The following is a 72,089-nucleotide window of genomic DNA, read 5'->3' as shown; positions in this document are numbered from 1 at the left end:
TTAAAAAAAAAAAAAAAGGATGCTGGACAGCTATAGGGTGTCCCAAAAATATTTATACACACTTTGAATAATTATAAAAGCAGTGTTTATTAAAATACATTTCATTTTAAAAGTTGAACTCTCAGCTATTAAAGTATGTATACATTTTGGGGGGATATCCTGTATTTATGTGCAGGGACATACACAGGAGATAGATATGTAGAAAGAGATGAGATGTTCTGGATGCATGACCAAGTGGGAAAATGAACTATAGAAAAATACTTAGAGTATGCTCTTATTTTTGTTAAAATAAGTAACAATCTATTCTTGTTTGTTTAATGCCTACAGAAAAAAATCTTAATTTCTGGAGAGTAAAATATGAGAGAATTTTCACCTTCTACATTACCTACTTTAGTATTTCATTCATTTAAGAAACACTAATTGTAGCCCATTATAAATATGTCAAGAACTGGAATATATTGCACTAGTTGGTTTGGCTCAGTGGATAGAGCATGGGCCTACGGACTGAAGGATCCCAGATTCGATTCCGGTCAAGGGCACATGCCCCACGGCGGGCTCTATCCCCAGTAGGGGGGTGCAGGAGGCAGCCAATCAATGATTCTCTCTCATCATTGATGTTTCTATCTCTCTCTCCCTTCTCCCTTCCTTCTCTGAAATCAATAAAAATATTTTTTAAAAAGAACTGGGATATATTGAACTAAATGGTCTTTGTTCTCAAGGAGCTTACATGTTAGGGAATTCTTGAAGTTTTATAGAGAAAGCTTGTATCATTTCTTCAATCAGGGAGAAAAAAGACATAAAAATGAGTACTAAAATAGAAAGCTATCATAGTAATAACCTCTCCCTCCCACCATCCCCCAAATGAGACAATGAGAATGTAGGTCAGTTTAAGCAATCTGCTCTAAGCTTGATAAAGGGCTATTTTACCCATCAGCTCACTTAATCCCTGAGGTGATTACCCCTCTCCCCATCCAGCAGATGAACACACTAAGGCTCCAGGTCTGGCTGAAGGTTACATGGCCAATAAATGGAAGTACAGGGCTTACATCCAGGTGACTTCACATCCACCATGACTTTCCGTCCATCAAGCCTGTTCCAGGAGCCAATGTGAGAACCTAGGGCCCATTTTGCCCCTAGAAAGACAGGCTGTGTGCGGCTCCACCCAGGTACCTGCTTCAGGCGGCTCCTGATGTCCAAGGCACAGAGCTGGAGCATGTGCAAGTAGGAGACCTCGGTGTCAATGAGCTCCCTGATGGCCAGCCTCTGATGGAGCGACCACCTGTCCTCAGAGACCCGACTTTCTCCATCTGGACTCTCTGTCCTGGAGGATGGCTCATCGGCCCCACGATCGGCCATGCCAGCAGGTTCTGGGGAAGACAAGCACATGCCAACTCATTTCCAAGAGCTCTACTGGGACATGCTGTCTCTAATCCAAAGGTAACTATTCACCTAGCAGCCAGAAAACATCTTTAGCTGCATATAGAGTCAAGATGAACCGTGTATTAGCATTTGTGGGTGGGTAGAACACAACTCAGGAAATTGTTGACATTTTAAATTCATAGCCCAGGACAATGTGCTTGTCTGGCTTTTCTTCTATTTTTGCCCCAGCTCTTGACCCAGATTTCTGTATCTGGTTCAGCTAAGTCAGTCTCTCTCTCTCTCTCTCTCTCTCTCTCTCTCTCTCTCTCTCTCTCTCTTTCTCTCTCTCCTACACCCATACCCCCAGTGGTTCCCTCTTCTCTCTGACCCCCATCTTCCCCTTTCAGGCCATACTACATGTCATCTGGGCTATTTCCACAGCCTCCAAGATCAACTTCCTAAATCCAAACCCCTCTCCCACCTGCTGCCACCCACACTCATTCATCCTGGACATGGTTCCAGTTTAAATTTCCTGAAAGCAAGCTTGTGACTACAGTAGTCTCTGCTGTGAGATGCCCCCTGTGGCTCAGGGTCCCGCTCCAACCTCATTTTCCCCTTCCCGGACCACTCCTGCTGGGGTCCAACCCCAGCAGGTCCAGGGGTCCCCAAAGGTATGGATGGAGTCGACGAAGAAGGAATGACACGGAGACAGCGTTCAGTTGATCAGCAGCCTAGCCAGGATCTCTAGCCAGGATCTCCAGTCAAGTTCTGGTCTGGATCTCCAGCGAAGTTCTGGTTAGGATCTCCAGCCAGGTTCTGTGTCCATGTTCTCTTGCTAGGTTCTCCAGCCAGGTTCTGTAGCCATGTTCCCTCACTAGGTTCTCCAGCCAGGTTCTGTCCAGGTTCTCCAGCCAGGTTCAGTCACCAGGTTCTATTCAGGTTCTCTTGCCATGTTCTATCCAGGTTCTGTAGCCAGGTTCTGTCTCTAGGTTCTTCAGCCAGGTTCTGTCTCTAGGTTCTGTCTCTAGGTTCTGTGGCCAGTTTCTGTCCAGGATCTTTTGCCATGTTCTCTCCAGCAAAGTTCTTCTGTCTGTAGGTTCTGTGTCTAGGTTCTGTGTAGGTTCTGTCTTCTAAGTTCTGTCTTGTTACATCTGTATTTATACCAGTTGATTCCAATCCTATCAATCTCTATTCCAAAGGTTAGGGCGTTTCTTATCTCCATTCCAGGGAGTAAAGATTATGTAGCTTAAGCATGATTGTTCGTAGTTAAAGTGATTAATTACCCACCTGGCACTTAGTTAAGAGGTTTTATTCCCTCCCTAACTTCAGGGGAAAATCCCTACCTGGGGAAACAACCTTTCTCAGAGACCTTGGTTAAAACACATAGTGCCAAGAAGGTGAGCAAACATATTAAGAACAGTATGCCATATATGCCAGGTTCCTTGAAACAGCAAGCATGGACTGGCTCCCGGCACACTCCAGCGAAAAGTTACATGCATTTCTCCATACCTGCATGGTCACTTCTGGCCTCTGCTTTTGCACCTGCTGGGCGCCCTCCTGTGTCTCTATCCTCCAACACTCATCTTCTCTGAGGCCTTTCCTGATCTTCCCAGCCAGATGTACCTTCTTTATCTCAAAGTTTAAAAAATACAAATGGCAATCGACAAGATGGCCTGAAAATCCTCCCTACCACAAAATATCAAAATGCTAGATCAGCTATAACAAGCTCCCTTATCGCTGTATGGCAGGGCTTAGAGAGTAAAGGAAATCAGCAGGACCCCCACACAGAGGGAACTGAAAACCAGAGCAGGAGCAGCTGAGCTGTGCAGCTGTCCCAGGGGCTGCAGTGGGCAGGGCAGAGGGCATTGCCGAGCTCAGTGAACCGGGGACTCGGGCAGCAGTGCCCAGGCAGGATCAGGAGATAGTCTCCTTCACAGAACTGGGGTCCCCAAGGACTCCGGTGAAATGGTGGATGTGAAAAAAAAAAAAAAAAAAAAAAACATCCCCCCACCCACACAGGCCCTTCCTGTAGTATTGCTCTGGGATTCATTCCTAAAGGCCCACGCTGTGGCCTGCTCCTCCAGCTCCTCACTAATTTGGTAAACACGTAATGCCCTCCGGGAAACCCCTTTCTGGTTAAAAATAGAATGGTTTGTGTTCTCTCCAACTAAACCCTGATTAATACAGGTAAGAACAGGTAATACACAAAAGAAAAAATGTAAATGGCTAATACACAGCTGAAAATATACTCAATTCACTAATAACTAGACAAATATGAATAATTAAAACCACAACGAGATACCATTTCACTCCCATCAGATTGGCAAAATATAAAAATAAAATGTTGGTGAGACTGTGGATGGAAAAATTGGTTGAAGGGTATATGGAACCTCTGTATTATTTCGTACATCAACATATGAGTTTATAAGGATCCCAAAATTAAAAGTTTTTTTTAAAGCCTCAGATACCACTAAATCCCCTTTGATACTCTCCCTAATCCCATTCCTCTGTCACCTTTTCCAAAAGTTACACTATCCTGAATTTTTACCAAAAAAATTAATGCCTGTGCTGGACATGTATTTATCACTAAACAATAAGTAGCATTGCTTTACATATTTAAAACGCTGAAAAATAGTATCATACTCTCTGTACCCTTCTGGGACTTGGTTTTTGTTTTTTCCCTCTTTGCAGTGTTTATGAGGATGTCCATGTTGATACATGAATACAGTATTCATGAATTCATTTTCACTATTGTTCAGAATTTCATTACATGGCTATACCACAAGTTATTTATCCACAACATTAAAGTTGTTTCTAATTTTCTGTTATTATCAACATTGCTACCATTTCTTGTATCTTCTTTGTTTAACTCTGGAGAAGTTTCTTGAAGGCAAGCTATATCTAGGAGTGGAACTCCTTGGCCTGACAGTGGTGAGAAGTCTCATATACTGAGGTGATAGTGTAAATTATTACAGCTACTCTAAAGAGCAAATTGGCACTATCCATAAAAGTTGAAAATGCACACACTGTCACGGGTAGCAATACGTGTATCAGACAAAATAGACTTTAAAACAAAGGCTATATAACAAGAGACAAAGAAGGACCCAGCATTTCTCTACTTCTGGGTATTTATCTGAAGAAAACCAAAACACTGATTTGAAAAGACATATGCATCCCTATGTGCATTGCAGCATTATTTACAATAGCCAAGATATGGAAGCCACCCAAGTGTCCATTGATAGATGTGGTACATACACACAATAAAATATTACTCAGCCATAGAAAAGAATGAAATCTCGCCATTTGCGACAACTCATGAATGGATCTAGACTAGAGGCTATTATGTTAAGTGGAAGAAATCAGACAGAAAAAGACAAATGCCAGATGATTTCATTTTTATGTAGAAAATGAATGCATACATAAACAAACAAAGACACAGAGGACATTTTGAAAGTTGCCAGATGGGAAGGGGGCTAGAGGTATGGCTGAAAATAAGAGATTAAGCTATGCAAATTGGCACTATCCATAAAAGTTGAAAATGCACACACTGTCAGGGGTAGCAATACCTGTATCAGACAAAATAGACTTTTGTCCAGCCCAGTTATGAAAACAGTCACAGGCGTGTAAGGTACAGCTACAGGAATATAGTCAATAATATCATCATAACTATGTATGGAGTCAGAGGGGTATTAGACTTATCAGAGTGATCACTTCAGAAGGTATATAAATGTCTAATCACTGTTGTATACGTGAAGCTAATATAATACGTCAGTTGTACTTGAAAAATAACACACTATTTTAAAAAGACAATATCACAACCAGAAGATTGACATTGATGGTCAAAATATAGTACAGTTCCATCACAAAGATCCTTAATGTTGCCTTCCACCCTTGGCTCCAGCCCCATGCCACCCTTTACCCCTGGCAATCAGGAATCTGTTCTCCATTTCTGCATTTCAAGAATGTACGTAATCATACAGTATGTATATATATGAACCACACAATATGAAGCCTTTGGGACTGACTTTATTAAATCAGCACAATTCCCTGGAGATTCATGTAAGTTGTTGGGTGTATCAATAGTTCCTTTTTATTGCTGAGCATCTAAGATGTTTTATTTGTTTTTTTAAAACTAAAGTAAATATGGCAAAAATGTTAAAATTAAACAAAGCTAGGTGGGAAGACCATAGGCATTTGTTTATTGTTCTTTGTTCTTTTCTTGAAAGTTAAAATATTCCCTAATATTTAAAGTGGCATGCATCCCACTCAGCCTTGTACTTGGGTTATTTAAGGCTACGCCTCATTTTCCTGGCTAGACACTAAGCTCTGAGAGACAAGATGAGCACCAATTCATCTTGTGTCCTCCTCTGTGCCTCGTGATACTACATATTTGCATACATAAATGGCCCTTTGGGATGCATTAGTAGCAGAAGTTTCTGTCCTGTGCCATAAACACTGACCATGGATCAGACAATATGTAAAGTGAGTGTTTGGGGACAGCGAGGTTGTTCAGAAGGCAAAGGGCCTAGAAAGATCCGGGAACACATCTGTCTGCTGCACAGATCTACTCCAGCCCCTGAACACTGCCTGTGGTCTGCTGACCCATCCCTGGCCTGAAGCGCTGGCATTCACCACCCCATGCCCAGCTTCTCTAGAAAGATCCCAATAGGATTTCAGGAGAACTACTCAGATCCCACTATTCATAACTGGTGATAAATAAACAAAAAGCATACATGATACTTTATAGGGAACTTCTAAATATTAAAAATAGCATTAATTTGTAGTTAGGTTAATTGCAAGCTAGACCCTCAAGCAGGTCTGGCAAAAGCTCTCCATAGCAGCGCTGTTTTATAGACTTGCCTAGTCCAGACATTTCCTAGAAATGTTTTATTCATTTTTAAAAACACAGAAAGTAGATCAGTGGTTTCCAGGCAGAAGGGATTGGGGCTTAAGGAATGGTGGCTACTGGGTGCAGGGTTTCTTTTGGGGATGATAAAAATGTTTTAAATCTGTTGTGGTGACGGTGCACAACTCAGTGTCTATACTAATAACCACTGATTGGTACACTTTAAATGGGTGAATTATAGGATGTGAATTATATTGCAATAAAGTTGTTACCAAACAATTATTCTCTGCTGGCAAGGATACAGAGAAACTGGCTCTCTCATACATTGTTGGTGGGAATGTAAAATGATACAGCCACCCTGGCCGGTGTGGCCAAGAACTAGAAACAACAAAATGTTATTATAGATAAATGTAATAGGTGAATGGTTGTGTTTTTTTTTAATGTGATATATCTAATATCACTGAATACACAGAAGTAAAGTGAACTATTGATACACAGCAACGATGTGGGTGGCTCTTGAGGGTATCATGCTGCCTGAAACAAACCAGTCTGAAACGGCTACATATTGTGTGACTCCATACATATAATATACAAAATTATAGAGACAGAACAGCTTAGTGGCCATCTGGTTAGGGATGAGGGTGAAGGGCAGGTAACTATTCTATTAAAAAGCAGCACCAGAGTGGACTTTGTGATGATAGAACAAATCTATTCTCTTAACTGAGGTGGTGGTTACATAAATCTACACACGCGATAAAATGTCATAGAACCATCATACCCATATAGGACACCAATACCAATTTCCTGGTTTTGATATTGTGCTATATTTAAGCTGTAACCATTGGAGGAAGCTGCTGAAGAGTCCACAGAATCTCACTGTACCAGCCGTACAACTTCCTGTCGACCTAAAACTGTTTCAAAAGAAGTTAAAAAAATAAACAGAACCGTGTATAGCTTAAGTGATCCACTATCTTTGCAACATCCTCAGGACAAATGCAGCTTAAAAGCCCGGGAGAGCAGGCTGGGTGCCTTGTTCGTTTTCCTGGTGGCCTGGTAAGGAGGCTTGCCTTGGAGAACACACTCAGGGAAACGTGTCTTTCCCTACAGTCCAGGCCCTGCGCCATCCTGAGATCTCCTTGATGCCCTGTGAGAGCCAAACAGGAACTAAAATCAGTCTGGCAGCAACTGCTATTGGCTCTAAGACAGGATAAAACAATTAACTCCCTCCTCCTCTCCCTTCTCCTCTGTCCACACTGGCACAGAAGAATTTGGGCATTCACAACAAATATTTGGAGCAGTTACTTGATGCCAAGCATTCGCCTAGATTCTGAGGATATAAAGATGAAGAAAAAAGTGACTTTACAATAAATCCTTAAAGGTGTAACCATTTAAAATATCTGGCTATTTGTTCCATGTTTCACTCCTCTGAAAGAAGAGGAACCAAATAAATAGAATGGACATCCTGATTATGTCATCCCTTCAAGACAAAGGAAGTAATAGGGGAAAATAATACTCCTAACCCAATTCTGACCAGTTGGAAGAACTGGAGAAATGAAAGTAAGAGGATCTACATGGAGAAGTGAAACCATCATCTTGAAGTTCTTTTAGAAAGTAAAATGTCATGGCAAAGAAAGTTGAACATCCATCCTCCAGCTTCAAGTTTTAGAGGTAGATCAATTTAAACACTTAAGAGGACAAAAGGGAAGTAAAACCCCCAGGTTGAGACTTTAGGGATTAGGGAAGGCTGTCAAAAATAAAGTTTAAGCATCATGATAGCCAATGACCCTGTTGAAGAATAAAGGGAAGAAACACCTATAGAAACAAGAGTGGCCACATGGGGATCCTGGTTAATGAGACTGGTTTATAAAGATATAAACACTAGTCAGAGGGCAGGGTCCTCCACAAAGAGCTTCCAGAACTCACACTCAGGAGGAGCTAGAATATAGAAAATTATAAGAACATCCAAAGCTCTGCCACTACTAGGACTGCCAACTACATTTTAGGATTCAAGTTCAGAAAAAGTAAGAAATGGGCACACATTTGATGGCGCTGCTTCCCTCTTGGCCCTAAAGAGTGACTGTAGGAGGCACTGTGAAGGTTCAGAGTCCAGATCCTGGAGCCTGAAACCCTGATTTCAAATTCGGATTCTGCAATCAATGGGCTGGCTTTCCTGGGATAATTATATAACCTATCTTATAATGAGATAATACATGTAAAGTGTCTAACAGAGAGCCCAGGACATTGTAAGCGCTCAATAATAGTAACTGTTGCTTTTGCTATTATTGTTAAACTAGAGGCCCGGTGCACAAATTTGTGCACAGGTGGGGTCCAGCCAGCCTGCCCCGATGGTGGCCGATTGGGGCTGGGCTAGTCGTGGGGAGGGGGCCGCAGGTGGCTGGCCAGCCAGCCGATGGGGGGGGGGGGAGACGATTGGGAGCTGGGCCAGCTTGGGGGAGGGGCCGCGGGAGGTTGGCCCTCTGCAGTGGGCATCATAGCAACCAGTCGTTCTGGTCATTCTGGTTTTCCGGCATTCCAGTCACAGGGTTTTTATATATATAGATTGGAAACCATTACATTACCATGGATCAGATGAATGAAGAAGCTGTTTAAGGACATTTGACTGATCATGTTGAAGCAGATGGTGAGAACAGGTAATCATGATGATGATTATAAGAACGATACACCAGAGCCTGACTGAGAACACAGCTGACACCAAAGAAATGGAGCTGAGAGATAGAGGGACCATGAGACTGAGCCCTGATGGCACTATTCAGTCCGCCATGATGAAATCTGATTCCCTTTGAACTTTTTTATATTTTCATCCCCCACCCTGCTTTGATGTAATCCATGCTGAGTTGGGTTTTGGTCACCTGATTAAAACAGATGGTCTGTCAGTCAACCTTTGGAAAAGGAAACAGAGCCCTTGAAGCCAGCATACCGAATAGCAACAACAACAAAAACAGGTCATGCTAAGCTATCCTGATTTCTTTACTTAAAGTTAACTAGATCAGTAGATCAAAGGAATGCTGTAAGCTAGTGTAACTGGACCAGCAAGGTGTTGACGTCAGTCTCTCCTGGCATCCTTATGAATAAGGAATAAGGAAAAGAAGGCTGAAGGTGGGAGAGGCAATAGGACAGTAATGTGGGCTAATGGATAAAACTACCAACTTCAAAGAGCATTGATCAGTATCAACCTCTGGGATCTGCCCTGTCTTATTAAGGATATCCCTTAGTGCTTTCCATCTCTAAGACCACCTGAGTTTAAACCTCTATCACCTTTCTCCTGACTGAATGCACAGCCCAAGAATGGAGTGGTCATTCAAAAACATGGAACTGCTTCCTTTACTTCTCTGCTGGAAACCCAGACAAGTCCTCCTTGACTCCCATCCCCCTTCCAAAGAACCACTCCTTTCCATCAATAGTTACTTTTCTTATTTTACTTGTTTTACTAGTTCATTCAGTAGAATGTAAGGTCACAAGGCCAGGGATCATGTCTCTTTTATTCATCAACACATTGCCTAGTGTCTACTATAGCTTTAGCACATAGTAGGTGCTAACCTAGTTGAATTAATAAATGAACAAAATGGATAAACATTTGGCAGAATAATGATCAAATTGCCAATGACACTGTTACAAGTGGAGTTAGACTAATATGATCATACACATAACTCTTGAAAGCCACCAAAAGTTTGAAGTCAATTTTATATAAATGGAATTGTACAGCATATACTCTTTTATTTTTTTGGCCTGGCTTCTTTCAAAAAAATTTTTTTGAGATTCATCCTCATCCATGTTGTAGGATGTATCAATAGTTCATTACTTTTTACTGCTGAGCAGTATTCGTTATATGGATATACCAGTTTGTTTATCCACTGGCCGTTTCCCATTTCTCTATTACAATAAAGCTGGACCTAGGAATGGAATGTCTGTGTCACATGATAGGTGCATATTTAACTTAAGAAAATGTAAAACTTTTTTTATACCTCACCTGAGGATATGTTTTTATTGATTTTAGAGAGAGAGAGGAAAGCAGAGGGAGAGAGAGAAACATCAATGTGAGAAAGAAACATCAATCAGTTGCCTCCCCTATGTGCCCCGACTGGGGATCAAACCCGCAACCTCGGACGACACTCCAACCAACTGAGCCACACCAACCAAGGAGAAAATATAAAACTTTTTAAAGTGGTGGTGCCATTTTACATTCCCCCCAACAGTGTATGAGTTCCAGTTCTTTCACAACCTCATTAACATTTGGTGTAGCCAGTCTTTTTTAATTTTAGCCATACCTAATAGGTGTGAAGTGATATCTCAATATAAATTTAGTGTGTGTTTCCCCAATGATTCATGATCTTGAGCATCTTTTCAAGTACTTATTTGCTACCCATACATCTTCACTGGACATCATCGGTGGTTTGCTTATTTGTTTGTTGAAATCACAAAAGAGGCTCTCACTCATTACATAACTAGACAAAGAATACAGAAATTTAAAAGAATTAATAGTACCCCACTGCCCAACACATGTAACCAAAGGTGTACAGGAATCACCAGGAGCACTTATTAGGCATGCACATTCTTGTCCCTAGCTATTTGCCCTCAGCCAGCTTTCCCTGGCTATAATTATAAGGCCTAAAATGGTAGAGGAAAGAAACAACACTGTATTTAGTAAAAGCAGTTCTTTTTATAGATAGGCCTGCCCAGGCCCTGTCCCCACAATTTTGGATCCACAGATTTTTAAATTCTTAAGCTTGTCAATAAACAAGCTATAGACTTGGGAAAATCATGGTCAACAAATGCCACTTTGCTTCAGTTGCAGCATCCACAGACACCCCCCTCCCATCAGTTAAATAAAAAGCCATTTATTTGATCTAGAAGGGAATCAGCCAAAGCACTGTTTTCCATAGCAAGCAGCTGACCCAAAAGGGATGTGAGCCAACCGCCAGCAAGTCCTGTACCCTGGCAGGAACTCCGCTGAACCTACACTGCCGGGCAAGACTGGGTATTACCCAGGTTCCCACCTATGTTCTCCTCTTTCCTCTCATTTAATAATTATAAGTGCTGACCCATTCAAAGAGGGAAGTGAGGCCCAATAAACAGTCCTTGTTAGAATGTCTGGTAGTTTCATGGGTTTTTTGTTTGTTTGTTCTGTTTCCTCTCTCTCTTTCTTTTTAATGTCTGGTAGTTTCTACTTTCAGCATGTGACCTTGGGTCAAATATTAAGTCTACTGCATTATCCTAAATAAGTGCACTCTCATTTAGATTACTACCACCAACGTATGTGCTGCCATGTGTAAGTCATAACAAGGTTGACTTTATGTTCGCAGGTTTATAACGTTTTAAAGTTTATTTTATTTTGGGTACAGACCCATTTTCTCCAGGTCATCACCCTTTCCAAATGGCACAGCTGTGATTCACGGGGCTATGGGCACTGACTAGGAGCTCAGTGCTCTGCACTCATTCTTAAGTCTGTCGGTAGCTGGAAGTATAAAGCGGACAATCTTATCTCCATTTTACAAAGAAAACTGGGCCTTGGAGAGGACAAACTATATGTCCAAGATTACACAGCTGGTGACACCAGGTCGCTGTCTGGGTTCACAGCAGATACTCTGTAACCAGCTGCTTCCCCTTACAGGAGAAGATAAACTGTTCTGAAACTGGGCAGCTGAGTGACAGCCTTTAGCTATTCCTGACAGCAGGAACGCTTCATGTCAAATCTGAAATTGTATGCAAAGTTATGTGTGAACCCCTCTGTGGAGAGGGCACCCCGATTTCTAAGGGGTCAGTGATCCCAAGGTTAAAAACCAGTGCCTAGGCAGGCTCACTTCTCCATTTCCCTCTAAGGTCCGGGGGCTCTCTGGGCAGGGAGCACGGCCGCAGTGCCCGGCGTTCTGGCTTCCAGTCCCAGCGCTGGCACTATTTTTCTGAGGGCCTTTGGCCAAGGCAACTCACCCAATGAACATCAGATTTCCCCTTCGCTTGTCCCCTGGCCTTGACGGTCTATTTATAATTATACTTCCCTTGGCAAGGATTCCTTAGCATTGTCTGTATTATTCCATGGGTTCTTACTGAAAGTCGGCCATATCCTACACTGAAGTAGGCAGGGAGCAACAGAAACAAGGAATGATGTCTTTTCTAGACCAGCTTCCCTCTCTGGGGCCTCAGTTTGGCACCTGGAAAGTGACTCGGTTGGGTCGCATGGATCAGGTGGCTCGCGTTACCTAAGGCTCAAGACACAAAGCTAACTTCAAAGCCACCTGGGACTGGGCGTCGTAGCTCCCGCGCTCTCCCACCACCCTTTTCAGATCTGACAGCAGCTGCGCGCCCGCACCCCTCCCGGGCCCTGAACTGCCAGGCAGACTCACCGCGCGTGCAAGGTGCCGGGGCTCACGCGCGCGGAGCTCGGCCGCCCGGGTGACTGCGCGGCCAGGGCGGCAGGGGCGTCGGGCTGCCGGGACCCCGCCACGCCGGGCCTCTGAGCGCGGTCCCCACGGAGGGCGCGGGCCGACACAGCTCTGCCCACGCTGCGCGCGTGCGTGCGGCAGGAAGGGGCGGCCCGGGCTCCCGCCTTTGTTAATTGTCTAAGCGCAGCCAGGTTGTTTTCCTCTCCGGCTCCTGGGAGTTGGCTCAGCTGAGGTGGCCCAGCTGCAGCAGCAACACCCCTGAGCGGCCGCATTGCAAGTGGGTGTTACCGCCGCGCCCCGGGGCACACCCACCCATGGCTTCTCATTAAGCAGCCTTGTCGTTGGGTGTTTGGTTTTTTTTTTGGTCGTCACCCCCAAAACAGGGGCGGGCACTTGACACCTGGATCACTAGATATCTGTACTCTTGCCCGAATTGCCAAACGTTAGGGCTGGACCTTAATTTAATTCTGCGCGCCACCTGCTCAGTACCTCTGGTTCTTGTCCCAGCTCTCCTGGGAGCCCTATGCACAATCTGAGACAAATCTGCCAGCCCCCCGGCACCCCATTTTCCTTTTCTATGCTATGAAGGTGTCTATTCTCTTAATACTGTGAATGGGACACTGTTCTGGAAACTAAGTATTCAGCAGTCAACTCGCCTTCTTGGGGATGGGTCAGACATTGAAGACACGACTGAAAGTGATAATTACTATGAAATGTATGGGAAGTTTCATATCAGAGCAACCAAGCCTTATTTATGGAGTCATGAATTGAATAGATTCACATTTCTTTTCTTTTTTAAAAATATTTTTTTATTGATTTCAGAGAGGAAGGGAGAGGGAGAGAGAGAAACATCAATGATGAGGATCATTGATCAGCTGCCTCCTGCATTCCCCTTAGTGGGGATCACAGACAACCTGGGCATGTGCCCTGACTAGGAAGCTAATGGTAACCTCCTGGTTCATAAGTCTACGCTCAACCACTGAGCCACACCGGCTAGGCTAGATTAATATTTCTAAATCCTCTGGGTTCTAACATTTATCCGTATCCTCATTATTAGAGCTTATATATTTATTATCATTAGTGACAGCAGCAGTAATATTACAGGTACTAAGCATTTTACTTGTGTTTTTTTAAATTTATCTCTTGCCAAAACCAGTTTGGCTCAGTGGATAGAGTGTCGTCCTGCAGACTGAAGGGTCCTAGGTTCGATTCCGGTCAAGGGCATGTGCCTGGGTTGTGGGCACACCCCCAGTAGGAGGTGTGCTGAAGGCAGCTGATCGATGTTTCTCTCTCATCGATGTTTCTAACTCTCTATCTCTCTCCCTTCCTCTCTGTAAAAAATCAATAAAATATATTTTTAAAAAAATAAATAAATTTATCTCTTTAACAACTTCCCTAAGAGATAGGTATGGTGCTGCTGCTGCTTATCTTTTTTATTATCCTCCTTTTAGAGAGAAATCAGGCTAGAGAAATGAAAGTAATTTGCCCACTGTCAGATAGTTAAGTGACAGGATCAGTATTCAAATCTCGACTGTCTGAGGCCTCAGAGTGCTGAACCTCTACTCCACGTCCATAAAAATATGAAGCCCAGAGTGGTGGTGTTATCTTGAATGTGGAGGATGAGAACAATGGAAGAGGAGGGGGTGGTTGTAGCCTGTAGAGGAGTAAAGCAAAGGAAGTTGAGAGCTTTCTTAAAGAGCTGTTCATGGGTTAGACTTGACCTTAGAGATTACTACCATGAAGAAAGCTATGAGTATAGGGAGACACATTGCAAATATGTGAGGAAGAACTTCTCTGACAATCAGAGCATTTCAAAATTGACATCTGTCACATTTAATAAATGTCAGCATTCAAGCAGGTTGGGGATGCTTCAGAGAAAAGTCAAGTAAAAGTTAAGGACTGATTTAGATCGTCTCCAAGTTTCCTTCCAATTCGGAAGGAAATCTGAAGGGAAATTGAGTCCTATGGTGGTTAAATGACTTGTCCAAAGTCACCCAAGGAGTGCAGACCTGACCCCCAAACAAAGTCTGACTTCTAGATCAAACTTCCTGTTTGTGGGTGAGGGTCTGGTGTAAGCTCCTGTAAAGTCAGTGTGGTGTATGTGACCAGGCTTTTCTTGGATGTGTGGGAACATCTGCTTTACCCGCTTTACATTAGTAATGTGTGCCCTTCTTCCTGGATTGTGCTGAGAATCCTGTTTTCAGATACAAGTGTCAACCCTCCTGCGAAATTCCTGTATTATAGGGGTCCCAGGGGTAACAGGATCCCCACTTCCCTGGAGAAACATTTATTTGGTAATTTAAGGAAAAGGAGACAAACTGGGTAGTATGTGTATGTGAAACTGATGTTTCTTTGATTCTGTGTTAGGACTCTGCATTATCTGGAGTTAAATTTCTAATGCACGGGCACTAATTCCCCATCTCTCATCCTCATCACAAATATTTTGATGAGCAGCAATCTAGTTGTCAACTTCAGAAGAGGCGTATTTTATCTGGCTGGTGGCTCAGTTGATTAGTGTGTGTCTCTTACACCAAGAGGTTGCAGGTTTGATTCCTGGTCAGGGCATATATCTTGGTTACTGGTTTGATCCCCAGTCGTGGCACATAAGGGAGGTGGCTGGTCAATGTCTCTCTCTCTTTCTCTCTCTCCTCCTTCCTCTCTCTAAAAGCAATTTTTTTAAAAAAATGTATTCTTTTCTCAGTGCTCTAGAGAACTACTTATTTCTTTTCTACTGGAAACATCTAATAAAGGAATCCAGTTGCCTTTTGGGATTTATTTCTGAAACATTTACAAAGAAATGGACATCATCATGCCCCCAGTGATCTTTTAACTCAAAGATAAAAAGAGTTCCCTGTCACTTCTACTCTCAACAGAGAGGTCAAGGTTTAAATTTACTTTTTGAAAAGAAAATATATTAACCGGTTCAAATTTGAAAGTATTGTCAGAGCTACAGCTTATTGGCCTTGGAGTCCTCTCAGTGCCTGGCATATTGCCTTATAGGTATACAGTAGGTGCTGAATAAGTGTTTATTGAGTGAGTGTGAATTAAGAAGTTGTGGAAGACAGAGAAAGAGGTGGTGTAGGGTGGGGCAGCAGACATTTTATCTGAGGTGCATGAGTTTAAAGGAAGCTCAGACAAAACTCCCAGACCAGTTGCAAATTTTAAAAATATTTTTCATTGATTTTTAGAGAGAGAAAGAAACATTGATGTGAAAGTGAAACATCAAACAGCTGCTTTGCTGCACACCCTCCACCCAGGATCAAGCCAGAAACCCATGCATTTGCCTGACCAGGAATCGAACCAGCAACCTTTGATGCACAGGACAAACCCCAACCAACTGAGCCATACCGGCCAGGGCCCAGTTGCAAATTTGACCATGACTTTATCCAGTAACATCATACTCTTTTGCGTTGAAAATTACCTAAAGACTATGTGTTAGCTGGACTATGTGTTAGTCTTTTGGTTGCAAGCAACAAAAATTGAAGCTAGTTAACTAAAGCAGAAAATAAATTTTTTTAAATAGTGGGAGCTCAAAGAATCAATGAAAAGGCTAGAGAGTCAGGCTAGGAATACAGGCAGGCAACAAGGGAGGCTGGGTGGCCAGACCCACAGAGGAAACCATGCCATGAGATACTACTGTTGGACACTAGCAATGCCCTGGGGACTGGGTGCCATAGCTGACCCAGCTGCTGTCACTACTATAAGATACTGGATGTCACTGCTACCAGCATAAATTTTACACATTGCCTGCTTTTCTCAACTCCTATCTCCAGCATCACAATCCAGGAGGGACTGGCTCACCAGTCATGCGTGAGTCCCAAACAGTCAGTGATCACGAAAAACTGATACCAGGGTCCTGCCTCACACAGTGGCCTATTCCTCAAACTTCTAAAGGAAATTTGGGGGCTGGGCAACCAGAAATATGACAAATGCCCACTATGCAGTCATCTATTTATAGAAAAGGCTAATATGCCAAGTGTCCTTCCCACCTTCTGCCGGTCGCTATAATGCACACTGACCACCAGAGGGGCAGACACTCAACACAGGAGCTGCCGTGACACACACTTGCCATTTACAGAGAAACAGCAGTACGGACCTAACCAACAAAGCAACACTGGGCATCCCCTAAGTGGGACACTGGCCCTGCCACCACCCCAGAGCAACAGCCCACCAAATCACATGAGACTCCATGGCCAGCCCAGAAACGCTCGCTGTGGGCACCGGGTAATGAAATGACGTCACGTAGCAACGTCTGGCTTCCTCTCCCTAGCACAGTGATGGCGAACCTTTTGAACTCGGCGTGTCAGCATTTTGAAAAACCCTAACTTAACTCTGGTGCCGTGTCACATATAGAAATTTTTTGATATTTGCAACCATAGTAAAACAAAGACTTATATTTTTGATATTTATTTTAAATATTTAAATGCCATTTAACAAAGAAAAATCAACCAAAAAAATGAGTTCACGTGTCACCTCTGACACGCGTGTCATAGGTTCGCCATCACTGCCCTAGCAGTTTCTTCAGCCCAGGAACCCGACTTGCTTGATAGCAGGTGCAAACACTTTACACTGTAACCAAATGTCTGTGAAGCGTTTTCCCATGCTTCATCTCATATGATCCTCACATAAGTCCTGGAGTAGGTAGATAGGACACTCAATGGAATCCTATTTTCTTTTCATTAGCTGGAAAATGGAGATATAGAAAGCTTAGAAACTTGACCGGGCTGAAAAGAAGAAATGGTGGACCTTGAAAATGATTTTCCGTTTCTTCACTGTGCAGAATATAGTCAAACACTGCTGCAGTTAAATATTTTACCCTTTGTTCTCCCTGTGTGATCTACAATAATAATCTGCTTCATGTTAATATTTACTGCTGTGTTGCTGACAATTACCTGAAAGAGAAGCTGGGGTGCTTTACTGGACTGGATAAAGTTCAGGTAAATCAGAAAGCAGGTCTAATAAGCAAGTTTATTCTATATATATAAAAAGTTAAGTTGACTCGACCATGCGCGATACATATAAAGCTCTTGCTGGCACCAATCGCACATGTCTATTTCCATCTGTCATTGTCGATCGTGAATTTGGTTGACATTTCTATTATAGAGAAAGGGTGAATACAGTGGGGCCTTGACTTATGAGTTTAATTCGTTCCGTGACGGAGCTCGTAACTCAAATTACTCATATGTCAAATCATAAAGTGAATGAGTGAGACATGTGATGCTGGGCTGATGTTGTGGCGTTCACTGTGACGTTCGCTGCACCAACTAGCGGTGGGGTATTCGAAGCTGGCTCGTAACCCGAATTTTAGCTCGCAACTCAAAGCAAAAAATCTGCCGAGAGACGGCTCGTATCTTGAAAAACTCGTTAGTCGGGACACTCGTAATTTAAGGCCCCACTGTAGTGATATTAAAATATTTCCTCTAATTAATTTCCTTCCAATGTGCACGAATTCGTGCACGGGGCTACTAGTCTTCTAATAATTTATAGGCCCCAAACAGAAAGAATTAAAGAGTATAATCTAGCCCTAGCTGGTTTGGCTCGGTAAATAGAGCATCGCCTGTGGACTGAAAGGTCCCAGGTTTGATTCCAGTCAAGGGCACATGGCCAGGTTGCAGGCTCGATCCCCAGTAGGGGGTGTCCAGGAAGCTGCTGATCAATGATTCTCTCTCATTATTGATGTTTCTATCTCTCTCTCCCTCTCCCTTCCTCTCTGAAATCAATAAAAAAATATATATTAAAAAAAAGAGTATAATCTATATAAAGTACTTAATACAGTACCTGACCTGAACTCTCTAACCAGAAGGTGCCCAGCTGGGTGGCTCAGTTGGTTGGAACGTTGTCATCGGGTTTGATTCCTGGCCTGAGCACATACCTAGATTACAGATTTGATCCCCAGTCAGGCACTTACTGGAGGCAGCCAATCAATGTTTCTGTCTTTCTCTCCCTCTCTCTCAAATCAATGAACATATCCTCAGGTGATGATTAAAAAACAAAACAAAACACAACAACAACAACAAAAAACCAAGGGAATGCCTATCTTGGTTATTACTCACCCTTTAAAATTTTTAGCTCATCAAGAACTTCTTTACACCAATATTTTCTTCCCAAGCCTCTCCTTTTCTTTCCTGTCGGAATCACTTACAATTGCAGAGTAGAGCAAAGAAAAGTGGAGAAGTAAATTGTGCCAAATGTGTACTTAGCAGAACAAAAGGGGGGCAGGGCATGAGACTAAAGAATCCAACTTGTTTTTCTGATAAGTTTTTTTAAAAAACTGCCTACCTTGCCCTAGCTGGTTTGGCTCAGTGGATAGGGTCCCAGGTCACGGTTAGATTCCCAGTCACAGCACATGCTTAATCCTCAGTGGGGGGGGGGGGGGGGTGGCGTGCAGGAGGCAGCTGATCGATGATTATCTCTCATTGTTGATGTTTCTTTCTCTCTCTCCCTCTCTCTGAAATAAAAACAACTGCCCACCTACCTCTTTTAGAGTCGTGGGATCATATCTATTTTTTCATTCAACTCTGTGAAATCTACCACTCTAATTTCTACAGTAATAAAAATAGATACTAGTTACTACATGCCTTAGTTCTGAAGTTTAGGAGATTCCCTCTAAGTTTACTTTGCTGAAACTCCATTACTGAATAAATGCCTCTGTTCTAGCATTCAGCTTTAAGGTCATCAAGAAGACATGACCGCCAGTTTGACCTATGAGCTGGACCTGCAATTGGAGGCTCCCCACTCCCCGCCCTGTGCACTCTACTTGCCTTCCCTGAGCTAGATAGAAGCTGCCCAAGGACACAGCCTTGAGATAGTAATGTGGTGATGAGACTATCTAGACTGGGTACATGACTAAACTCTGTTAAGGCCTCCTATGTACATGACCGACCCCAGTTAAGGTCTTCACATAAACTTCTAAGATTTGGTGATGGGACCTGGCCAGATAGCTCAGTTGGTTAGAGTGTCATCCCAATACATCAAGGTTGGGGTTCAATCCCTAATTGGGCACATATAAGAACCAACCAATGAATGCATCAATAAGTAGAATAACAAATAAATGGGGCCTTTTCTCTCGCCCTCTTCCTCCTCCTCCTCCTCCTCCTCCTCCTCCTCCTCCTCCTCCTCCTCCTCCTCCTCCTCCTCCTCCTTCTTCTTCTTCTTCTTCTTCTTCTTCTTCTTCTTCTTCTTCTCTCTCTCTCTCTCTCTCTCTCTCTCTCTCTCTCTCTCATAAATTTAAAAAAATATTTGGTGGGCAGATACAGAAAACTATTCATTTTGTAGTCACCTAAGATAAGCCTCATAAGTTTACTTGCTTATTAAACCTGCCACCTACCAATCGGAGTGATCTGCCTTTTTCTTCAGTCTCTCCCTGTTCTCTATGCATGGGGGCTGGTTTCAGATTACACCTCTCATTGTTGATGTTTCTGTCTCTCTGGAAGAAGTTGCAACCCCACAACCTGTTACCATCATGACTTTTTAGCCCAGTTTCAGGTAACTTCTTTGCTTTTACCATAATCCTTGATTAGTAAGTACTCCTTTGATCCCAGTGCCAGAAATCCAACTCACCCAGAAATGATAATGTCCATTAGAAGACCAAAGACCAAAGAGATCATCTCTTCCTCCAGTCCCATCGACCATACCTAACCATATCTAAACCAATCACTGGCTGGCTTGCATAGATGAAGACCTAACATTGAGCCAGCCTCCCTCTGAAGCATATAATCATGTAGCCTTAACAAAATTAGAGTCTTGTTGGGAAAGAGGAAGGACAGGGGGGAATGCTGTTGAGTAGGCTGCCAAGAGTATCCGTTGCAGGAGGGAGTGGGAAATTCCAGTTAAATTGGGGAGCCCCTCAAATATTATTCTAAGTTCCCTGACTCCAGCTGTTTCCTGGGCATTTACCATTTGACTGTTCAGATTCAACTAGGCAATTCTGGCCATGCATACTAGGCTACAGAAGCCGGCTAAAGTAGTAACGCCAAATGAGCATATCCACAAGATGGCAGCATTGTACAATTATTGAAAACAGGGTGGGGCCAGGTTCTTGAACATACCCCTCAGTGGCATATTCTGTGATCTATTGAGTGGATGCCTGTTTTTATAGCTTCACTTACTTGTGAAATATATGGGCAGTTTCCTTCCCCAGAAGTCTTACCGTTCTGAGATGCATGGACCAGAGAAATGAAAGAGCAGTTCATTTGAGAGTCAGAAAAACCTGAGTTCGATACAAGATATCCCCAACTCACTTAGTGCACTTGGGCAAGTTAACTAAGATCTCTGGGCCTCAGTTGTCCCATCTAAAAATTTTAAATGATGAAATTACTTTCCCCACAATATTTTTTTTATGACATAAGATGCTGTATAGCCCTGGCCTGTGTTGCTCAGTGGTTGGAGCATCATCTGGTGCACTTAAAGGTCACTGGTTTGATTCCCGGTCAGGGCATATCAGGATGCAGGTTTGATCCCCAGTGGTGGTGAGCCAATCAATGTTTTGCTCTCCCATCCATGTTTCTCTCTCTCTCTCTCTCTCTCTCTCTCTCCCTCTCCCTTCCTCTCTCTAAAAAAACATATTTTTAAATGCTGTAGAATTATTACCAATCAGGGTAGATACCATCTGAAAACTCAGTATCTTCAAGTTGATTGGAAGAAAGGTTCTGATGCCTTTAGACTTGCCTAGAATATTTGTTTCCTATGACACATCTTAAAAGCCTAGGGTGGGGACCTTCTCAGAAGGAATAATCTACATAATTCAACCAGTTGTGGTAGTATCATAGTTATTACACCTTTTGTTGTTGTTATACTTGTCTTATTTGGGCTTTTGGACAGTAATTGTAAAGGTCCTACTTCAGCTAACGGCCTTTTCCCCTCTACCAGGAAAGTTAAAAAAAGGTCACATTTGGCTTGAATTGCCTAATAATAACAGCAGTAGAGTATATTTGTACAAGGGTTATGGCTTAAACAAAGTGCTTTTAGATATCCTATTTCAACTAGGGTAGAACCTATGGCAATCAATGATTGTGTGGGACAAGAAAATACAGGCTTAGAAGGTCAATAAAATTTGAAATTCTAAGCAATGAAATATTAAAAAGTATGAATTTCATATAGATTACAGGGGACGGACAGGTAAGTAGAAAGGGCCTATATCTATCATTTGCCTGGTCTACACAACAGATAAGAGGTTGTTAGGAGTTTCAGGTTCAGAGTCCAACAGGAAGTGAAAAAGGGTCTAGAAAGTCCAGGAGGTAGCTAAGGTTGTTATTAAATAGATCAGTTGGCTTCAGAATCTCAAAAGATGAGAGACAGGAGTAATAAACACTGGCAAAGCAGGAGTAAGCAGCATTGTCCAGGAGGGATGGCTGGTGGGGACAGGAGGGTAGAGGTACATAACTGAGATCAGGCAGCCAGGATCAAGGAACCAGCTAGAGAGCCAGGGGCTACTGGGTTTGAGACTCACCGATGGAGGAGATGGGTGTCAGCCCTCAAAACTGTGGGAGTTCAGACACAGTACAAGGCCAGAACCCAGACCCCGACTGAGCGCCAACTTGCAGAACACAGACACTGAGAGATCAATTGAGTGGCAGATGAGCTGAGCCACTCAGTTGGAGGGGGGTGATTTACGTCGAATGTAGGTCTACTGTGGTGGTGACTGCTAAGATGCTCCCTGTTCAGACCTAGCACAGCACCGGGGTCTGGACAGGACACACTAACTTCAAGGGCAAACAAGCACACATCACGGAACAGTGGTGTGGATGAGGGGGAGTTCTCAAAAACTGGCGGTGTTGGATAAGTTACCACACCGCTGCAGCTTCCTCACACGCAAGATGAATATAACAGCAGCCGCTTTACCTGCTTCTCATACTGGTCATGAAGAAAACCAGTTAGTGCAGCACAAAATACTTTATGACCTGTAAAGAGCTACATAAATATAGTGTGACTTTTTTGCTTTGTGCATTGGGGCCCTACAATCCAGAGTTCCTTTTTTTTTTTTTTCTTTCAATCAAACCCCTGGCTTTGTTGACTGCAGAAAGTCTTTCTAGGGTAATACTAGGCGTAGCCAGAATCAAATGCAGCAGCTATTCCATTTCCTGTGATTTCTATCACTGATTCCTGGCATTAGCATGGAGAGTTGAGAGTTAACAGGATGTGCTCTTAGGACTGGCTTTCCTCAGGAATGGCAACTCAAGCATCTTCCAAATTTAGTCTCACAAGGAAGAATAGATTAATATAGTGAGTAATAATGAGTCACAAGGAGCACAGTTTCATGCCCTTGCTAATGAACAATGCAGAGAAAGAGAACAGGGCTGAGAGAGAAAGGAGGGACAGAAATTGCAGAAACTTCAAAACACTAATAAAATCCTTCCAAATAAAAATAGCTAGCACAAATATCCCCAAATGCCACGCATCCCAGTGCATTTCCAGGAATTAATGGTTCATCTGATTAAAACAGAGATTTTAAAGTACAATTTGATTATTTAAATATTGCCAGGTCAGACAGAGTGACCAGAACAAGATAATCGGGTTGAATTGGGGAACACAGGGGAAACTCAGGAATTACATCATTTATAGTGCTTTTCAAGTCCTGGCCTTAGCAAGCTTTTCAATGAGTGCATGAACATCTATGATTTGAATTTCCTCCCTGTCAGGACATATCTCTGGCATTTAAATATTATACTGCAGAAGGTTCCCTGCAGACAAAAGAGTTAAAGCTGTAGGCATTAACTCAATGCAACTCTAAGAGGCAGGGGTGGGGTTAGTGGAAACAGTAATATAAGAAGAGAAAAACTAGCTTTGCTTGATTTTCACTATTAAATCTTATTCCTTGCCAAGAATAAGACTGTTGAAAAGTAAAATCATTTCACACTTTTTCTCTATGAGAATAAGCAAGGTTTTTTTTTGTTTTGTTTTTTAAGACTAACAAGGACCATGGAAGAGATGGGTGTCAGCCTTCAAAATTGTGGAGTTCAGACTCAGCTGGAAGACAGGACCCAGACCTGACTAATCACCAAGTTGCAGAATATAGGCACTGAGAGATAATTTTTAAGTGAGGCTCCTCCCTCACCTCCAGAGAGAGCTGTACCTAAAACTAAGATACCATTGTAGCTGGCCTTCTGTATCTCCGTTCTTCATTCACATCCGTGAATTCAAACATATCAAATATATTGGGGAAGGGGATGTTATGTTGTTGCTGAAACATACTACTGTATGTAGTTAGGCCTACAATGGTCATCTGTACTGAATAAGTACAGACCTTGTTTTCTTATCATTATTCTCTAAACAATACAGTATAACAACTATTTACACAGCATTTACATTGTAGTAGGTATAAGTAACATAAAGATGATTTAAGGTATATGAGTGGTTGTACATAGGTTATATGCAAATATTACACCACTTCATATAAGAAAATTGAGCATCTGTGGACGTTGGTGTCCTTGAGAGTCCTGAAACTGTTGGCAGCGATCGGGACCAGATATTAGACTTCCGTCCTTGAGTTTGGCTAAGAAAATAATCCAGAGCCAAGGAACTCAAATACAAGTGAAAGTTTATCTAGAAAGTCACAATGTTGAAGTGAGCCAGGGAAGAAGTGAGCCAATTAGGCTGCCTGGACTCAGGAAGCAAGTCGCAGAGGCAAAAGAAGGGTCCTTGGAGCTTAGGAGAAAGAAAGGCAAGGAAAATGCGCCTGGGGGAAGGAGAGGGAGAAAGATCCCAGCTTGGTCCAGAGAGAGCTCTAGCCTGGAGAAAGAACGTGGTGGGGAAAGGTCTGTGCCAGAGAGAGACCTTTGTCTTGTGGATGAAAAGGGGCCACATGCTGACTAGCTCAGGGAAGGCCTTCCTGGTGGCCTTGCAAACTCAGAGACCTAAAGTAACCACAAGAATAGTCTAAAATTAAAACTTTTTAATTAAAAGCAATTTATGGCAAGTAGTCCTGTCCTAGGCTAGTATCTTCCCTGACAAAGGTCAATCTTTATTTTAACTGAGCCTGTCTATTGTCTTTTTTATTTTTTTAATATATTTTTATTGATTTCAGATAGGAAGGGGGAGAGAGAGAAAGAGAGATTGAAAGAGAGAATAGAATCATTGATAGGCTGCACCGAGCTTGCAACCCAGGCATGTGCCCTTGACCGGAATCGAACCTGGGACCCTTCAGTCCCCAGACACTCTATCCACTGAGCCAAACCAGCTAGGGCTGTCTATTGTCTTTTTCCATCTACAATAACATATTGTTGGAATGTCAAAGTAATTTTTCTTTTACTGGACCCCTCAAAGCACAGGCACCGCTCTGCAGAGACCACAAATCCCCTCATTGAAGTATGTGTCTATCATTTTACTTTTCACCTAACCCCAGAGGTTCCCCCCCACCCCCACCCCCCCACTCCCCCCGCTTTGCTTTCTCTCACTTCCCTAATCTGGTGATAACCAGTGGATTTCATGTAACCCACCTACATCTCCTCTTTTGATCGTAGTTATAAAACAAGTGCAAAACTGCCATTCTCCAGAGCATTATCTCAATCCATTGAGATTCTGCTTCCCAGCATTTGCCGACAGCTTGGCTCAAATAAACTCACAAAAAAATTCTTCACAGGTTTGAATGTTTCTTACATGTCTTGAGGGTTTTTATCTGGCGGTCCCAGGGGAGGATCTCAATAGACTATTCATCAGCTTTCCAGGTGTGTCCTTTCAGGGTCCTGATCTCCAACTGGTAGGTGCCAGGGCAGGGGGTCATTCATCATGGCAGCCGGTCCTGCTGGCAGCCAGTCCTATAGCAGCCATGGCATTGCCCTGCCTGGCCTTGCTGCATTTCTGGGTCTGGAGCTGAAACACAATTGGCATCTAGATGTTATCTTTAAGGCTTAACGCTTAAGGGAGTGCTAGTGCAGGGGCTTGTATGGAAGTAGTAGGAGGCTATTCTCCGGGACCAGCTATATGAAAGGTGTGTGTGTGGGGGGGGGGGGGGGGGGGAGGCGTCTAAATCACATGACCAGCGGTATGCTAGGGGAGGAAAGGTCACCCTGGAGGAGACATCTCACCTTGTAATTGTCCCTTGCTAGGTATGGGACCTCCCATACTGGTCATGTCTAACTGCCTACTACAGAGCCAACATCCCCTTACCCACCGTGGCTACTGAGGGATGACTGTATTGCCTTTCTTAAATATTTTTAGAACTTATTTCCCAATTCTTTCTAATTTGGGAGTCCAGAGTATAGGAGTCATCTTCAGTAAATAGCATAATATTTTTTAATATGTTTTCTTTTGCATTGAGTTTAGTGAGAGCAAGGGAGGACAGACAGAGATCAACTGGCATGCCCCCTACTGGGGATCCCACATCCTTGGACATGTGCCCTGACCAGGAATTGAACAGACGACAGGTTCATGGGTCGTGGCTCAAACACTGAGCCACACTGGCCAGGCATTAGCACAATATTTTTAAAGCTAGAATCTGACTTCTTTTTTAAAAGATTATAACACTGAAGTCTAGAAAAATATTTAAGGTAGAATTGTTACTGGAAAGGGGACCTGGCCCTAAATGGGTTTGCCTAGGGCCAGCGGGTAGTGTGTGGGTTCTTAATTTCCTGCAGAAAATTTCACAACATGAGTCCAGGTGAGTTTTAGAGGACATTAAAGCTGGGGACAGTGAAACAAGAAAGGTTGCCTCCCAAACTTGCCCTGACCAAGGCAGGGGATCGAGCCTGCAACTGATTAGGTGCTGCCCTTGATCAGGAATCATACCACAACCCTTAGGTCAGAGGGCCAATGCTCTAACCACTGAGAAAACCTGCCAGGGCTATTCTCTTAACTTCATGTGTCCTTGGGTGTGGTTGGCAAATGGCACTAATTAGATTTCTGCTGTCTCCCTGAGTAGGGTGATTTAAGCTATTTACCCCCTGGTTGGGGAGAAGTGTAAATCATTTATTCTTACACTAGAGGCCCAGTGCTCGAATTCGTGCACGGGTGGGGTCTCTCTGAGTGGCCTGCAGGGATCGGGCCAAAACCCACAGTCCAACGCTGCCTGCAGCTCCTACCTGCCGCTTCCACTCCTGCTCATCCCAGCCCCACTGTGTTTGCCACGGGCTCTCGCCCAATCAGTCCCGATCAGGAGAGGCTCCTGCTGCCACAGCAGCACTCACCAGCCATAAGCCCTGTGTCTGGCGCCCTCCCAAGGGGAGTGGCCTGCAGGATCGAGCTGAAACTGGCTCTCTGACATCCCCCGAGGGATCCTGGATTGAGAGGGCGCAGGACAGGTTGAGGGACCCCACCTGTGCACGATCCATCCATCGGGCCGGGGAGACTGTGGGAGGGCTCCAGGGTGTGTCTGGCCCATCTCACTCAGTCCTGACTGCCAGACCCCAGCAGCAAGCTAACCTACTGATTGGAGCATCTGCCCCCTAGTGGTCAGTGCACATCATAGCGGCTGGTCAACCAGTTGACTGTCTGTCCCCTGATGGTCAGTGCACCTCATAGCGAGTTGAGCAGCCTTAGCATATCATTAGCATATTACGCTTTGATTGATTGGTCGGTTATTCTGCCATTTGGTCTATTGCATATTACCGTTTTATTATATAGGAGGATGTCTCTGGTTTAGGGAACACAGGGATTTTCTAGATGGCTGCACACTGCTGTTTAACTATCTGGTCTCAGTTTCCCTATTCCACTTGTCCTGTTTTATTGGCCTGTCTCAGTCACATCTAAAATTGATTTCTTGACTACTTAGGTCAGCATATACAGTATTTCCTTACACCATTTAACCTAGCCCTTAAAACCCAAATAAAGAGATACTTTGGTTTCTCCTCTCCCACCCCAAACTACTTTTTTAAAATAAATTTCCACTACTCTTGTATTGTTTCCATGGTTCTTGCTTAAAGTTAGGAAAACTTCCTGATTTTCTACTACTCTAAATGTAGATGGCAACATTTTATTTGTAAAAAAAAAAAAGGTAGAAAAGGACACATTCTCATTTAACAAAGTACACTGAAATGCCTAATTCAAAAATGTAAACTATTTCTGTAGTAAAGCCTGGGTTAATGTTTGGAACAGTGATAAGTTGAATTCTTCCCCATCTCTAAGACCTTGCACATTTATTTCTGTGGGAAACTTGAGCTCATGCAAAATATGGGTGATTTGAACATATATGAGATTATTTTGTTTTCATACTTGATTATATTATATTCTTGATTAAATATATTCTTGATTTTGAGGGTCCTTTGACCTCTTACAGGAAACTAATCCCTCCACTCTTCCCCCCACCCTCTCCCCTCCTTCAACTAAATCTAAATATCTATAAAACACAATTGTTTCACCAATGCCCAAGCCAACAAATGTGTCTTGTTAGCTGTGTCCATAAAAGGGACATTCTCAATTGTATGAGCACATCACAAACCACAGACTTGCAAAATTCTTGAGATTTTGAAATGTGTGGGGAAGGGAATAGGGGAGTTGCAAAGAGCTCTTCTAAGTTTATTGGGTTTTACAACAATGGGTGGCCAGACAAAATCTAACAACCACTTTTAAGAAAGTGAAGGGTTAGAATTTAAATTTGAAGATAAATTTAAGAAAGGAGTAAATAGGATAACACATGAACATAGTTTTATCCATCACAAACTGTACCAAAACAGAAGCAGAAGTTGTTTTTTTATTATACAAGGGGCTTTAAGACCAGTAGCATTTCCAGAAATATACATAAACCAATTAATTTTGGATATGAGCAAAGATTTACTACAGTAATATTCATTAAAGCATTGTTTATACTACTAGCAAAAGTTTGAAAATAACTGCAATACTAAATTGGGATTGGTTAAATGTTCCATCAATACAATACATATTTAATATATAGACATTAAAAATGGTATTTTGGAAGATTATTTACTCATGGGAACATGACCCAAACAAATCACTAAATGAAAAAAACAAGTCTCAAAACTGAATGTGCACTATGATTACTTGTTGCAAGTTTTAAGAAATAAAATCAAATATATGTATACATACATATACATACAGCATGCACACGAGACGCACAGAAAAAAGACTGTACATTTATATAACACAAAATGTTAACATTTGTTATCTCTAAGAGATTTTTAAAAATATATATATTATTGATTTCTTACAGAAAGGAAGGGAGAGGGATAGATGCTGGAAGCCGGTCCACCCTTGCTGCTTGACGCAGTCGCTGCAGGGAAGAAACATCTGCACAGCTTATGTTTCAAGGGACCTGGCGTATATGACAGATGTTTGCTCCCCTCTTAAGCGCTATGTGTTTTAACCAGGACCACCTCCCCGAGAAAGGTTGTTTCCCCAGGTTAGGGGTTAACAGGACTAAGGAAGAGAATAAATCAGTAAATCCCCCTAATGTTACAGAAATACCATGTACTACTTATGAAGAACTTGGACTAAGACTGTTGGCAATAAATTTGGGACTTGTTGGGCCCACATCCTCAGGGATCTGCCCATCAGGGAAAGCACCAAAGCCTATAGCCCTGAAGACCCACTGCCACAGGGCAGTCCCAGGGAAGACAAGCAGCGAGGCTGGGAGGACATAACCTTTACTGGGTAGGATAATCTCCTTCAGTCACTTCCTTGTAGCCTATCAGTAGAGCAGCGACCTTGGAATAGCCCTTGTAATGGAACACAGAGATTAACCTAGACAAGATTAACATCAACAGAACTAGATAGAGACAGGATTTTTGGCTAAGGTCAGATAAGAAACAAGGAATTGTAGAACCTGACCCAAAACATACCATGATGTAATTATAGAGGCATGCTTATGGGATCAAATAGTATACATATAGATGTAATAGGACAATAAAGAGAGAACCTGGCTATGATGACCAACTGAACGCTGTCTCCCTGTCATTCCTTCTTCGCCGACTCCGTCCACACCTTTGGGAACCCCTGGACCTGCTGGGGCTGGACCCCAGCAGATAGTTAGAAACATCGATGAGAGAGATACATCGATCAGCTGCCTCCTGCACACCCCCTACTGGGGATGTGCCCTCAACCAAGGTACATGCCCTTGACCGGATTCGAACCTGGGACTCTTCAGTCCGAAGGCTGACGCTCCATCCACTGAGCCAAACCAGTTAGGGCTCTAAGAGATTTTTGTTTTCTTTTTTCTGATTTACTTAAAATTTTCAAGTGAATATTTGTCACTTTTATAAGGAAAAGAATAGTGATTATATATATACTAGGGGCCCGGTGCACGAAATTCGTGCACTGGGTGTGGGCGGGGGGGGGGGAGTGTCCCTCAGCCCAGCCTGCCCCCCTCACATACTGGGAGCCCTCAGGCGTTGATCCCCATCACCCTCCGATCGCCTGATCGGCCCCTTGCCCAGGCCTGACGCCTCCGCCAGAGGTGTCAGGCTTGGACAGGGGACCCCCATCTCCCCCCGATCACTGGCTCTGTCCCCCGCCCAGGCCTGAGGCCTCTGGCCCAGGAATCATGCCTGGGCAGGGGACTCCCATCTCCCTCTGATCGCTTGCTCCACCCCCCGCCCAACCTGACGCCTCTGACCCAGGCTTCAGGCCTGGGCAAGGGGAACATCATATCCCCCCAATCCCCGGCTCCGCCCCCCACCCAGGCCTGATGCCTCAGCCAGAGGAGTTGACCCTCATCACCCTCCGATCACCAATCACTGGATCGGCCCCTTGACCAGGCCTGAGGCCTCCGGCAGAGGTGTCAGGCCTGGGCAGGGGACCCCCAGCTCCCCCCGGTTGCAGGCTCCGCCCCTGCCCAGGCCTAACGCCTCTGGCCTAGGCGTCCGGCCCAGGCAGCGGGGACCTGCAGTGGCAGCGGGGGGCGCCGCGATCGTGGGCTTTGCTTTAGGCCCAGGCAAGGGACCCCTAGCTCCCGGGACTGCCAGCTTCGACCGTGCCCAGCTCCCATCGCTGGCTCCACCCCTACTTCCTGCTATCACTGGCCAGGGTGGCAAAGGTGCCTGATTCTCCGATCATGGCTGGGGGGCAGGGCAAAGGCGGCCCCAGGGCCGCCTTTGCCCTGACCCCAGCTCTTAGCTCCCCCCTGGGTTTCAGATCACTGTCAGTGGCAGGGGGCTTCTTCTTGCTTTCCCTTTCGCCTCCCTGCATTGTGCCTACATATGCAAATTAGCCTCCATCTTGTTAGCAGTTAACTGCCAATCTTAGTTGGCATTTAATTTGCATATAGCCCTGATTAGCCAATGAAAAGGGTATCGCCGTACGCCAATTACCATTTTTCTCTTTTATTAGTGTAGATTATATATATATATATATATATATATATATGATTATTAAAAGATCATTGAGTAGCATACACATGGAATTTATTCATCTTTAGAGTCTTGAAGCCTTATGGGTCAAAAGTATAAGTTCAAATAAAATTGATTGAAATAAATTTATGGTTAATGACAACATAAAAAGTAAGAAATGTTCATGGAATATCTCAAATGTGTTTGAAGTTGCTGTCATAGATAGAGTCCACTTTCACAAAACCTTCTGAAACACAGCAGAGGGTGGAAGGAACTGAAACAAGAAAGGGACACAGAAATTGCTGTCATAGTCAGTGACTGGAAAACAGGCTGAATGGATTATCACTGACCCAGAAGGACATTTCTGATGTCCTCATGTTTTCTATCACTCCACTAACTTACCTGATAACCGATCATACACGAGGCTGTGTAACAGTTAACACCTGAAACAGTGACATATTCTAAGGCATTCCATTTTTCCTACTTATTTGCAACAAACAACTCTAGAAATTGGCAGGCTGCCCTTGTGTTTCATTTTCCTTCTTACAACATCCCTCTATACTTCTTGTGCTTGTCCGTATCATTTTACTCAAAGCATACTCTGGGGACAGTGACCTTTTCTAAGGTAAACACTAGGGCTGAAAAATTTGTTTTCAATTCATCTTGACCTCTCTATGAACATAGAAGTATTCACTGTGGCATGACTGTCCCATCTGCATCCTACCCTTTCCTTTTTATCTTTCTTCCTGTTAGAGGTTGGGGGTTCTAGTCCTTTCTTTGCCTCTAATAGCATCTGTATGATCTTGGGCAAGCCACTTTTGTCCTAGTAGGGCATAATTGATATGTGGAAATTCTAAAGCATTTAAAAATATGATTACTGAGCCGTGATTGGTTTGGCTCAGTGGATAGAGCGTCGGCCTGCGGACTGAGAGGTCCCGGGTTCGATTCCGGTCAGGGGCATGTACCTTGGTTGCGGGCAATAGAGCGTCGGCTGCGGACTGAGAGGTCCCGGGTTCGATTCCGGTCAGGGGCATGTACCTTGGTTGCGGGAACATCCCCACTGGGGAGTGTGCAGGAGGCGGCTGATCGATGTTTCTCTCTCATCGATGTTTCTAAATCTCTATTCCTCTCCCTTCCTCTCTGTGAAAAATCAGTGAAATATATTTAAAAAATATATGATTATTGAACTAGATGTGATATCTCCCTCGAAGTCTAACATTTTATCCTATACCTTTTAATTGCAGATGGTATTACAGATGTCCCCGTTTCCCACGCCCTCCCCCCTTCACCCAGCCCACCCTAGGCCTACACTTTTGATTATATTTTCAGTGAATTCATCTGATCCGGGAGTTAGAAATTGCATTTTGGCACATTTTAGAAGACTCCTTCCATCACACCAAAGCTGCTGCTGATTCAATAAGCACAGAATGTCTTGTACCTTTAAAGTAATAGCACCTCAAACAGGTAATTCTTCAATTGCTGAGGCTGAAAGTAAATGATACATGATTTTAAGGGAAAGGCTGAGTCATAGCTAACACCTAAAAACTTCACTTCCTTAAAAAACAAACAACAAAAACCAACCTTTGTCCTTCTTAAGTCTGACAAACTTACATCTTAAGATGGAGTAAAATGAAATAACATTTGAAAAGGCTATGGCCACTCATATCATTTTGCTGGGTACTGTCAGTGCTGGAAACAAATGCAGAGACATCAAATATATACACAAAATCATAGAATCTCAGTGGAAGGCCTTCTAAAAGTCATTTAAACGAATGGGTTCCAGAGTGTGGGGTTTCAAAAGCTTATAAAAGTTAAAAAAAAAAAGAGGGCAGATAAAATGTCAACTTTAATTTTGTCAAATAAGGATATTAGCAAAACAACAAAACTGCTACCTACCATTAGCACCATTTTATAAAACCGCAGCATAAAGTACAATTCTATTTTTTAAAATTTATTTATAAATTCATTTTTATTGACTTCAGAGAGGAAGGGAAAGGGAGAGACAGAAACACCGATGGTGAGAGAGAACCATGGATGGGCGGCCTCCTGCATGTCCCTCCTGGGGATGGAGCCACAACCCGGACATGTGCCCTCCCCAGGAATCCCACCCTGACCTCCTGGTTCCAAGGTCCACGCTCAACCACTGAGCAACACTGGCTTGGCTACTCATTTATCTTTAAATATGTTTTTATTGATTTTTGGAGAGCCCTGAACAAACCCAGCCAGTCCTGGGCTGCTTTCCTCTGCCTCTCCACCAGAGGCGACAGCTCCTTTCAAAACAAATGGAGCTGGGCTAGGCCAGACGGGGGCGGAGGGAGCGGCGGAAAGATCAAAGGTTTAAAACCGCCTCAGAAAGCGAAGGTCAATGCCCAACTCCAAGACCTGAAGCTTCCATCTTACAAGAACAATGAAGGTGACTCCTCTCTAACTGCTCCGGAGGCCTGGCGCCGCCAGGCCTTTCCGGGACCGGGCGTTGCCGAGGTGACTAACAAACAGGTAGCAAGACTGGAACAGCCGACGACCGGAAGTGAGAATGAGCCGGGGGCGGGAGTGAGGAGCTTGCCACCGCGCGCCTGCGCAGTCAGCCGGGCTGCAGTACGCATGAGCAGTTGGGCGGTGACGGGTGACGCTTGGAGCGTGAGCCGCGACTTTCACGGGTCCGGTTCCGCCCTCTTCTCACTGCCGACCCTCCGGGGCTTGTGCTGAGAAGTCTTTCCCAGAGTGCTCTGCGCCGTGAAGAAGCGGCTCCCGGGGACTGGGGGCATTTTGCGTTGGCTGGAGCCGGAGTAACAAGATGGCGGCGTCGGCGGAGTGACAGGGGTCCCTCCGGGCGGGAGCCGGCGGCAGTGGTGGCAGCGGTATCACCGCCCTAACTCACTGCGCCCCTTTTCCAGCCCGCGACGTCGCCGCGAAAGCGAGGCAGTGGCGGCCGCCCGGACACAAGTGGCCCAGCCGGGGAGCCGCGAGAACCCCGCACAAACTGCAGCCGAGCAAAAAGAAACCTGACTGGGCGGCCGTGATCGGGTTCCCCTCGGCGGATTCGCGGCCCTGTGACGCCAGAAGCCGGCGTGCTCGGTTCCCTGCCGCCCTCCTCCGCAGCCTTGCTCAGGGGACCAGCCCAGCGGCCCGCGTCCTCCTCTCCGAGGTGTCGGGGCTGGGCCCCAGCCTCCGCCTTCGTCTCCCACGATGGCGAGCAGCAGCGGCTCCAAGGCCGAGTTCATTGTCGGAGGGAAATACAAACTGGTACGGAAGATCGGGTCTGGCTCCTTCGGGGACATTTATCTGGCGATCAACATCACCAATGGCGAGGTAATCCCCTGGGGTGGGGTTCGCGACGACGCTGCTCCTGCTCCCCCCGCCCCCCCAACTGCTCGGACCTTCTCCCCCTCCCCCCCCCAACGCACGCACCGGGGTCCGGAGGGAGCCCGCTCCCCTGGCTTAGGAAGCTCTCCCACGCTCCTGCCCTAAAAGGGAAAGACCACGATAGAAAGCTTGGGTGGACTGGGAAGTTTCCCCGTATTGTAATCTATTTTACCGTCGTTTAAAGTGAAAACGGCAAAATCTTTTTCCTGCGATATGTGATTATACATATATATATATATATACATATATATATACATATATATATATATATACACACACACATATATTAATTCGAGTGGGCTTCTTGTTCTAATCAGGACGGCTTCCGATCGCCCGATTTCTTCATAACCTCTCCTTGGGTTTTCTGCATGAATCATTGCCCTGCACTGGAGAGGACGTGCGGATTTCGTCACTGCCCCCTGAAAAGGCCTTTGAGGCCGGAGCCCTCCTTTTATGATGACAAAGGGAGCTCTCTCCCCGCGGCCTCCCACTTTCACCTTCGGGTCACGAGTTGGAGCCTGGCTAATGTCTCCCTTCCTTCCCGAGCGGCATGGAGCCCGCAGGGACGTTGATGCCATGATCCCCTCTCCCCCCCGCAGGAAGTGGCCGTGAAGCTAGAGTCCCAGAAGGCCCGGCACCCGCAGTTGCTGTACGAGAGCAAACTCTATAAGATTCTTCAGGGTGGGGTTGGCATCCCCCACATACGGTAAGAACCCCGGCGCACGGGTCGGGAGTGGGGCCGGGGCCGAGGCAGGTAGCAGGACCAGCTGCAGCCGGGCCCTGGGACTTGAGTGGTACCTGGTTGCCTTTAGCCAGTGGTTTCCTTTGAACCGTTCGTCGGCACAAGCACCGAGTACAGTTCAGTTTGTCAACTTAATGTCGCTTTTCCGTGGCTGGCACTCGGCCCCGTCCGGCGTGCGTCGTCCTTCCCGAGGCGCTGCGGTTCGTGGGCCTGCGGGTCAGCCCCGATCCCTGCGCGGCGCGGTCGGAGGCGGCTTCCTCCGCCGGCACCTCGGATGCGCTGGGTTTGCCCGGGGAGGTGGATGTGGAGGTGCCGAGGGGACCGGCCCCGCCAGCGCGGGCTGCTGTTGGAGCTGGCTTGGGAAATGGCTGCTCTTTTGTTGTGTTTTTGTTCCAACATGTCTTCCTCCTCCGCTTAGAAAATGGCGGAGCGACGTGACTCCACCGCATTTTCCTGCCCTTTTCTCTGCGTGGGTTCGCAAGGGAAGGTGCCTCGGTTCCCCCGTTAGCGGACCTGAGTGGATTAAACCTTTGAAAAGCCAAGAAGAAAGCTGCGGGTGGTAGTGGGGTTCAAGGAAGGAGATGGCATAATGACAGTCTGCGATCTCTGCAGCAGATGCGACGTGAAATTACTAAATTATACTATGCGAAGTCCTTCTCAAGGTGTTAATTACTCTCTCAAGAATGGCAGTGTTGGCTGCATTTCAGTCTGTACTAAATTTCTACGGGTAATGGCAAAGGCAGTTTGAGCGCAGCGCTATGTTGAAATTTATACTTAGATCTCAGTTATATTAAAAGAAAGCTTCATCACGAAACCACAGTTTGATAAGTAACTTTAACCTGTTGAGTTGTCAGTCACATCAGGGAAAATGTTTAAAAGGTTTTAGAATAGTTTGGTTTTTGAGATTAAAGAGTCCTTTCCTAGAATAGATACTAAAAGATAGCTTAAAACCCAGCGATTCTCCAGCAGTTACTCAAAAATAACAAAGATCCAGGGTAGTTGAGAATTAAGTGGAATTGGTATGTACTGTGGCTTCCTTTTCCAATTTCTATTCCTCCAATCTTGAATTAAGGGCTAGATTACATACATTCATTCTGATGGGGAAACAACCAGATTAACACTATCCTGAAACAATTTCCAATGTTGATAGACATTTTAAAGGGAGAATTGAATAATGAAATGTTCTGTTGGTTGTTAAGTGATAAAGTAAATTATTTGGAAGAAAATCCCAGGTTTATCTTTTGAGATAAAGGTTAATATGAAATCTAAAATGATCCAGATTTGAGATTTTAATTCCCATCCCTAAAAACAAAAAACACCCTGCTTTGTGGGAAAGTAAATTTGTTACTGTGGAAGAATGAAAATTTCTATTTAAATACCTACATATTTTCCTTCTCAAAGAAAATGTCAGTTGCATTAGCCTAAAAATTTTAAACTCTTTTCCCTTTGTATGTAATCTCTCCATCCCTGGCCCCGGTTGATTTGCTTTCATCACTAGTTTTTCCTAGAATTTCATGTAAATGCAATCATATATGAGGTAACATTTGTGTCTGGCTTCTCTCACTTAGCATAATGCTTTTTAGATTTATCCATATTGGGAGATTTTGTAAATTTCACAAGACAGGTTGAATTTAATATATTTGAAATCATTTTCAGAAGGCATTTTTAAAAAAAGGCATTAAACACCTGGCATTTTCAGTGCTGAACCCAAATTAAATACATGCCTTTTTATCCAGTAGCTTTTATTTAATAACGACACTGGTACCTAACAAGAGTAATGGTTAATATACTGAATAAGCAATGATTAAAGGAAATTAACTTGTGAACAAACTAATAGGCATCTATTATAAGATGTGTACCGAGAGTTGTGGCAGTTATAAACTGTCTGTGGGTAGAGCTAGAGAGATTAACCTGGCTTTCAAGTTAAGGCTTTCTGGGAGAGGAGATGGGATTTCAGGATCTGGCTCTACCAGAGCTTGGTGAACTGGTTGGGGCAGGCATCCAGGAATAGAGTGTGGCTTCTGGGAGTAGTCTCAGGCAGAAATGTAGTAATTGGATGAGGGTGGGGAACGAGTAAATTTGTTTTAGGAATGATAGGTTCAGTACATAGACACAAAAGTGGTTCATTGGTTTTAAGTATGGAAATTGTTTTTCCACTGAAGCAGTAAGGATTAAGAAAGACTTAGATAAATCTTTCTTTGGGTGGCAGTTTTTTCCCACATTACCTACATATTGTATACACTCAATATTTATTTGGTAAATAGTGAATTAAACTGACTTTAGTTTAGCTAGATTGAATAAGGCAATCTATATGTTATCCATTGTTTCAGACATGTTGACACCCCCTAACCCCCATTTTCTTTAATATATTTTGATAGATCTGAAAAAAAGAGCTGCAAATTACCTGACCTACATAGCAGACCTGCCTAATCAGGTCCCCTTACCTAGTAAGGACCTTATTAAAGTATCTATTGTTACCTAGAGACATAGCATCCAGTGTAAAGAGCAAGAGTGAGAGGATGACATTCAGTCTTTTGATATTTTTAAGAAACTGAAATCCTTGGACCTTGTGAATTGGCCTCTGGGAGGTCAATTAAAATTACTGTGTTTCTGTTACAACACTCTCTTTCTTTGTGACACTCTGAATTAATGTGTTCTCCAAAGAAACAATTATGGTATAACCAAGCTCTAGATCTGCCATGTGCAGACTGAGTAATCTGGGGTTAGTCAGTGCCTTAACCTCTTTGGGCCTATCATTTTCTTAGATCTGTGAAATGAAAAGGTTATTACCAACTTAGTAATTTTCTAATTTTGTTAGAGTGGGAGAGTTCTGGACAGAAAGGTTTAAGGTTTCCTACTCTTCTGGGAAAAGTTTTGCATATGAGCTTTTGAGCAGGGATTTGTTTGAACAAGTTTCCCTACTTAAAGTCACTGGCCTAGTTGATCTCAGAAATTTCAACCCTGACATTTTAAGACTTGTTTTCAAATAGAAGCTAGAAACCATTTCATCACAGTTTGATGTCATGTTTAGATCTTACCTTTGAATGTTATTTAGTAACTAGAGACCCAATGCACAAAATTCATGCTGGGGGGGGGGGGGGGAGGTGTCCCTTAGCCCGGCCTATGCCCTCTTGCAGTCCAGGAGCCCTCAGGGGATGTCTGACTGCCCGCTTAGGCCGGCTCCCCGTGCTCACCAGCCATGAGCCCAGCTCAGGGTTTCTGGCTGAGTGGCGCTCCCCCTGTGGGAGCACACTGACAACCAGGGGGCAGCTCCTGCGTTGAGCGTTTGGCTGATTTGCATATTAGCCTTTTATTATATAGGATTAGACTCCACTAAAGATTCTTAAAAATGACATCTCTGTGAGGGAAACCTCAGGTTATTGTTTAGATGGAAGTATATTAGTAAAATCTACTTTTATAAGGAAATCATGAATAAAGAAGTTGGGAGGGGCACAGGACAATTGTTACCTTGTATTTTTAACTTTTTTCCCCCCTCTGAATGTCAAGTATTATAGAAGATATTTTTAAAGTACTAATTAATCCTTCCTCTTCAGTGTTAAAAGCAGCTTAAATTTTAATCTTAGCTTTTTAGCACTGAGGATATATCCTGTAATAAATTCTAATGCTGTTATCAGAGAACAAAGGTGACATCTGTACTGGGTATGTCTTTATTAGAAAGATCACTGAATGCACGAGAAATGTGATTTGAACTCATAGGGTAACTGAATCCACAGTATACTAAAGATACTTATATTGGCTTATAATGTATTCCTAGTTATGGAATGATGTAATGATGCTTAGGTAGCATTTTTGACTGGATGAGACCTGAGAGATACAGCCTAACACCTCATAATACAAATTAGACTGTTGACTTTCAGAGGGGTACTAGAGTCTCCTAACTCTGAATTTTCCTGTGAACCATTTTCACTTTATGCCAAGGTCAAGTCATGCCAGTTCACATGCCCCACACCTTTTCATTTGATGCTGCAGAGCCATACTTTGCCTCCTTTACTTTATGGCATTGGCCTTATACAGAGAAACTGAAAAGCTCTTCTATAAATGGATTTCTTGTATTATTGTTTAACTAGATGCTTATAATTTTTGTTCTCCCTTTTCAATCTGTGGGTTGAAGGATGAAAACTTTTTTTGTATTTTAAATTGGAGTAAATATTTGTGAACCCATGTGTAGTATAGTACATGGATTTTACTACCTTGGTTTATTTTTAGAGTTAGATCAGTTTGTTTCAAAATATATTTAAGCTGTACCTAAAGCAGCATTTACTGGTAGTAAGGTTTTCTCATTTGTCAATGTTTATAGTAAGAATGTTAATGTCAAGAATGCTATAAAAACAAAACTAGAATTTGAAGCACATGTTATAAATTGAGTATTTTACTCTTATTCTGTTTATATTAAAATTAGTCCTTGAGTTTAACAGAAGTTTTTCTGAGGTTAAATGAGTACCTTAATAGCTTTCATAATAGAATGATTACCTAGTTTAAATGATGCTTTTTGTTATTTTGTTTCTAATACCATCTCAGGTAGTTCTTGAAATGTTGAAGGACTAATAGCTTTCATAATAGAATGATTACCTAGTTTAAATGATGATTTTTGTTATTTTGTTTCTACTACCATCTCAGGTAGTTCTTGAAATGTTGAATGACCAATAATCATACAACATGAACTAATGCATGTCTTAATGGGGTTTTTTTTAAATGAGGTGTAATTTACAGAGTGAATGTTCAGATTTTAATGTGCCACTGATTCGGTTTTAACAAATGCATGCACTGGTGTAGTCCCTACTGAGAGAAAGAATATTTGATTTTTTTAAAAATACTGCTAATCTTCAATAAAGCTACGCTCTGTGACAATATAGGTTCCTTTTTTATATATATATATGTTGGTCTTTTGGATTACAGGTACATATTATTTTTTCTGAACTTTATGTTATTTATGCAGGGCTGCAGGTTAGTAATATTTATTGACATGAAATATACTGTTAGATTTACCTAATAAAATAATCAGGTAGGGTGGTGAATGCTTAGTAGCAGTTGAGCTCTTTGCCTTACTCTTTTGAAGAACTAGAATACTGCTTTTTTTTTCTTCTTATCTGTAAGGTATCAGTGAAATGCACTGTTTTAATGGGGGACTTCAGAAGTGCTGTTTAAAAAGGTTTAGCATATTCTGATCCTCAATATAAAGGGAAAATGGGAAAAGTTACAATGAGAATTAGGATTCCGTCTGTGATGTCATAGATTTGAACCTGAAATGAAGACTGTAATTTGTAATATCAGCTTTCATTTATAAAAGGGATTTTGTAAGACCAACTAGGTCTTAAGAGGTTTTTTAAAAATGCATTATATAAATTGATGGGATGATAAGGATAAAAGATACCTCTTTCATTCTCTGATGTAGTAATAATGTGTTCTTACTTTAATGTATGGTTGCCTTTTATTCATCACATTGATAAATGCTATTGAAATAAGTGGGTAGTTGGTTCACTTCATTGTGGCTAAACATTCCTTTTTATGTCTTCATGCAAGAAAAAATATATACTTGCCCATTATTCAAGCATTGTCCTGGTCTTATTTAATCATTACAACAATCCTCTGAGTTGGGTTTTCATGTAAATTGTGAGTCAAAGTGGTTCATTTGCTTCAAGTCACATAGCTAATATGTTATTTGAATAGATTTTACTGCCTTTCAATTATACCAATGGTTCCCCAACTTTGCTGCATATTGGAGAACTTTAAAAAATACTGACACCTAGCTTCTAGCTAACCTGAACTACTTGTTTTGATTTAATTGATGTGGGGTATGACTTAGTCATCATAAGTTATAAAAGCTCTGGTGTGCAGCAAAGTTTAGTAACCACTGTACTGTACCATATTTCACAGATTAATGATAGTGCTTCCCTGTTTACACCCACCGACTCCCATTTTTTCTTAGAACTACAAATTGATAAGGATTCTTACTTGCCACCTCCTATGAATTAGATTAATTCAGGAAACCCTATACTACCAGGAAACAAAGTACTGGAAAGTACACTGTAATCTCATACTATCAAATACTTTGATTTCTGAAAACCAATATGTGAATCATTTTCCTTTTCTCTTAAATGCATTCCTACAGGAAAGCATTCTAGAAATTTCTTGAGGGAAAGAACTGTGTCTTGTTGATGAAAGTATCTTTTATGATTCTTAGAATAGTGCTGGGGGAAGAGAAGGCATGATTCATTTTATCTATGTGCATTTACTTTTTTAATGGAGCCCTGTAGAAAGTTATGGCTCACATACAGAATTTTAGGAGTACCTGCATTATTAACTCCAGTTCCTACCAGGAATATTCAGCATCTCTGTATTATTTACTACTAGAGGCCCAGTGCACGATTGGGGCCGGGTAGGGACCACAGGACCGTTCCAGGGTGTGTCCGCCCATCTGGCCCAGTCCCGATCAGCTGGACCCCAGCAGCAAGCTGACCTACCTGTCTGAGCGTCTGCCCCCTGGTGGTCAGTGCGCATCATAGCAACTGGTCAAACGACGGTCGGACACTTAGCATATTAGGCTTTTATTACATTGGATTTCTTAAATATTCAGCTGAACTCACTAACTGGCAGCCAGTTTACAAAATGTAAACTAGCGTGTTTAGGTTTGAATTCAAATCATTAAATGCCAGTGTCCATTAATTTGACAGTAAAGGCTTGCTGTTGTGGACATTCATCAGTTTAGGTGTCTATTAGCATCTCAGTGGTGTTGACATTTTGGAATTTATTTTCGTTCTAGTTCAGCAACATCAGGAAGTTAATTTCCCTATACTGCCAGATAATGGAAGGGGCCAAAAAAATAACTTTTCTCCTACCTTCTAAGTTCTAGCTGAGTTAACATGAGAGATTAACAGGAGAAAATATCCAAAATTTATTGTGGATGTATGTGCAGGGGTGCTATAAACATATGAGACCCAAAGGAGCATTAGGCTGTGGAGGTTTTTACCAGTATATGCCCTTTCGGACAAAGGAGAAAGAAATGGGGGCAGAGGCCTGAGATTTTAAAGCCCACAATTTGCAGGTGGATGAGAAAGAGCAAAGATGGTAAACAAATACCTGTTGGCCACCCAGAAACAACACAGAAGAAAGTTCAAACAGGCATTGCTAGGTTTCTCCCACTCTGCCACATTTCATATTATGATGCTAAGCATATGTTTCCTTCCTTTAAGCAGGAGTTTCTATCTGCATTTCTGTAGGCAGGTAACGGGGAGAGTGAAAGGTTAATTCGGAGTCTTGTTTTTTAATAACCAGCTTAAATCAGTATTTCCAAAGTTATAGTTTGGGGTGGCAAAACTTTGATTCCCTACACAGACTATTCTGTCCCTTAGGTGGCTTTTATGAAAAGACATGTTGAGTTTAAAGTGACAGAGTAACCCAAGTTTCGCTCATTTATATAGTTAAGTTAGTAGCAGAAAATACAGAACTAAACTTAGGCCAGGGAATTAGGACTGGGGGTAGATCCGAGCAAGATTAGGGTAGAAGAGATAGCAGAGAAAGTAAATTGAGAATGACTGGTGGAATTCAGAGTTTATCAAGGGGAGAGTTGGGATAATGGGCTATTGAAGTCAGAAGAAGCCAGTTGTTAGGAAGAGGTAATATACATCCAAGAAACAGACAGGAAATGAGATTTTTAAAAGGTTTGGGGTTTTGCTATGGAATGAAGCCCAGTATATAATGATGTTTAGTAAATATACATTTACTAAATATATTTAGTTGACTCAGTGGTATGTTCTGAGAGCAGTTTGGATGATGATGTCAAGAGTAAACTTAAGAGACAGGATCTTGAAAATGTAGATGCTACATTTTATGGTATATTATGGTACTGACTCAGAGCTCATACTTTTTAATTGTTCACTGAGGACTGACATGAATAACCTAAAGATGAGAAGATAAACGGCATTGGAAAAGAAAGACATTTGCCTATTAAAACTTTAACTTTTAAACTTGTATAATTATTTGGCTTATTTGAATCAAACGTGAATAGGTGCTTGCTTTTGCCTTTAAACTTTCAGTGCAGAGAATATTCTGCATTCCTTTTGTTTTCCTTACCTGTCAAATCAAGCACTTAGTGTTTTACAGCCTCTTACTTGGTTTTTCATTCTCTAATTCAGCAAATGTTACTGAGCATTTCCTGTATATAAGGCATTGTGCTGGATTCTGGAACTATAGAGTTGTGAACAAGACAGATATAGTGTCTGCCTCTATTGTATTAGGATTTTCTTTTTTGTGTGTGTTAGGATTTTCTAGAGAAACAAAACCAATGGATTATATATAGGTATACTGAAAGGGATTAGGAGGGATTGAATCACACAGTTATGGAGATAAATCCTGTGATCTGTTGGTCTGCAAGCTAGAGACCTAGGAAAACCAGTTTAATTCTAGTCTAAGCCTAAAGGCCTGAAAACCAGGGGTATGGATATCATGAAGAGAGTAAATTCTCCCTTCCTCCACCTTTTTTGTTCTATTCAGGCCCTTCACCTTGGGAAAAATGATCTTCTTTATTTAGTCTGTCATTCAAATGTCATTCTTGACTCATGTGGTAGTTGTCACTGACACCCCAAAATAATGGTTTACTTAGCTTCGCTTAATGCAGTCAGGTAGACACATAAAATTAACCATTACACCTATCAAGTTGATACTTTAAAGGGGAAGACCTACATTAAAAAAATACATTTTATTTCTGTTGTTACTGTCCTAGTCATAGGAATGGAACATAATTGGGTGTTTTAATCTGAACTGCATACTTATGAAAATTACACTGATTTGTTGCTCTGGGAAGTCCTTAGGTCTCATAGCAACACGTTATTTATTTATTTGTTTGTTTATTTTAGTCATTTCTAAGATATTTCCATTTTTATAGAGAATCCTCCAAAAAAAACCTGGCCTCAAATCTCCAACTGTAGTATAACATGTCTAGTTGGTTCCCCATGCCACTGTCATTCCTTCCCTTTCTATTTTCATATTGCATTCTGATGCCAAGGCTAACCCTAAAATATTGATTTAATTATATTAAGTTCCAGCCACACTCTTGATAATTCCCCCAGTTATTTATAAAATTTAAAAGGTCTTTACAGCCCGAAGCTATCAGCCACCTTGACTCTCCTTCAGTAGGTCTGTTCTTGTCCCTGTCTAGCATGCCCTTTTCTACCTTCCCTTTCAGAATGTTGTCCCTTCTTCAGGATCTGAGTGTAACAGATCATTTTCATGAGGCTTCTTTGGACAAATTTTGTTCCCGTGATGTTTTGGTTTTCTACATTTTATGTTAACATTTTTTGTCGGCCCCAGTGACTTCTGAATGTATCATCTTACATTTCTGTTTTTATGTGTGTCTTAATATTTTAAACTAGACTTAGGCTGGATATGGGTTTAGGGGAAAGGAGATGAGAACAAAGAAGTGGACCTTGCCTTCTCTTAGCATATTCTTAAGACCTTAAGGCACCTTTTTTTTTTTTTTCAATAGAAGTTAAAAGCTTCCAGAATAGAAATAGGAAATATAGAGGTGAAGGTAGAAATTGAATAAATAGGATTCAGATAAACAGAAGACTGTTCCTGGTTTCTAATCTGTGTATAATAATGTCTGGATGAGTTAGACAGGTGGAAAGCACAGATGGGGAGAGTATGAGGTGTTAGCTTTAGAAAAATAAGCTCTATTATACATTTCTTGAGATCAAAAGGAAGTATAACCGACATACACAAAGCAGGAAGATCTAATTATTTTAGAAATGCATGGTTATTCCATGGAGGGCGGGGGGGGGGGGGGAAATGCCTTTGAAACATTTACTTTTAAGCTATTTTTATGGCTGATTTATCTTCACATTGAGAATAGTGGATATGTCTTATACACTAAGCAAGAAGGAGAAAAATACCCAATAAGAACTTGATTTATTTTTTAAAATGTATTTTTATTTATTTCAGTGAGGGAGGGATAGAAACATCAATAATGAGAGAGAATCGCCGAAACCGGTTTGGCTCAGTGGATAGAGCGTCGGCCTGCGGACTGAGAGGTCCCGGGTTCGATTCCGGTCAAGGGCATGTACCTGGGTTGCGGGCACATCCCCAGTGGGAGATGTGCAGGAGGCGGCTGATCGATATTTCTCTCTCATCGATGTTTCTGGCTCTCTATCTCTCTCCTTTCCTCTCTGTAAAAAATCAATAAAATATATTTAAAAAAAAAAATAATGAGAGAGAATCATTGATCAGCTGCCTCCTACACACCGCCCACTGGAGATCAAGCCCTCAACCCTGGTATATGCTCTGACTAGGAATCAAACCGTGACCTCCTGGTTCATAGGTGGAAGCTCAACCCCTAAGCCACACTGGCCGGGCAAAAAAACTTGATTTTTTTTATTTTTAAAGCTCATCTGATTCTCATTTCTAATTATTATAAGAGTATTTGGTTAAGGCTTATTTTGCAGAGTATTTTGTTAAGGCTTATTTTAAAGCACTTCTCAAAAAGTGTTTGTGAAATTATGTGTAAGTAATTGCATGAATATATAAAGTATGAATGTGTGTCTTTTACATTTCAGGTTTGGATTTGGGCTTGGATTGCAGCTTTGTCAGCAAGCCATTGGTGCATATCTGCTGATATGCAGAGGAGATGTGGTCTTATGAGAGTTGATTTATGCTTTCCCTTTTGCCTTTGACTTTTTGTGCTTTTCCCTCACTGCCTTCACTCTTTCTGGATTTGGTATTCTTGTATAGAATAAGTTCTCTTTCTTAATAATATGAATAAATTAGGTTTATACTAAAACTAGTATCCCGGTGCACAAAATCCGTGCACATTAAAAAGGGGATTAATTGCCCTAACCGGTTTGGCTCAGTGGATAGAGCATCAGCCTGCAGACTTAAGGGTCCCAGTCTGGTCAACGGCATGTACCTTGGTTGCAGGCACATCCCCAGTGGGGAGTGTGCAGGAGGCAGTTGATCGATGTTTCTCTCTCATCGATGTTTCTAACTCTCTATCCCTCTTCCTTCCTCTCTGTAAAAAGTCAATAAAATATTTTTTTTAAAAAAGGGAATTAATGAACGGAGATATTTTAATATTGCTATTTGCCCTTTCTCTATAATATAAGTGTGAGAGATGAAAGGAAATTAGTAAAATATATTAAGAAAATAATATATAAATTTATTAATAAACAGTAAAAAGATATAACAACAACAGAGGCATGATATAAAAATGACAAAAACATGATATGAAAACAACAGAAACATGATATAAAAACAGTAATGCAAATAATGACTGATAAAGTGATTAAGCTTATTCTAATATCTCCCTGTACACCACATTAAGAGTGAAAACACTTTCAGAGTGCTTGACTAATTTCCCTTGTGATGAAGTATTTAGAACTTTAACTGTAACGTCACATGCTCTTCAAATTCAAGAGAAAGCAACATATAACTGACCATCTGCGAAAATGGGTTCAGGTAGGAATATGCCTACTTTGTCTAGAGTTTGTCCTTGTGATTTATTTTTTTTTTTATTTTTTTTAATATATTTTATTGATTTTTTACAGAGAGGAAGGGAGAGAGATAGAGAGTTAGAAACATCGATGAGAGAGAAACATCGATCAGCTGCCTCTTGCACATCTCCTACTGGGGATATGCCCGCAACCCAGGTACATGCCTTTGACCGGAATCGAACCTGGGACCTTTTAGTCCGCAGGCCGACGCTCTATCCACTGAGCCAAACCGGTTTCGGCCCTTGTGATTTATTAATAGTCATCACAAATGCTGGCATCACGGGAAACATCGTCGAATTAATTTAAATGGGAGGCAGTGTCAGATGGGGACAAATTAGTTCATGGAATCAGAACAACCTCTCCCTCTGCAGATCCTGTTAATACTTCAGCTTCGATAATGTTAGGTCATAATCTTTTGATAATAAATCTGATACCATTACAAAGACTCCATTTACTATTGAGATTTCTCAATAGCATGATGATTGCACCCACTTTCAATTTTAATTTATGACACGGCACTCCCAAAGGAGAAATTTGGAGGAGAATTAAGAAATTCGATGGTAAAATTTTCCTTTTCAGCATCATCTGTGGAATCAATGGAATCATCACTCAAATATGTGTGAAAATCTCCATCGAGTATACCCAAATTTTCTTCATTTAATTTTTGAACATGCTCATTTTTTGGACAAAGAATTGCATGTTTAGATATAGTATTTCCAAAGGTAGCTTCAACATTAGATCCATTACAAATCATTTCACTTCCACGCTCTGCTCTGAGGGCTGGTTCCTGCCCAAAACCTCACCCTCCAGGAAACAGCAAGTAGATTTTGCTACAGTTTTTATTATTGGGCATTTATAGTGGCAAGAACTGATTTTGGAAGTTCCTGGCAGCTCTCTAGCTCAAATTTACCGCTGCAATTAAGTAATGGAAGAGGAAAAAAAGGGAAGGAGAACATAACCTATTCACTTTGTTCATCATTTACCTTTTAAGATTATTATTATTCCTTACGTTTTATTCACTTCTTCCTCTTTCACCACTGCGAGCTTTTCCTTCAAGTAAATGTTTGGAGGAATGTGAAGTGTTAAATTCCCATATGGAAAATAAGGAAGGAAAAGGGAAAATTGTAGAAATTCTTGTACAGCAGGTTCTCAAATAATGTTTTGTTCAATGTCATTTTGTTAAAACATTGATGAGATACCGTAGGAACTTAACTCTTGTTTATATCAAGAGTTAAAATGTCATATTTTGTTTTGCTTAATTTTTGCGTAAAGTCACAGAATCTGCTGGCAATGTTAAGTGGATACTTATTGTAGGTAACAGTTTTGGGTACAGTAAGGGCAGATCAACTCTGCCATAGCCACATCTGTTACTTTTCTTAGGCTTAGTAGGCAAGATTTCTTCAAGTTTAAGCAGAAACTCTTTCCCCATCAGGATACCTATTTCTGCAAATATGGTGTGAAGTGAATTCCTTCTGTGTTTGATGGCAGTTATTCATGTATCAAGTTTTCAAGAACAGTTGAAGCTAAAGTATAGAAAGGAACATGAACTTTTGTTTTTTAGTTTTTACTTTTTTTATTGATCAGAGAGAGAGAGAGAGAAACATCAATTGGTTGCCTCCAGCACACGTCCCAACTGGAGACTGAACCCACAATCTAGGTATGTACTCTGACCAGGAATCAAACCTGGTCAAGGGATGATGCTCCAAACAGCTGGGTCTGAGCCACACGGGTTAGGGGAATAATGTTGATTGTTTAGGAAAGTACTCTTATCAGAATCATAGTCATACTAGTGGCCCTCCGCCGCATGTAACTCGCTGCCCCACTCTCCTGCTGATACGGTCCTGACAGCGTCCTGGCCAATTTGCATAGTAACCTACTATAAGTATAGATAGAAACTTGAAATCATTTATTGAAGTGATTCCAAGTCCTTGAAGTCTCTGAAATTAGCAGAGTTATTGGGGACAAATTTTTCCACAATACAGCATGGGATAAGGAAAACATGATTCCCATTAAAAACGAGTTTCATCTTTGTTGTAATACTGGTTAATTACCTGTAATCTGAAACAGCAAAAAATGTGACTCCTTTAAAGAAATAGAATAAGTAATTATTGATTAAATATTTGGTGGGGAATGGGATAAGACATATTAGGGATCTTTGCTTTCTGAAATGTTTTGAAATGACTAATATGCATAGTCTTCTTCATTTCTTCAATTAGAAAGTAAGACCAGGTGAGATTAAAGAACTTGCCCAAGGCCACAGGAATCAGTGGCAGATGTGTATAGACTTGAGCTGTCCTATAAGAGGGGTGTTAAGTCTGCCAGGCAAGACTTGTCTTAATAGGACAATGAGGTCACTTGACAGAAGAAAGGTCACCTTACCCTTACTTTGTGTTCAACAGTGTGCTTACTCAGTGCCTTTATCATCTGAACCAGAGAGGGAAAACGTATTCTTAAGGTTTAAGAATATAAAAAAATTTGGTGATATTAAGTGATAATCAGCTTTTCATAATGTCTTTGCTTTTCCTTTTTCCTTTTTGTTTTGTTAGGTGGTATGGTCAGGAAAAAGACTACAATGTGCTAGTCATGGATCTTCTTGGACCCAGCCTTGAAGACCTCTTCAATTTCTGTTCAAGAAGGTTCACAATGAAAACTGTACTTATGTTAGCTGACCAGGTATGTGAAATTTTGATGAGAATATGACTGTTCACCACTGTTTAACTTTAGGATCAGCAAATAAGATAAACAGGAGGATGTACTCATTCAAGTGTACTACTCTGATATGACTTGTAGATGTTTTCCGATCAGTATAGGACAAAAATGGATTATGCTGGTTTACTACTCACCTCTAGACTAGTAGTTTTCATGGTGCTCCATCAGATGAAGTGCATTTGTTTTAGTGTTGAATGTAGCAAGTTTCCTTATAAGATTTTGTTTGAAGAAAGGGTTCAGAGTGTAGTATATAAATATAAGTAAATGTACATATTGAAATTTTGGCTAAATTAAACAGATTGAATTCTATGTATTATGTCTGGAACCTTATGAAAGCTATATTTTAATAAAGAAGGCACTAAAGTCAATTTTTTTATTTTTTACTTTTTATTTTTTTTGGCCAAATAGATGTTTTTCGAAGTGATGGAAACTCAGCCATTGGTAGAATTTAAGCAAAGTTGGAATTTTTTGAGGTGTCATGAATTCGATCTATGCATTGGCTGGTGTTAGATTAAATTGTTTTAAAGCCAGAGCTTAGGTTTTTCTTTTTATAAGAAAGAAGATGTGTTTTAAAGAATTTTAAGATATGAGAATAGAGTCAGAACAAGCCTTATGGAAACAGGTAATACATATAATTTTTAATTTTGGTCAGGATACCTTTAAGGGCAGGAAACTGTTGGAATTGGGTCAAGTTAACTTAATGTGTAAAATGGCTGTGGAAGAGAAAAACATTTTAAAAATTTAGATCAGATATCATAAGAAAGTAAAATGAGATGATAAACAGAACTAGCATTTGAGGTGGAATTTTAGGAAAAATACAAAGGATTAGAAAGTAGTGCTCACTTTTTTTGTAATCAGCGCCTGATATTCCCCAAGTTTAACATATTAGTAAAGTACAGTGTTCTTTTTTTGGCATATTATATGCTCAAACATTAAAAAGTTTACAGCCTTTTAATATGTTTGAACTAACATGTAAGTGAATCCTAATAAAAGTTTTATATTCTATAGCCTCAGGAACACATAGGCATTTATAAGGAAACATTTCAGGGCCTGCTACTGTAATTAGCACTGGGGGGAGAGGGGTATGAAAAAACATAACTAGTTCCTTCTAGGAGCTTAGAGTTTACCAGTATTAGAGAAAAATGGAAAAATACAATGTTCTAGGTTCTGTGATAAAAGTATATTCTGGGTACACTGGTTGAGAAGGATAAAGAATAATTCAGGATGCAGAAAAGCATTTGTTTTAGCAGGTACCAGCTAAGTCTTGATGATAGGCAACACTCGAATTAGTCTAAAGTTTGTGCCATTGTCTTTCCCCCAGTGTTTTCCTAGTGAGTTAATAGTCACAGTTTAATGAAGGGTATTATTAGCTAGGACGAATGTGTACATTAAGTGAGCCAAGTGGTTTGTTTAATTCCTTAATAAACAAGGTGGTACTTGGACATTGCATGTATCTACTTCCTTGAGAGTAAACAGTGTAAGCCAGAGATTCCAGATTTGGCTTCAAAAGACATTTGTCAATGTAAATGAGTAAGTTTTAGAATCTTTATATTCCTAGTAATAAAAACTCGGGAAAATTAGGACAAATAAAAAAAATAGAATCTTGACACGTACTACTGAGAAGAGCAAGAACATGGGTAGGATAATGTTGGCAGTCTGGCTATGGCAAACATTGTCAAATAAAACAATTTCTAAGTATCTCTTACAGAATAGGTAGACATATTTGATCATTTGAAGTTAAAACTGTTTTAGAAGAGATATCATAAATAGTCAAAAGACAGGTTGTTGAAAAATGTAAATCTATTTACATAACAAATTACAGATAAAAGATTGTTACATACAAAGAATTTTTGAAAAATTGACAAGAAAAGAACAAGTCAAAAGAATAATGGACAAAAATATATATATTGATAGTTTATAGAATAGTAAATTGAAATGATCAGTACAAGTGAACAGATTTCCAAACTAAGTGTTAGGGGATAATTGTCAAAGTGGCAAAATTTAGAACTGAAATCACTTTACTAGTGGGATAAAAGAATACTCTCATATACTCCTAGTCGAAAAATGAATTGTTAATAACCTATTTTAAAAGGTACCTATCAAAATGAAAAATACCCTTTAACCCAGCAACTCTCCCTGAAATTGTGTGGAACTTAGAGCCCATAGAAATAAAAGCACTAGTAGGTAGCATATTTAAGTTTATTAATATAATTATTGCTTACAGTAGGGAAATAGTAATACTGTGAGTTGGGGATGGTTGGGGAAAACGTATCTATACCACAGAATATTTGTAAGACCTACACCATTTGACTTGATAGAATTTCAAGAAAAACTTGTCAGATGGCATGTTAATAATTCAGATTTTGAATATGATTATATTAGTGTGGGGGAAAAAATGGGGGCATCCAAAAAATGTTTAAAAAAAAAGAAAGAAAGAAAAGGAAATCCAGCATGTATATGGCCTCATTTATATAAAGTCATATGCTTATTTTGTATGCTACCAACTTCCAGGAATGTTTTGAATATGTGTAGTTAAAAATAAATAAGCAAACAAGAATAAAGTTAATAAAGTGCTTCTATTTCAATTTAAAACAATAACAATTTATAGCTTTTATCATCTAATTCAAATCGCTTGACTCAATTTTCTCTTCCCTTTTTCTTTCCCCAGATGATCAGTAGAATTGAATATGTGCATACAAAGAATTTTATACACAGAGACATTAAACCAGATAACTTCCTAATGGGTATTGGGCGTCACTGTAATAAGGTTAGTCAAATGTTCTTTGCATGAAAGAACAGAGTAAAAACTCCAAGAATTGCTTTGGTAAACTTGCGTTTTTTAAAAAGTCATAGTAAATTTAATTTGCTATTGATAATTGCTTTAAAATATTGTACTAACTAGAAGAATATCAGCTAACTCTTATTAACTTAGTAACTTGAAATAAATTTTCTCCAACTTACCCAACCAAGGTTAGTTATTTATATGAAATATAAAATTCCCAGGGGCTTTATAATGAAATGTAATAATCTGTTACTGAACTGTTGAACAGTTTTAGCTACTTTATATTCATATGTGCTTGTGCCAGCGTGGAAACCATGGTGTTGACATTTGCTGACTGAGCATGGTTGATAATGAGCATTCTTCAGTCCTTGGATTTCTGTATTCAAAAGGATAACTTTTGGGCCTGCTTCAAAGTAGTTGACATTTTTTTGGGTGCCAAGTGGGGCGGATTCTCTATCCCTTCTCCCCCTTTCAAAGGAAAATATTAAGTGGAATGAATATTCATACAACAAAATTAGTGTTCATTGGGGTCTCAGAGCTGTTGAACTTTTGGGGGATGATTGGGTTTTAGCTAGTGACGCATGATTGCAGTTAGAAACTAAATTGTGTTAACTTTTTCTGCAATTAGTAGTGTCTTGAGTGAATTGCTTTATTTATCGATTGATTCAATGTTGAGCTCGGGCAGACAGGCAGCATTGGCAATACACTAAGCATATTGTGATCTAATGATCTGATAGAAATTCTCAACTTCAGGACAACTTGGAGGCTTTTTGGTTTTTTTTAAGTTTTTTTTTTGTTATGTTTTTGGAAGGAAGATTCCCATTTGATTTATTAAAACATTAAGAAATGTTTGGTGTTTTAGGTCTAGCTATATATGTTTACCTTTGTTTGCCTGTATGAATGCCAACTTGGAGCTATTACCATTAGAACTGGTGTTATTTGTTAATGTGTGAGACATTAATGCTGGTCTGACCAAGTTTTAGGAAACTAAATTTTTTTTGTTGGAAGCTGAGTTAAATATTTAAAAAATAAAGGTGTTTAAATCTATGTATAACTTACCTTGACATTCCCAAACTGCATCATCGTTTTTTTTCTTTTTAAATATTATATTGCTTCTCTCTTTGGAGCATCCAGGTTCTAAATTGTTATTGCCAAACCTGGTAATGTAATTGAAAGAATTTACTGGTCTTAATTTTGGGGCAGTTCTGTCAGTTTGACCCTAATCTTTTGGGCATTTCACAGCCCCCACCCCATTTTCCCTGCCCCCCCCCCCCCCCCAAGATCTGTTATCCTCATGTGATCTGTATTGATATTGCAGGGCATGGTTTTTTGCCTTAAACGAAATTATGATCTAGTAATTCCTCTTTGCTTCCTCCCCTCCCCCTTTACAAATAGCTTGTTAATTACACAGTTGTGTTAGAAAGTCCAAATTGCCCAGCGATGAAAATCTTTAGGATTTTGTGTCCTCTTTAGAGATATTAAATAGGATACTGTGGAGCTACTTGCTGTTACACAGATTCAGAGAGCCCCTAGGGTAGAAGAAGCACAGTGTTTTAACTTAGCTAAGACTCAAATTCTAAATGTTCTTGAACATTTTAGACTAGTGTTTTGTTTATGTAGTTGGTTTCCAGTGTTTTCTGTATTGTAGTTTGAAAAATGCCAGTAGTATGAGACTGTATTCTTTGGTCAGCTTGTTCTAGTAGTTTTCTATTAATTGGAAAACATAGTTTTGGGGGGCTTTTGAGGTTGACTTTTCAAGTAAAATTTATTATTTTGAAAATTGTTCTGAATTTGATGTTTAGGAGTGGCCACTCCAATCTTAGTGAATTTGCTCATCTCTTCCAGTAATCAGCCCTGCATGCTTATGAAAATAAATTTTAAGGTGACTAAATGCCTTCTACCTCTTCCTTACTGAAGATTTTTTTCCCCCCTGTATAATTTTTGGGGAGAGAAGGGCAGATTATGGTACTAAAGATTACAAATCCAAATTCCCCATTTTTGATTAAAAAATTAAAGAGCCAAATGTCACCATTGCTATCCCTGTTTCAGGCAGTGACACATTATAGCGGCATTAAAAAACCTGAGTATTTTCCAGAATTCAAATGTTCTTGATCATGTGATTCTTATTTGGAAAACTGAGAAGCTCAGTGCTTGGTGGAAGAAGGATGGCATTTGGCTACCCTGTTCTTTCTCTAATGCCTCGGTGTTGCCTGTCTGCGCCGGCCATTGTTGCAATGTAAGCAATACTGTTTGATGCACTGCCACCCTCTATTGTCTGTTTAGTGTTTAGAATCTCCAGTGGGGAAGAGGAAAAGAAGCATGACTGTTAGTACTTCTCAGGACCCATCTTTCTCAGGATTAAACCAGGTCTGAAACTGTCTCCTATTCCAAACTCAATCCCAAATTCATGTGCTTTTCTTTTTTTATTGTTTTATTTTGATTATTTTTGTTTTGTTTTAATTCTGGAAAATGTAGATCTTTCTCAAGCACCTCTTACGTTGGCATTATTCAGACATACTTGGCAAACATAACATTACTAAGATGTTTCTTTGTGGCTTTCGCTTAAACTTCTAAAGTTTAGAGAAAACCTAATGAAAACAGGATTATGTTTAGATCCCTAACATCCATGTAAGGAAATAATATGTTAGTCTAGTATGGAAATTCTTTACTTGGTGATAAACTTGAAATAGACTTTTTAGTTTAAAAATGTATTTGGAGTTGCATAACTCAGTGCATGAAATAAATCAGTACTGAATGGTGAATATATTATGCCTTGACTCTCTTCTCCTTCCCTAATGACCTTCAGGTAAGTGTAGGTCAGATTTCAGTTCTACTGTTTCTAGAATTGATTTACCTCAGTAAGAACATATGCTCTGGAAATAGAAGACATTGCATTCTAACAATATAACAATAACATAATTAAACAATTGCCATTAATAACACACAAATTAAGTGAAAGTATAATCTGATGATTTAGTGTTTGGCAGTCTAGATAAACACCCTCGTAATTTTCTAACTTTTTAAAATGTAAACAGAACTCTTTACAATCTTTTACATTTGTAGATATTAAATATGTTTCTTACTGGATGAATTTTCAGACAAACAAGGGGAAATGGGTGGGTTTTTTTCTATTTAAATAATAGTTTTTTTAATCATAAAATTTAGGTAAATTTTGAAGCTCAAGAGCAAATGAGTCTTTATCAATTTAAGATACACTGAGAAGGAAGTATTGCCATGAGTAATTTAAAAAAGAAAGTTGTATTTTATATGTGAGCATATGTTGTAGTTCCCTAATTACCACATGCATCATCTGAGTGATATGTAATTTTTGTGCATACTACCCAGCATTATTTTAGGGGCCACCTTCTCTTGCTGTCACAAAGGTTTCATAAATTTACATTTATTTTTATTCATGGACAAAGAAGTAGTACCAACTGTGGTGACTAGGTTTGGTTGGGGAAAGAGGGAAGTGTTATAAGTGTGTGAGGCACATTGTAAGGCAAATTTGGTTCTCCTTTTTTACGTATTCATTAATTCACACATTTTACTTATATTTTGTACCATAATTATTTAATAATTTCCATTAATTTTTTTTAATTGTTTATATTCTCTATAGATTAGCTGGGTTGTGAGGAAAAGTGACTTTGTTAAGTCTTTGGAAGGGCAGGGTAATGTGACCCCTGGTTAGGAGAAATTGCTGCATGTACTAAAAACTAAAATTGGCAGTAGTGTTTCTGAAGAAAATGCACCTCTACTGAATAGAGTTATCCCAGTATATCCAACATTAACTCATTTCCACATGCCTTTGAAGAATCATGCTGTATTCTTTAACACAGGAAGAAATTTTACTTAGAACATACATATTTTTAAAACCCACAGTTTTGCTTGACTCAGCAAAGAGATTAGGCTTCTCTTTGCATATATAAACCTATAAAAATGCATTATCTTATGACTTACTAAATACTGACTTCCTTGTTTGTTCTACCTTTACATACTTGCGGCTGTTTGTATCCTTGGTATCATGTGGTTTCATGTATATACTTCCATTATATGTTTACATTCATTTTTTAATTCAAAGCATAGAAAGCTACTAAAGATGCTTAATAGATCTCAGAAAATGATGAATTACCAAGAGATTTAAAAACTTTTTTAAATTTTTAAGTAGTTTTTCTTTCAGTTGTTTGCTCTTAAAATAGGATACCTTTGTTTGGCAGTGACATTACTTTTCCTGACTTAGATTTTACAAGAGAAATTTTTAAATTGATTTGCTTTGTAGTATTTTGTTTTGATACCAATGATTGAGATGTTTAAGAAGATAGTGTTTGAATGTTTTTTGTTTTCTTCATTACATTTCATCCGTTAGAGTTGTGGAAGGAAAAATACTCTAGTGAACAGTTTCTAAAGCAGTCTTTTTAGTTGTGAGAAAGTGTGTGGTTATTGAATTGCACATCAGCTTCTGATTGTTTAAAAAATGCTTATATTTGTTAATAAAAATGTTGGTTTTTCTTGTTAATATCAAACTTTGAGAGCTGTCTTGTTTACCAATAGTACCTGGATATCGGGTTCCATTATGGCACACAGCACACAGGCCTCTGGGTGTGGAATGAACTGAGCCTGTGAAATTGTTCAGTTGACAGAATCAAACACTTGACCTAACTATTTTTTTAAACTTGATTTATTGATGAGGACTAATAAAAGCTTATTGGAGTGTTACGTTTGTTCATGATATCTGTTCTACTTATGATACTTTGATATATTTGAACAAAGAAAGTAGATGCCATTTAATGAATAAAATAGTTTAATTGAACAAGGTAGAAACCTAATAATGTCTTTTTATTTTCTTTTAAAGTTATTCCTTATTGATTTTGGTTTGGCCAAAAAGTACAGAGACAACAGGACAAGGCAACACATACCATACAGAGAAGATAAAAATCTCACTGGCACTGCCCGATATGCTAGCATCAATGCACATCTTGGTATTGAACAGAGGTGAGTTTGACAGTTGAATGTGTTAATAAAATTCATAGCAAAAGCCATTAATGTGTTTTTTTAAATATTTCAGTTAGTTTCTTAGAGTATCTAAAGATATCTCTTGGCTGAGGATTTGAAGGGTGCTTATTAAATCTTTTACCTGCTGCTTTAGCCAGTGCAGAGAAGCCAATTAAATGAGGCCTTTTTGTTTTCTTTGTTGAAGGTAATTCCTTGGGAAGAAAAATACTGCATGGTGAAAAGTTAGATGCAAAATGCAATTTTATCATGATGTTTATATTTGCAGCTGAAGATAGTACTTCATTTTCTTAATGATGATCTTGAGCTTTTATGTTTTAGTGATACAAGTTGAGTTTTGGGGAAGACTATAAGTTATTTTTACAAGGAAAATGTTATCTGAGTACTAATGAACCAAAAGGGGTTGGTGGATCATCTTCTGTCCTACTCTTGCATACCATAAATTAATAGCATCTAGTTTGAATAAATCTTCATAATCTCTGCTGTTTCTTGGCTTGAGTTCTAGGTTTTCATGTTCTCCATCTTTTATAAATCATTTTTTGCTCCTTAAAGCAAGCTTAGAAAATATCCATGAATATCTGAATACCCTGGGTTAAACTGATTTCACATTTTCTATAGGTCAAAGTATTACCAGTTCTTAAATATATAGCTCTGTCTGAATGTATGTATGTATGTGATAGTTGACCCTTGAACAAGTCAGGTTTGAACTGCTCTGGGTCTGGTCTGTTGAATGTGGTCAATTGAAAGAAGCCTGCATATAAGTAGAGCCTTGCATTTCAAACCTGTGTTGTTCAAGGGTTGAGAGAGAGAGAGAGAGATCATATAGATGTTTAATTAGGTTTACATTGTTAATTTATTTCAGCCTCGATAAAGTTATGAGGTTCTGCAAAACTTTACAAGAGTTCTGCTCTTTGGTTTGGAAAGTTGTTTAGCTAAATCCTTTTTGCTCTTCTCTAAAAATTACGTTGGGATTCTATGAGTTTTATTTAGAAGTAACCCATTAATGAACTTTTTTATTATCTTAACTATGTACCTTGTACAAGACACCAAATTGCTCTCTCCTCACTTGACAAAATTCTTCTGTGTACCTTTCTTTCACGTTTTTCATAATAATTTCAGCTTATAAATTTACATTTTCTTTTCTAGTCGCCGGGACGACATGGAATCATTAGGATATGTTTTGATGTATTTTAATAGAACCAGCCTGCCATGGCAAGGATTAAAGGTAAACCAGACTCAAATGACCAGTTTTTGTTTTTTAATTTATCTTTATTTTTAAAAGTATTACAGATGTTTCCCTTTTATTCCCCTCTCCATCCCACACCCCCTCTTTCGTTTTAAGAGTAAAAATAATATTGGGGATGAACTTTTAAGTCTCTTTCAAATAGGAGGTGTTCTAAAATGGAATTACTTTATTTTTACTTTTTATTGGGAAATAAAATCTGATCATTTCAGTAAGAATAAGCTAATAGAATCCCACATTCACACTTGAAGAACACACCTTTTTTGGGAGACAGGAAGCCAGGTACCTGTTGGCAACCAGAAGCTTTATCTGGATAGAAGTTAACATGGGCTAAGAACTTAGGTGGAGACGTTCTCATTTTGACATGTTGCCATTATACTTTTGTGTACAGTAAAACTGGTTTAGCCAGTAATACTAGCTGTATTATTTAATTATTCTAACATTTCTTTTGTGTGTATTGATAAATATCTGTGTCTTAGAATTGAATGGCTATGTTATATGTTAATATTTTATTCATCCTTTAAAGGAAAACGGTGTCTGTATTTTTTTTTTTTAATTATCTGTGAGACTAGGAACTTGTTTTGTGTTTATGTGTGAGTAGCTTTATTCATTATTAATATTTTTCATTGGAAAGGTATTTTGACTTAACACCAGTTATTTTTATATATTTTTTATTGCTTTCTTCTTTTCTTCTTTTTAAGAGGAAGGGAGAGGGATAGAGAGATAGAAACATCAATGAGAGAGACATCATTGATCGGCTGCCCCTTGCATGCCTCCCACAGGGATCAAGCCTGCAACCTGGGCATAGGCCCTGACTGGGTTGAACCGATGGCCTCTTGGTTCCTGGTTCGATGCTCATCCGCTGAGCTACACTGACCAGGTGGCACGAGTTATTAATGTCACTAAATGATGGGCTCATTTTTTTGTGTTGATTTGCTTATATCTTTGCTCTTGTGTTGACTATGGGTTAAGAAAATTTCAAATTTGATCACCCATGTTTTATTTAAGTCATATATATCTTCATGTTCCTATTAGACTCACCCTCTCTTAATAGCTAAAAATGTTATTGAAATAGAAACCCATATAGAAATTAACAATTTTGCGGGGGTGGGGGACTTAAATATGTTGTACTTTGGGATTTTTTTAAATCTAGGTTATGTTCTCTTGAATCTTAAGTTTACATTTGTGTCTAGTATGTTAAACTAATAAGGATCTCAGTAGCACTGAACATGTCTGTGTGGTTTGATTCTTTTCCACAGGCTGCAACAAAGAAACAAAAATATGAAAAAATTAGTGAAAAGAAGATGTCCACTCCTGTGGAAGTTTTATGTAAGGTAGGTGTACATGCTTGATTTTGTTTTTAATATAAATGATCCACGAACAAAAAGAAACACTTTTCTTGCCATCTCTGGAATTTAAACATTGTTTTAGGAGCTAGCCATTTGCCATTAAGTGTGTGTTTTACTGTTTCTGGTTTCTTTGAGCTCTGTCATCTGTTAAAAATTATAGGGAAAATAAGAGAGCAGGCAAAAACTTTTCTAATGGAACCTCACTAATTTATGAGAAATATTACATTTTAAAATATTCTAAATTAAAAAAGGACATTGACAGTGGTACAAAAGGAGTAGGGAAACAAAGGCTAGCAGATCAGAACAACATAAAATAGTACATGTGTGACAATACAGATGACTGAATCAGGCTTATTTCTCTGAAATCTCAAACTTTGTAGAGAAGCATGTGAGTTTAGAATGGAAAGATGTTCTGTGGGAAACCATGAAACAGAAAGATGACCACATGATTGTCTTTTAGACTGTTGAATACCTGCTGAAATAATGAGAAAATAGTATGTAATTACATAATTGGGTGATGGAAAGTAGAAATCAGCATGAGTTGAAATAGTACTCTGGAGGGGATAATTGGTGATATCTTTATGTGTCTCCCCATTCACAAATTTGTTTTCCCCTTCTATACATACTCTATATAGTAAAAGGGTAATATGCAAATCGACCGAAAGGCGGAATGACCGGTCGCTATGACACAACACTGACCACCAGGGAGCAGACACTCAACGCAGGAGCTGCCCCTTCGTGGTCAGTGCGCTCCCACAGTTGGAGCACTGCTCAGCCACAAGCCAGCTGATTGCTGATGGCTGGCGAGCACAGCGGCCCGCCTCCGCAGCAACACGAGGGCTCCCAGACGGGCTGAGGGACACACACACACACACACACACACACACACAGTGCATGAATGTCATGCCTGGTGGAGTGGGAGACTATGATCTTTTCTGAGACACCTTGGGATTCATTGTTTCAAATCATGAAATTTGTTTGTTTGTTTGTTTTGACCTCTGGCTGTGTAGGACTGGCCAGGGCTGTGTCCCATCCAGCCAGGTCCTCCCCAGACAGCAAACCAGCATCTCTCCCTTTGCCTCACCTTTAATCGTACAGTCTTATGTCTCATTCCTTTGCTCTCCACTTTCAAAGAGGCATCTGACATTGTGCCCAAAGGAGTAATTTTTGTCCAAGGACTAAGAATTTGGCAGATGGAGGAGGGAGGGCATGCAAAGTTGCCCCTCAAATTTTTTAATTTTATTTTATTGATTTTTTTACAGAGAAGAAGGGAGAGGGATAGAGTTAGAAACATTGATTAGCTGCCTCCTGCATGCCCCCCAGTGGGGAGGTGCCCGCAACTAAGGTACATGCCCTTGACTGGAATCGAACCTGAGACCCTTCAGTCCGCAGGCTGATGGTCTATCCACTGAACCAAACCAGTTAGGGCAATTATGAAATATATTTTAGGTTAATAAGTAAAACGTTATGTTGTAATTCACCCAGATAACTTTAAAACCTATATGCTTCGAGAGCAAAACATATTTTCTATAGACTACATTTCCATGGAACAGAAAGTTTCATTTGTCTCATTAGAAAAGTCAGCCATTTTTCCAAAAGAGAAAGGATTATAACAGTCTCTACATGTGGACTACATCTTAATTTTGGTATAGAAATTGTGGGCTATGACTGTCTTTTGGATTAGCCACATACAATTGATTCAGTGTGTAGTAAATACAGAAGTATTAGGTATTACTATAAAATAGTGAGAATGTTTTAAATCTGGTTAAGAGTTTAAAAACAGCCCTAACTGCTTTGGCTCAGTGGATAGAGCGTCAGCCTGCAGACTGAAGGGTCCCAGGTTTGATTCCGGTCAAGGGCATGTACCTTGGTTGGGCACATCCCCAGTAGGGGGTGTACAGGAGGCAGCTGATCAATGTTTCTCTCTCATCGATGTTTCTAACTCTCTATCCCTCTCCCTTCCTCTCTGTAAAAAATCAATAAAATATATTTAAAAAAAAAAAGTTTAAAAACAAAGATGTATAATATATTCTTGACTTTATTTTCAGATGTTCACCCTAGAAAAATAAAATAGCATAAGAGTACTTTGTAAAACTTAAAACTATTTATATCAATACAATTATTAAAAATAAATGTTGCAAATAAATCCATTCTATCCTGCCTTGTTCTAGATGGGAGAAATTCATTGAAATCGTAAGGTTGTGCAAAGAGACTTTTCACTTACCTCACTTCACTTTCACATTTACTGAAGGAGAGGAGTTGTAGGGATTTTTGTTATTTTAATGCTTTGCACATTTATATTCTTGGTGGCAAAATACTTTTGATGACTAATATCTATAGCCTTAAATGTTTATAAACATCTTTGAGAATCTTCCTAAGGAAACTGAACATGGAAAAAGTTTATGCCCACAGATGTGATTATTAGTATTGTTTATTAAAAAAAAGTTTGGCTCCCCTAAATGTCTAGTTAAAGGGTACAAGTTAATTATGATGTATTCATTAGGTCTACTGTTAAGCAGCCAACACAGAGGTTTATGAAGCAGTTGGAAATAACAAAAGGGTGCTTGCAATATAATGTTAATGGGAAAAAAATATTTCTCTACCAGTATTAAATGATAAAGTAATAATAAGGTGGTCAAGATAGTGAACTTTTGTTAATTTTATGAGGATACCAAATCAGTTATTTTACTTTCAGATCATCCAATAAAGTAGTAAACCCCCTCTTCAAATACATATTTTGCTTATATTCAAATGCATTGATTTTTCTATCTTGAAATAAGTTGTTTGTTTGTTTTTTAACTTTGTCTTTTACTCTTGAACTTACAGGGGTTTCCTGCAGAATTTGCCATGTACTTAAACTATTGTCGTGGGCTGCGCTTTGAGGAAGCCCCAGATTACATGTATCTGAGGCAGCTATTCCGCATTCTTTTCAGGTCAGTTCTTAAAGTGTTTAAGACTCTAAAGTCCAATGAAGGGGGATTAGTTAAATTTACTCAACATATCTATTCTGACAAGTGGAAAATTAAAGTGGGCCCAACCAACATGAGTAAAATTTTAAGAAATTGATTTTGTTCTGCTTTTTACCACTTGTAGTATTAATGTACTTGAAATTATTTTAGTTTGGGATGGATAAACAGTTGAATCAAGCTCAAAGTAGAATCAAACTTTTCCACAATAATTGCATTTTACATTACATCTAAGTGACATTGGTGGCCCATGGAAGTCTCCAACTTTCGTACAGGACCTTATTCAATACCAAAATGAAAAGCAATTAAAATATCAGTCATAGAGTGTTCGATAGCGTGGAGGCAGGCCAAATCTAGGATTCCCTTGGTGCAACCCAGAATTGGTCTTGAAGAGGGGAGGGGAGAGATAAAGTGCACGGGGTTGGATTTAATAAGAATTGGAAGTAATCCTCTAACCCCAGAAAAGTCTTCCCAAGCCACTAGCATAGATCTCTTACAAACTTAGAGTCCCATTCCTGCTCTATTTGTTTTCAGCAGTACCTCCTTGTTAGGATTATTCCCACAAGATAATTGACAGTGTTTTTGCTATTCATGCTGCCTTCCATTCCCACCCTCTTGCCCCTTTTAAGAAAGTTTAAAGGCAGCTTTTTTTTTTTTTTAACAGTAGAGGATTTATTATCAAATATAGCAGATCAAATGTGGAGACATCATTTTCCTCCCACTTTATCCTGACATTTATAAAGTGAGAATTAATTAAATGAATGGTTAAAAAAATCAGTAGGGAAAGAAATCTTTTTGAAGTTATCACCCTTAAGAGAAAATACTCAGTTCCTTAAAAAAATGCCCTGTCTTGAAAGTTCAGTTGTGTATTAAACTAGAGTCTTATTGAAGGATTAACATATAATTTTATATTTTCCAGAACCCTGAACCACCAATATGACTACACATTTGATTGGACAATGTTAAAGCAGAAAGCAGCACAGCAGGCAGCCTCTTCAAGTGGGCAGGGTCAACAGGCCCAAACCCCCACAGGCAAGCAAACTGACAAAACCAAGAGTAACATGAAAGGTTAGTAGCCAAGAACCAAGTGACGTTACAGGGGAAAAAAATTGAACACAAAATTGGGTAATTCATTCATTTCTAACAGTGTTAGATCGAGGAGGTGGTTTTAAAATACATAAAAATTTGGCTTTGTTTAAAAACAAAACAAAACAAAACAAAACAAAAAAACGTCCTTGGAAAATTTGACTACTAACTTTAAACCCAAATGTCCTTGTTCATATATACATGTATATGTATTTGTACATACATATATGTGTGTATATTATATCATTTCCTCTTGGGATTTTGGGTCATTTTTAACAGCTGCATCTTTTTTACTCATTCATTAACTCTTTCCAAAATAAACATTTGGTGTTGGGAATATGGTATAGTCAATAAATCCAAAATCCTAGACCTAACACTTGTTGATTTTTAATAATGAAGCTGGTTAGCCATGATGTCTTGACTTTCTTTCAGACTAACAGTGTTAAGAATTTTTTCTGCATGTTAATGCTTTAGCATTTAAAATGGAATATTGTGAACACCATCTGATTTCAAGAGGTGAGTCTGAGTTTGGCATTGCCCCAAAGTGTCTATCTTCTCAGTTGTAGAGCATCTAGCTTAAGCTCTTAAATGCTGAAATAACTGAAAAGCTCGACACATAAATCTCTTAGCTAATATTTACCTACATGTGTTCTTTAATTTCCAAATGATCATTTGCTTTTGGCTTTTTTTTTTTTTTTTTTTTTAATCATGCTAATATTCAACATCTAGGAGTCCGATGTGGAATTGAATTCTGCAGTTAGGCCTTGCAAGTTGAAAAAAAAAACTGGGGCAAATGCCATTGAACTGCTAGTCTGTTCCTGTCTTTCTCCAGCACTCTTGGTGCTACAGGAGTAGAACTGTTAGGGTACAGCTCCATTTCTTATTGCTGTTGTCATACAGTTCAACTCCTGTGTTTCGTGCTTTTTGTTTGTTTTCCCCCCTTTCTAGGGCTTGCCTCCTAATACCTGCCTACTTTCTAGAAGTAGTGGGCAGGTAAAGTTTGGTTTAGGGGCTTTAATTATTTAATTTCTGAATGACGGCTCTAGTCTGAACTTGGTCTTCTTTGATCCATATTTTTAGTGTTGTGTTTAAACTATTTTGTAATAAAAAAATAGGCTCTACTCTGAGGATACTTTATAAGAAGTATAATTAACTGATGTCATCCTCATCCCAGCAGCTCATCTATTAGGAATGAAGTAGAGATGCTTCCGTATTGGGCAGGATTCACAGTTGAAGTTTTAATGTAGTGAGGGTTCTTAGACAATGAAATTTCAGCTCAGGATAGCAAACACTAATGCTTGCCCAGTGTTCTGCCTGTGCATCTCACTTGGTACTTAATTGCCCCTTTTGAGTGTTTTAATCATTGTATAACTAATCATAGCACCAAAATATAGAAGAAATGCTACTGTTTAGGTAAGACAACCTAGAGTCTCTAAACTGAGGCCTTGGTACATCTGACACCTATAGTATATTAGTATATTACTATACCTATAGTATAGTATATATTAGCTTTTGCTCACAAAATGAAACCAATTTTTGCCTATAGCTAGCTGGGATAATAGGATCATCATGATTTGCAGTTTCTAGAACTAAAATTAGATTGAAATATCAGCTGACCTAGAACATTTCACTTCAGGCATTCAGCAGCCTTCAGAAAGAATTATACTTTATTTTGAGCTAGTTTCATTGTTAGTTTACTGTGTATTTCTTACTCAATAAACAAGTAAAATTTTTGTCCTGCCCTGCCCTATCCAGGTCTTAAAGATGAGCAGTTGGATCCACTGAGTTAGTATATTTCCTTGAGAAAAAAATTAAACTTAAGTTCAATCCTTACTTTGTAGCTATTTTTTTTTTATAAAAAGCAACTTAAAATCTTATAAAAATCTTATAGCATTTTTAGACACAGGTTATACAAAATTGTTCAATTAAAATGGACTTTGCTTAAAACACATCACATGTCATTGACCACTTTCAGAGATGAATGTCCATGCAGTATAATTTGACCCCAAGCAAAATATTGCTTGCAACTAAAATGTGCCATCCCACAGAATACAAACAACAAAATTCGTTTTGATCTTTGACTTCTTGAAAACATTTATTTTGGATATAGAACTTAGTGCCCCAGCAAATTTTACACAAAACAGGGTTTTTATTGGATTTGAAGGTGGCTTGAAATGAGTAAGGGGAGCCAATTCCCCTAACCTTAACCCCAACCATTTCTGGGTCATCCATCCATTAAGAAACTGTTGAAGTATTGAGTTTGAAAGTCGGTCTACTTATTCCCGATTCCAATCTCTAGTTTGGGGGAGAGTGAGAAAGAAACATCAATTGGCTGCCTCCACACGCACCCTAACCAGGGATTGAACCTGCAACCTAGGTTATGTGCCCTGACCAGGAATCAAACCCAAGACCCTTCTGTGCACAGGATGATGTTCCAACCAACTGAGCCACACTGGCCAGGGCTAGAAGGTGCTTTTCAAATATATCCTGTCAATTTGTTATGCACGGAGTTATATTTTCAGAGTTTTCCACATCAGAATTCAGTTTCTTAAATGAATCTTCAGCAAGTAGAACTTTGTATCACAGGAATAGCTATTCCTGGAAAAATCCCCCAAATGGTGGCATTCACTAATATATTTTATGTGATTATTTTTATTTTTGAAAAATCTATAATGTTTCTTCATAGAAAGCTATAATGACTTGTTTTAGCAATTCACTTAAAAATGTCCAAAGACTTGTAAAAGTCTGAATTCAGCTAAGAAAGGTTTATTATATGTAATAGGCTTCTATCCTAATTACTTTTCTAAAGAAAAGATCTTTTGAAATGTTCCATTCCAAAGCCCATCAAAAGAATGATATAAGAAACAAGTGTTTCTCCTAATGCCTACTGTGCTCTGTACTAGTTTTCAGTGCACAGGTATCACATGATTATAATTATTGTTTTTATACATGTTAAAGAGAAAAAGAAAAGATTCACTCCTAATATACTTCCTCCAAGTACTTTTCAAGACATTTAAAAAGTAAAGGAAAAGGAAATATTTTTAAGATATTACCAATCCAATTAAGTTGCTCATTTCTTTAGTTAAGGGCAGAGATGGGAGAATTTCAGAAGGTAATAAACCAAAGGTTGATCCTCACATAAGTCTACTGTTCTTATCACCTTAACCCATCTGTCAATCAGTTCACTACTCCAGCCATCAGTACTAAGCATAGTTTTGTCATAAGTACTTGGATGTCAAATTGTTGGCATTCAAGAGATTAGTAATGGTTTTTCATCACATTATCCTACCATATCCATGGTCTTCCTTGAATTACCTTCCAGTATTTACTGGGCTTCACCTACCATTTATGTCTAGCTTAACTTTTTCTGACTTCACCAATTGCTGCTAGGAACGTGGCTGGTCACTTAGCAACGTAACCCAAATCACAGGGGAAGACCTTGAGATATCTGGAGCGTCTGGTGTGCTCTGAATACACTCAGTTCAAGGAAGTGCCCGGGAGCTGCATCTGCTTGCTGAAATTTTTGTCAGCTTTTTTCACTGTGGAACAATAAACGTGGAGAGAAGAGAACTAAAGCAAATGGACAGGAAATGAAGATGAGTGTGCAGGAGTTGATTTGTGATGATTTGAAGCCCACATCTTCAAGGCTTGCCGGACCTGTCAAACTTTGCAACCTGTCAGATTGTCTGGATGATACAACCATTCAGAAGACCCAGAAGAGTACAGTGTCACTGTGACTCAGTGGTGTATAATGCAGACCATCTACCATTTGGGGAAGGAATCAATTGTAACAGGTATTTTAAAATTCTGCAAACTCAAAGATCTGTAGCAGAATGAATTCTGTGACAGGGAAGACAAGAAATCAGATCATCAGTCTGTTTTTTAATGCAGTTTAGGGATGATGTATACTTGGTATACTTAAGTTGTCATTTATCTTATTTGCAGTGATAAAAATAAAATCTTTTTCCTTTATCTTTCCTAATATAATGCTTTTCTGTGGAGAAGGAAGAGTTATTATAGGTTCTTTAATTTTTTTTCTTTTAACTTTTATACTGCCAATCTGCTTCAGATTCTGTCGGCTTGATTCTGTGTGACCAAAAGAAGAAAACCACATAAGCACATTATAGGAAAAGTTAATTAATATAAATGACATTACATAGTAATGAAAATGAGTATTATATTTAAAAAATTTTTAAAGTTAATGTCTTATACTGTGAAAGGATTTTAAAAGCCCATCATAAACTTTTAAGCCTTACTATAATTACATAAAAATCCCTTTGAACTAGTTTGTGGTTCTATAAAACATTTTCAGGGACATCTGAATTTAATTTACAAATAGGAGCAGATACATACTTTCCATATTGAGGGATAGAATCTCCTGGTTAGTTATATAAAAATAAACATTTTTTTTCTTTTACAGATTTAAAAAGAAACTTAAATATAGCTATTAACTCTTGAATCTGTCACAGTAACCCTCCAAACCTGTTTTAACTTTTCTTTCCCCTCTTTTTTTAGGAACAAAGGCACCCATTTTTTATTTTAAGTGTTGTTGCAGTGAAGATGAGTTTGAACTTTGAGAAGCCTGGAGATGCCACCTAAACTACAAGATCAAAACCAAGCACACCGGGGAAAAGAATGCTTAGTACTTGCAGATGGAATGCCGGATACCTCCTGGATGCTCCTATTGAGTTGTTGTTTTTTTTCTGAACAAACTTTAGTAACATCTTAGGACAATTCACTGGAGAAACATTGATTCTTGGGCGAAGTGTCCTACCTACTACCGGCTAACCTGAAGAGTTCAATCTGGATTTGACTGTTGTATTGTACCAGGAATATTGTTAGGCTAGCCTTTAACCAATCCATAACAATTGTAATCTTTAATTGACCTAGCAGTTCTTCAAATCATATTAAAAGATGAACAGATAAAATTCTTACCTAGATATAATTTTTATCCCTGTTAAAAACACACGAGTTTTTCTTCATATTTTGCCTCCAATGTAACATATTTCCTTTTTAGTTTGTTAGTGACTGGTTTCCATTTAAAGCTGTTTAAATATTCAACATAGTAATTATTCAATATAATTATGTAAGCAAGCTATGTTAAAAGAAAACCCAATATTCATAGTTGTGAAAACTTTTTTTATGGCATTTAAGAATAATTGCAGTACTTTAAATCAAATGCTCATCACAAAAAGTCATTTTATTTCGCTAATCCATACATAGTTTTAATTTGCTTTAAAATACTCCGTATTTTAAAATTGTATTAGATTACAGAATATGGTCAGATTTTTAAATCAGGTTTGATTTGGTAGCCTTTTTTTTTTTTAATGGCTTACCTTGGTAATCCTATCAATAATATATACCAGGTAATGATATTCCTTGTGGTAAAGTACATTTTCAGAACCAGGCAATAAAGATCTGTTTGTTCCTAGCCTTGTTTTAGGCACTATGGAGAGACAAGGAAGTGTAGCACTGACATCTGACAAGGCGTAGCACAACATATTTACTAAATGAATGAAGATGACTTTCTGACTTCAGATAAAAGACAAACTCCTAGTTAGCAAGTGAGAGAATATTTCAAAAAAGGAGCAGTTTGTGATCGACAGAAACATGGTTTGTGCTAAGGAAGTGAGAGATCAAATAGATCTGACTATAAGGGTAACATGCCTTTACGTGTAGCCCAGCAAGCATGTCAAACATGTGGGCCACCAGCCGCGAGTTTCACATGCTTGCCCTAGCCCAGTGATGGCGAACCTTTTGAGCTCGGTGTGTCAGCATTTTGAAAAACCCTGACTTAACTCTGGTGCCATGTCACATAAAGAAATTTTTTGATATTTGCAACCATAGTAAAACAAAGACATATTTTTGATACTTATTTTATATATTTAAATGCCATTTAACAAAGAAAAATCAACCAAAAAAATGAGCTCACCTGTCACCTCTGACGCGCGTCATAGGTTTGCCATCACTGCCCTAGAGTCTTATTGTGGCTGAGGGGAGTGTTTGTAGGGTGGGAAGGCATGAGAAGTAAATAAAGCCAAAAGAGCAACCTATCTGCATTTTCAAATCAGAGACAAAATCTAGCCTTTTTAATGCAACTGATGGAGATTAAAAAAATTTGAGTCTAAGGTTTCTTTAAAAAAAACCATATTCAGTTTTGTATTCAGTGGAATAACTCAAATAATTATGCCTTGAATACATTTATTAAAACTTATTGTTCCTTATTTGTATCAGAAATAATGTGCAGAAAAATCCTACTCATACATAGTATGATTAAAACTATACTTTCCATTTGTTAGGGCAATCTGTTTTCCATCTATTTGACAAATAGTTGTAAACATAAAATGTTCTAGGTACTAGAAACACAGAAATTAAAAAAAGAAAAACAGGCTTATAGGAATTACCATTATTTCTCTAGCTTGAGGATTGTATGCTGATTGGGAGGCTTTAAGTCACTGCACACTATTCCTACCTAGAAATATCCAGAACAAAAACTTTTCTTATTTTTCTGTTTTGTTTTTTTTAAAAAAGAGCTCATGATTTTCAAATAGATAAAAATCAACAGTCACAGTTCTAAAGTAATCATTGGCTCAGATCTAACTAATTTCCTTAATTTGGGTGTGGCTTAAGAATTTTTTTTAACTTGGAATTTTAACCTTTTATTTCTGTTTTACTTATTTTTTTTATTATTTTTTTTTTTACAGGTTTCTAAGCATGAGTCAAGGAACAGAAGAAGCAGTGCAGATGATCGGAGCAGCATTTGTTTCTCCCAAAATCTAGAAATTTTAGTTCATATGTACACTAGCCAGTGGTTGTGGACAACCATTTACTTGGTGTAAAGAACTTAATTTCAGTATAAACTGGCTCTGGGCAGCATTGGTGATGCTGTGTCCCGAGTTGTAGCCGCTGTAATTGTGAATATTAACTGAGATAGTGAAACATGGTGTCCAGTTTTCTATTGCATTTTTTCAAGTGGAAAAGTTAACTAAATGGTTGACACCACAAATTGGTGGAGAAATTGTGCATATGCCAATTTTTTGTTAAAATCTTTTTCTTTGAACTATACTGCTTTGAGATCTCATTTCAGAAGAACGGCATGAACAGTCTTCAGCCACAGTTGTGATGGTTGTAAATGCTCACAATTGTGCATTCTTAGGGTTTATCCACCCCTGGGGTTTGCAAGTTGTTCACTTAAAACATTCTTAAAATGGTTGGCTTCTTGTTTGCAAGCCAGCTGATACGGTAGCAACCAAAGATTCCAGTGTTTGAGCATATGAAAGACTGCCTGCTTACCTGAGCTAGAAATAACAGCATCTAAAGTGAAGACTTAAGAAAAACTTAGTGACTACTAGATTATCCTTAGGACTCTGCATTAACTCTATAATGTTCTTGGTATTAAAAAAAAACATATTTGTCACAGAAATTTAGTTAACATCTTAAAACTGAATATGTATGTATGTTGCTTAGATAAATGTAATCACTGTAAACATCTATATGATCTGGGATTTGTTTTTATTTTGAAATGGGAGCTTTTTTGTTTACAAGTTCATTAAAAACTAAAAACTGTTTCTGTAAGGAAATGAGGGTTGTTTTTTTAAACAACAAAAATGCCTTGCTGAGTCACTATGAAATCAAAATCTCCCCAATTTTTTAATAGACTACTTCAAGCCATTTGTTACATAAAACCCCTTTGTAAATCATTTTAGGTTTAGTGTTAAAACTGTTACTCAAACTTTAGGTCTGGAGGAGAAAGGCATTCTTTTTTTCTTTTTCTTTTTTTTAATGACTTGCAGGCACAAATACCTAGTGCTGCAACTGCTAGGACTTGGTTATTGTAACTCCAGCAGCCTCAGACTAACAGCTGGACTGATTTTGAATAAATGAAAGCATTAAAGGGTTTAACTGCAGAATGAAGTTTTTCTTTAAATTTTTTGTTAATTGGCTCTGCGCAGATTGACTCTTAACCTTGGAGAACATCACACCATGTGAGATTAATGTGATCACTGACCCTCCCTAACCCACTCATTTTCTATATGTTTTCTGCACTTGTCTCAATCTCATATGCCGCTCTTTTCTTTTTCTGACCCAAGAGAAAGATTAGTTGACTTTTTTTTTTAACTGTAATTTATTCATTTAGAGCATGTCAGAATAAATTTAAAAGTACTTTTGTCTGAAAATGCTGCCTATTGTGTAAAAAAAATGTAGGTGTTTTGTAAAATAATCTTGAAATTGTAAAATGACACTAGTTTGGTCAGATTGTGTCAAGCTTAATTTTTCTTTCTTATTTGAAAACTACTTTAGCAATAATTCCGTGATTACTACATATATTAGCACCATCATACTGCAGAAATCATGAGTATGAACTTGTGGGGTAGGCAGCTTCACTTCTTTTCTATCCACCCATGTCAGTTAAGGTATTTGTTTCTTGACTAATAAACCCTTTGAAACTTTTAGCCAGAAATCAGTCTCATAAAGCTATTTTTGAGTATAGCTTGTGTAAAATAAAAATGTTTAGCTTTGGTAATA

General features: G+C 39.7%; 2 protein-coding genes across 10 annotated transcripts in view; one reads left to right on the top strand and one right to left on the bottom strand.

The window, feature by feature from the left end:
• ARHGEF37 (Rho guanine nucleotide exchange factor 37) overlaps positions 1 to 1,362 on the bottom strand; it is a gene marked incomplete at its 3' end in the record, with an annotated part of 20,969 nt that extends 19,607 nt beyond the window's left edge. The window contains 1 exon segment of the mRNA XM_081091105.1: positions 1,171 to 1,362. Coding sequence (XP_080947231.1) covers positions 1,171 to 1,356 — 186 coding nt within the window. The 5' untranslated portion in view covers positions 1,357 to 1,362.
• Positions 1,363 to 32,999: 31,637 nt separating this feature from the next.
• Positions 33,000 to 71,461, top strand: CSNK1A1 (casein kinase 1 alpha 1). 9 transcript variants are annotated; one of them, XM_081091029.1, is made up of 12 exons: positions 33,000 to 34,124; positions 34,778 to 34,884; positions 48,968 to 49,094; positions 51,799 to 51,897; positions 54,196 to 54,279; positions 56,762 to 56,901; positions 58,066 to 58,144; positions 59,422 to 59,496; positions 62,338 to 62,444; positions 63,397 to 63,545; positions 66,954 to 67,357; positions 68,079 to 69,923. In XM_081091029.1, the coding sequence occupies exons 1-11, from the start codon at positions 34,002 to 34,004 to the stop codon at positions 66,971 to 66,973; spliced, it is 1,110 nt and encodes a 369-aa protein (XP_080947155.1). In that variant the 5' UTR covers positions 33,000 to 34,001; the 3' UTR covers positions 66,974 to 67,357; positions 68,079 to 69,923. The 9 variants fall into 9 exon arrangements, with proteins under 9 accessions (XP_080947155.1, XP_080947157.1, XP_080947156.1 ...); XM_081091031.1 differs by lacking the exons at positions 66,954 to 67,357; positions 68,079 to 69,923 and adding an exon at positions 70,268 to 71,461 and having other exon boundaries at positions 63,397 to 63,509; XM_081091030.1 differs by lacking the exons at positions 66,954 to 67,357; positions 68,079 to 69,923 and adding an exon at positions 70,268 to 71,461.
• Positions 71,462 to 72,089: the final 628 nt, after the last annotated feature.

This window comes from Myotis nattereri (genome assembly GCF_964212035.1).
Source record: "Myotis nattereri genome assembly, chromosome: 5".
Lineage (NCBI taxonomy): Eukaryota > Metazoa > Chordata > Mammalia > Chiroptera > Vespertilionidae > Myotis > Myotis nattereri.
This window is presented reverse-complemented; position numbering and strand designations above follow the sequence as displayed.

Bases quoted from the DNA above. Each gene is read 5' to 3' on its own strand.
- CSNK1A1 (XM_081091028.1), top strand. From the start codon at position 34,002: ATGGCGAGCAGCAGCGGCTCCAAGGCCGAGTTCATTGTCGGAGGGAAA. The intron at 54,280-56,761 runs GTCTGAAACTGT...TTTCTTTTAAAG, and splicing joins CTTTCTCAGGATTAAACCAG to TTATTCCTTATTGATTTTGG. The intron at 58,145-59,421 runs GTAAACCAGACT...TCTTTTCCACAG, and splicing joins TGCCATGGCAAGGATTAAAG to GCTGCAACAAAGAAACAAAA.